General features: G+C 28.0%; 13 protein-coding genes across 13 annotated transcripts in view; 8 read left to right on the top strand and 5 right to left on the bottom strand.

The window, feature by feature from the left end:
* Positions 1-594: 594 nt before the first annotated feature.
* On the bottom strand, positions 595-1,275 carry GO595_001259 (Bromodomain containing protein; the record flags this gene model as incomplete). Its single annotated transcript, XM_067914038.1, has 1 exon — positions 595-1,275. One exon carries the CDS (start codon positions 1,273-1,275, stop codon positions 595-597), a length of 681 nt encoding a protein of 226 aa, XP_067778559.1.
* Positions 1,276-1,407: 132 nt separating this feature from the next.
* On the bottom strand, positions 1,408-2,658 carry GO595_001258 (26S proteasome non-ATPase regulatory subunit 12; the record flags this gene model as incomplete). The annotated part of the gene is made up of 1 exon (XM_067914037.1): positions 1,408-2,658. One exon carries the CDS (start codon positions 2,656-2,658, stop codon positions 1,408-1,410), a length of 1,251 nt encoding a protein of 416 aa, XP_067778558.1.
* A 756-nt stretch (positions 2,659-3,414) lies between these two features.
* Positions 3,415-4,884, top strand: GO595_001257 (DnaJ domain containing protein; the record flags this gene model as incomplete). Its single annotated transcript, XM_067914035.1, has 1 exon — positions 3,415-4,884. One exon carries the CDS (start codon positions 3,415-3,417, stop codon positions 4,882-4,884), a length of 1,470 nt encoding a protein of 489 aa, XP_067778557.1.
* Positions 4,885-5,481: 597 nt separating this feature from the next.
* On the bottom strand, positions 5,482-7,509 carry GO595_001256 (AMP-binding enzyme family protein; the record flags this gene model as incomplete). Its single annotated transcript, XM_067914034.1, has 1 exon — positions 5,482-7,509. The coding sequence occupies one exon, from the start codon at positions 7,507-7,509 to the stop codon at positions 5,482-5,484; it is 2,028 nt and encodes a 675-aa protein (XP_067778556.1).
* Positions 7,510-17,072: 9,563 nt separating this feature from the next.
* Positions 17,073-18,143, bottom strand: GO595_001255 (Cyclin-dependent kinase D-2; the record flags this gene model as incomplete). The annotated part of the gene is made up of 1 exon (XM_067914033.1): positions 17,073-18,143. One exon carries the CDS (start codon positions 18,141-18,143, stop codon positions 17,073-17,075), a length of 1,071 nt encoding a protein of 356 aa, XP_067778555.1.
* A 2,901-nt stretch (positions 18,144-21,044) lies between these two features.
* On the top strand, positions 21,045-22,043 carry GO595_001254 (putative choline/ethanolamine kinase; the record flags this gene model as incomplete). The annotated part of the gene is made up of 1 exon (XM_067914032.1): positions 21,045-22,043. The coding sequence occupies one exon, from the start codon at positions 21,045-21,047 to the stop codon at positions 22,041-22,043; it is 999 nt and encodes a 332-aa protein (XP_067778554.1).
* Positions 22,044-22,753: 710 nt separating this feature from the next.
* GO595_001253 (major facilitator superfamily transporter) lies at positions 22,754-24,151 on the top strand (the record flags this gene model as incomplete). Its single annotated transcript, XM_067914031.1, has 1 exon — positions 22,754-24,151. The coding sequence occupies one exon, from the start codon at positions 22,754-22,756 to the stop codon at positions 24,149-24,151; it is 1,398 nt and encodes a 465-aa protein (XP_067778553.1).
* Positions 24,152-26,322: 2,171 nt separating this feature from the next.
* On the top strand, positions 26,323-28,860 carry GO595_001252 (eIF-2-alpha kinase GCN2; the record flags this gene model as incomplete). The annotated part of the gene is made up of 1 exon (XM_067914030.1): positions 26,323-28,860. The coding sequence occupies one exon, from the start codon at positions 26,323-26,325 to the stop codon at positions 28,858-28,860; it is 2,538 nt and encodes an 845-aa protein (XP_067778552.1).
* Positions 28,861-31,678: 2,818 nt separating this feature from the next.
* On the bottom strand, positions 31,679-32,752 carry GO595_001251 (uncharacterized protein; the record flags this gene model as incomplete). Its single annotated transcript, XM_067914029.1, has 1 exon — positions 31,679-32,752. One exon carries the CDS (start codon positions 32,750-32,752, stop codon positions 31,679-31,681), a length of 1,074 nt encoding a protein of 357 aa, XP_067778551.1.
* Positions 32,753-40,947: 8,195 nt separating this feature from the next.
* GO595_001250 (Adaptin N terminal region family protein) lies at positions 40,948-42,702 on the top strand (the record flags this gene model as incomplete). Its single annotated transcript, XM_067914028.1, has 1 exon — positions 40,948-42,702. One exon carries the CDS (start codon positions 40,948-40,950, stop codon positions 42,700-42,702), a length of 1,755 nt encoding a protein of 584 aa, XP_067778550.1.
* Positions 42,703-51,467: 8,765 nt separating this feature from the next.
* GO595_001249 (pecanex-like protein 2) lies at positions 51,468-52,235 on the top strand (the record flags this gene model as incomplete). The annotated part of the gene is made up of 1 exon (XM_067914027.1): positions 51,468-52,235. The coding sequence occupies one exon, from the start codon at positions 51,468-51,470 to the stop codon at positions 52,233-52,235; it is 768 nt and encodes a 255-aa protein (XP_067778549.1).
* A 5,408-nt stretch (positions 52,236-57,643) lies between these two features.
* Positions 57,644-58,651, top strand: GO595_001248 (uncharacterized protein; the record flags this gene model as incomplete). The annotated part of the gene is made up of 1 exon (XM_067914026.1): positions 57,644-58,651. The coding sequence occupies one exon, from the start codon at positions 57,644-57,646 to the stop codon at positions 58,649-58,651; it is 1,008 nt and encodes a 335-aa protein (XP_067778548.1).
* A 359-nt stretch (positions 58,652-59,010) lies between these two features.
* GO595_001247 (uncharacterized protein) overlaps positions 59,011-60,948 on the top strand; it is a gene marked incomplete at both ends in the record, with an annotated part of 4,262 nt that continues 2,324 nt past the window's right edge. Inside the window, 2 exons of the mRNA XM_067914024.1 lie at positions 59,011-60,067; positions 60,715-60,948. The exon at positions 60,715-60,948 is cut by the window's right edge and continues 2,324 nt beyond it. Coding sequence (XP_067778547.1) covers positions 59,011-60,067; positions 60,715-60,948 — 1,291 coding nt within the window. The remainder of the gene's footprint in view (positions 60,068-60,714) is intronic.

Raw genomic sequence — 60,948 nt, 5'->3', positions numbered from 1 at the left:
GTATTGTGGAATTCGAAAATGTTACATCTAATGTATATATAAAAAATATATCCGATCTTTTTGATCATAAAAGGAATATTACTTTTCATTATATTGGTTTTGATTTTGATGAATTCATCAGAAGGGCAAGTCAGGTAAATAAAATAATATCCAGAATCATAAATAAAGAACTTAAAAATGATCAAATTGAAAATAAATGAAAAATTTAATTAAAACAAAATTTTTGATATATGTTCTTTAAAATAAAAAATCTTTCTTAATATTTTTATAGTTGTTACATATATATTTTAAATTTGATGAGAGAAAACATTTGACATCTATACGCAAACATTTGTACCTATTAAGAATTTTGATCAATTTTAAATCATAAAGTCTTTCTTTATCTAAAAAGGTATTACTATCTTTAAAATAAATTTTGACTTTTTTTGATTGTTAAAATGAACATCTTTATCTTCATATACACAGCAAATAAAAAAATAATTTAAATTTCTACCTAATGTAACAAATAAATTCCTAATATAAAATAAAATATTATTGTTAATCATCTCACATATAAAATATATAATTTGTATTTTTATTACAGTTTTTGTTTTGTTATGTTTTATGCGATTTAACGTACACCCACAGTGCCTTCAGCGTTTCTTCTTTCAGTTTTTCAGCATCTATAGTGAGTAAATCAACATCAAACTTCATTTCTGGCTCGTTCTGCTTCAAGAGTAGAACAATGTCTTTTTTCGTGTGATCTTGATCCATCCATCTGTTTAATGAATCAACAGTTTCCGCAATTTCTCTTGGCGTAAGTGGCATTAAAGGTTCAGCAAATGAACTTACATCAGGAAGCATTGGGTCAATTCCTTGCGGAATTGGACTATTTCCTGCAATTTTAATTAATTTCTCATTTGTTTTTCTTGTAAGTTCATACCATTCTTCATCAGATTTACATTCTAATCCTGGCGTTAGTTTTTTGAATCTTTTTAAATTATAATTTGCAAGTGTAATGTATAATTCAGCACGATCTGGTGGTTGATTAGATTCAGTATAATATTTTACACAGTTGTCATAAATTCTGCATACATCCTCGTACCATTCTCTTACTGTTTTATACTTATTATCTTTAAGTTTTTTTTGAACTGTTGATAAGTCCATTGGATTTTCAATATAATCACGATATCCTGGTACAATATCTTCCAACGGATACGCGAAGTCAGCATTTGTTGGTATTGCAACGATCTTTTCTGTGATTGATCTTACAAAATCGTATGCATTCGAATCCATATAAGGTGGCGCGTGTCAACCGCCAAATAGTAAAAAAAGTGTCATAAATATACAAATTCTCTTTTTCATAGACTACGATTGTTTTTAATTCAAAAAGGAATTCTATGACGATATAATATTGAATTCTTTATTTTACTGAATTTTTGCACGATGAATAAATTGACGCTCTTTTTCAATAAGTGAATGAGCCTGATCAACGAGCCTACAAAGCTTCATGATATTCTCAGAGAACTCGTCTGCTAATTCACTTGTCTTCTGCTGCTTCTTGAATGTGATAACTCCTTTTGGCCTATTAACTTTTGCATAAAAATCTTCATTGAAAACTAAATCAATGATTCTGTCTTCAAGCTCATCAACAGTAAGCTGAAGGAGCTCTGCAAGCCTCACGAGACGAATGTTTGTGTAATACATTGCAATAACTCGGAGACCATGTTCAATAACTCGACGTCGCATAACATCTTTACAATCTTCTGCAATAAAGGAGCCAAAGGAATTTTCAAATTCTGGCCATGGAACAAGTTCTTTTCCCATGAATACTGATAACAGATTTTTGGCATCAGGTAAAAGGGCCAAATCCTTAAGCGAATATAATTCGTTGCAGAAGCGTAGTTGTTCCGGAGAGTGTGGAGCAAGGACCGCGTTGATAATTGCTTTCATTAAATCATCATGATTATTATTGAGCTTATATACATCATAATATGCTTTTCCCATTTCGAGAAAATCTTTTGTAAATTCGGTGTGGTACTGAATCGAAAGTGTAAGGAATTGAAGTCTGAGATCTTCATCATCAAATTTTTGATCATTGATTTTTTCGGCGCATAAGGATGCGCGGAGTTGATCTTTGCATTCGAGACAAAGTTTGAATTGATGAAGCATAAGACCAATTCTTTCTTTTTCATCCATAGTTGTTAATATTTCGAGACGTAAGTCTTGAAGAAGCTCCATACATTCTTGGTACTCACCACGTGCTTCAAGATAGTCAACTAAAATGCTTGTAAGTCTTGCTCTTTCTATTTCAACGAATATTTTTCCTTCTGTAACATCACGTAAAACCTTAACTAATGAAATCTTTGTCTCTTCGTTTTGAATTAAGTCCAATGCATCCATTGATATTTTAACAATTTTTGTTATTGACGTTCGAGAATATCCACGACGCTTAGAAAGAATAGCGACGTTAGTTCCAAGATCTGACCACCTCTTTTCCTTTATACATAAGTTGACAATTTCAACACAAACACGGGTATTTGACTTATCATCTTTTGCAATTCTTGTTCTTCGTTCTAAAGCATGTAAACCTTCAATAGCAGAATCGAATGGAAGTGAAAGGAGTTCTGGAAGCTGAGAATCGACGATTGGTTGGAGGGATTGAATTTCTTCGTTCATGGGTATGTCAAAACGGTTTTATCCAACCAACTTAAAATGATTAAACGGTCACTGAAGCTTCATCCCAGAAATAAAAAAATATTTTGCAACATTAATCCCAACAAACTATGAACAGTCTGTTGAATTTAACATAATAAATTATGATAATTTTCATTGCAAAAATATTGAAGCACTACAAGTGAGATATTTTATTTTCATTATCAGATTTATATTTAAAAAGCAGAACAAAAACATTAAAAGCAAAGAAAGCATAACATTTGTGCTACATCAAAAAAACATAATTTTTTATATTTTTTCTTTGATACTTGCAACAGCCACAAGTAAACATGCAAGCATTTGGAAAAGATTTTGAATGATTGTAATTAAACTCAAATTACTGTTTCTACTTTTAATTATTTATAACCAATAATAGATTTGGAAGAGATGGACGTTTTCTTTTCTTTGGTCAAGTTATTTTGTTAATATTTTATGTAAAGCTAAGAAATCCAAATATTTTCTCAGAAATTTAACACTTTTTGATAAGTTTTTACAAAGTTTTCCTTTATCTTCAATCGTTTCAACTTAATAAGCTTAATGGTACTATCATAAAGCTCACTAAGTTATTCATTGATGGATGATTGAAATATTCATTTATTTCATTGATATTCCCTTTAATTTTTTCATCTTCTTCAGTTAAAAAGGTTTATTTTGTAAAAGTCTGTTGACTTAAATTTTTATTTGGCCAAAACCGCCGTACACTGGTTACCCATATTTCCAATGATTTTCTTGTTTTCCCTCATTATTTCAGGGGTTTCAAAAGTAAACCCCGCCTACATTCGAAGGGTTGAACAACTTATGGCTTTTCACCAATTTTGGCAAGCCTATACAGAATTGAATCAATTAATATCAAATGAAGGAAAATCCGTCGAAAACAGTCTTTATAAGCTCCGTGGTAACTGCTGTCTTAACATGGGCATGACAAAAGAGGTTATCGAAGATGGAAAAAATATTTTATCTAACAAACCATCATCAGATGACAAGCGATATGCCAACACACTTCTTGCACATGCATATATGCAAAACGGCGACTTCAAAAGAGCCGAAGAAGCTGCTAAATATGCAGGTGACAGAAACATGCAGAATAATGCTAAATCACTTCAATCCTTAGAACAGAAAGCCAATTCCTACTACAACCAAGGCAAATATTCCGAAGCAATTCAAGCTTATGACGTGTTAATACAAAATGCTCCAAAGTGCTCAGATTTCATTTTGAAGCGTGCTGACATAGCTTGGACAGCGCAGGACTTCGGGAAGTACCAAGAACTCGCCGATTCTTTATCAGACGAACTTAAGAATGATGGCAAAATATTATATCGCACCGGAATTTGTCTTTTCTGCGATGGCAAAATTGATGATGCTCTTCAACGAGTTACCAAGAGCAAATCATCCAAGAATCCTCCTGGCACAACCACAGCAGCACATAAAGCCATTACAGATTTCCGTAAGCATTACACATTAGCTCGCAAATATTTAGATCAACAGAAACCCAAAGATGCAGAGATTGAAATAAATGCATCTTATACCTCCGGCCAACAATTTTGTTCCGCTGGAACAAATCTTATTAACTCACTTGACCTTCTTAGACTTCGTCTATTGAAGATTCAAAAAGGTCCAAAAGAACTCCTTGAGATTCTTAACAAAATGATCGACGAATCACCCGATTCTCTTGACTTGGTCCTTGAAAGAGCCGACCTCAATCTCGAATTGGAGGATTATGACGCGGCACTTTTTGATTATTCTAACGTTCAACGCCATCGTCCTACCGACCAAAGAGCCGCGGACGGAATCAACAAGGCGCAGGAGCTTAAGAAGAAAAAGTCTTATATCGATTATTATGAAATCCTTGAGATACCGAAAGGATCAGACGAATCCGTTGTAAAAGATGCTTATAAGAAAATGGTTCGAAAATGGCATCCAGACAGATACAGTGATAAGACAAAGAAAAAAGAAGCTGAAGAAAAAATGAAAATGATAAACATAGCATTTGACGTGTTAGGTGACCCGCAAAAGAAACAATTATATGACGCTGGAAGAGATCCAGACGATCCAATGGGAGGCGCACAGAACTTCGGATTTAACCCATTCGATTTGTTCTTCGGTGGGGGAGGATTTAATTTCGGTGGTGGAGGTGGCCAACAATTCCACTTCAACGGCGGACAGGGTTTTCACTTCGAGTTCCATTTCTAATGAATGATTTGACATCTTAACAAAATGAATAAAACTCTTTGAAACATATGAATATGATATTAAGTAATCTTAAAACTCGAAATGCACTTCACAGATAAACTTCATTTCAAATGATCGAAATTTCGTCTCCAAAAGTTCTTCAATTCCCATATCAAGAATCACATTGTACAAATCAGGTAATAAATTAATTTAAAATAGCATTCTTGCACTTCTAATTCATTAATGATTGAGTTCTTGAGAATTAGATGCTATTGATGGAATATTTGGTTTAAGTGCTATTATAATACGTTGTAATTGAACTTTGTCTTTTTTATTCGATGTGTCTTAAGATTTAACTTGAATATCTCTTATTGAGATACACTTTCTTTAACCTCAGCAACACCATCACCTTGAGTGATACCACTCAACTGATAAAATTCAACATTGGACACAAACATAAAATCTACAAGTGCTTTCTCAATATTGTGGCTTAATATGATTGGCGATATCAAACGAAGCCGTTTGTATCATTTCAATATTTCTCTTCAAGAAAATCAACAAATTTCAAATATTTAATTTTTAGTACCAAAAATCCGCTGTCAAATTGTCTTTGAAAGTTTATTTATTTTGTGATTTCTCTTTTTCCTTTTCAGCCAGGGCTTCTTCCTCAGCCTTTTCTTTCTTCTTCTTTTCTATTTGTTGGTACAAGTTCTCCAGCGCGTTCAAATATTTCTTCTTGAACGAGTTCAGCTGCGGCTTGAGCGATGGCGTCAGCAGTCCATTTTCGATTGTTGGCTCTTCAGTCTCTACGACGACGTTTGTAATCCTTTCGAATCCGCGCATCTTCTTCTCGATGAAAACCTTTTCCAAGCTCTTTATGATTTCGTCCTTCACGACTTGGCTATCCTTAACATCTGTGATACCTCTTGAGTTCCATTCCTCGATTTTCTCTTGCTTAGGGAACACGACAGCTATAGGTTGGTCATGACTTGAGTCAGCGTAAATGAATATGAATGAAAGAACATCAGCTTCGGAATACATATCGGATAATGTCGTAAGAGATAAATATTCGCCTTGGCTTAACTTAACTAATTGTTTGGCACGATCAATGATCTTGATTTGTCCATCAGGTGTAATTTCACAGACATCGCCTGTCGCAAACCATTCGCCATCAAATGCTTCTTTGGTGATGTCCGGTTGTTTATAATACTCTTTGAATAATCCGGGTCCACGTACCATTAATTCACCAGTTGGAATCTCGCCTCGTGGATTATAATCAGTGTCTTTGACTTTTCTCAACTTGACGTCACAGCAGATCGAAGCTGGACCAACTGTAGTATAATCAGTAACAGGCATTTCTTGTACTGCTAAACCTGCAGAGATTTCAGTAAGACCATACCCTTGGATAATATTTGGTGATACCGTGGCCGATAAAAATTTGAATACATCTGGTCTGATTGGGGCACCCCCGTTGACGATCAAACGTAAACGGCCGCCTAATGCGTTTCGGAACTTTTGGAAGAGAATTCCATCTAATAATAATGAATAACCACGATTGTTACGCACATTTTTGGCTTTGTCTTCAATCGCCCATTCAATAATTTTTTGTAATGGTGTGGGCAATTTCTTGATTTCACAGCGCATAAAGTCCGCAACACGGTTTAGGATACGTGGTACCGCAATCATCATGGTGGGTTTCATTTCTCGAATATCATCCAATAATGTCTTAACTTGTCCTTGTGCAAATCCGACTCGGATTCCATGTGCATACATCATCAACTCAACAACCATAGCATATATGTGAGCTAAAGGTAAAAATGACAAAAATGTATCTTCTTCATATCGATTACCAACCCCTAAATTAACACTGGATAATGCAGCTCCTCCAGCTACAAGGTTCTCTTGTGTGATAATACAGCCCTTAGGTGTTCCTGTGGATCCAGATGTATACATCAACACTGCTGTTTCTTCAGGTTTGGAAAACTCGTTAGGTAATTTGGATGTTAGACCTAGTTCGAGAACGCTTTGGCATGTACGAACAGGAATTGGTGATGCTGGTTCACTTGGTATTGTATCCGACATTATCACAATTTGGGTAACGTTGGGTGTTGCTGAAACAAGGTTAACCAATGGGTCGTATTTAAAGCGAGAACAAAGAACTAATTTGACTTCAGCGTGTGTTATGATATATTGTGCAGCGTCTTTGCCAAATGAATCATAAACTGGAACGATGATGATGCCAACTGAGAAAGAACCAAATGCAGCAATTTGCCACCATTGGGAGTTGGATGAATAGATTCCGATCTTATCTCCTCGAGTAAGTCCTAATTCAAGAAGACCACGACCGAAAGCTAAAGCGCGTTTGTAGAATTCAGAATAAGTGATGTATTTGTATGGACCAACATTTCCGTTTTCATCAATTATACGTTCACCTGTGCATGGACTATTAGCATACCGCACAGAAGATACGCGCATAATGTCAATAGCAGTATGTGAGTCTGGTTGGTTTCTAAATGTTTTAATGTGTTGACCTCCGTTTTCGAGAAAGCAATGAATGTTACGATATATTTTGCTTTCATCTGGACTTGTTTCTTCATCGATTGGGATGCACTTAGGTGGAATGCCAGTGCTGTAGATTTGGCCCATAAGCTTATGAATGAATTTGAATGGATTTTATCAAGTCAAGCGAAAGATTTCAATGCTTGACCGGACTTGCAGACACACTCTGAAAATTGAATGGTGAAATCCACTTTTGACCAGTCTTTCAAACTGAAATGATCGTGCCTTAACTTTCGAGTTTTCTATGGGAATGGTGAGTTAGAATGGATTTTAACCATTGGTTTTTTCATAATAAAAATCTAGAATTAAAAGCGACTCTTTAAAATATAATTTGGAGAGAAAAAAAATTTATGTTGTTCTATTCATGCTTCCCTTAGACATCGTACTTTTCAGTCGTAGAAGTCATAGAAATTTGTTAAAAAAAAATGAGTATAATGATGGTTTAATTGAATCCAAACGATTTTAACCGATGTTTTCTCAGAAAAAATTCTTGGTAATTTGAAATTTGGAGGGTTAATTACTGTTTTTCGAAAATGGATCTATTAAAGAATGAAAATACAAATTTGCGATCGTTTGAATTAAGAACATGTTTGCTTTTTTCTGAACACATAATACTTATATCACTCTTCGTTTAGAATATAAATTAAACATTTCTGGTTGATATTTTTGAGATACATATTCGATTGCAACATAAAAAAGATTGATCAAACTCCAATTATTCAAATAAAATTTGGAAATATTATATAAAACAGAAAATAAAAAATATGATCATTTTTAATATTCAAATCAGTTTCATCTTTATTAAGAAACATTTCTATAAATATCAATGGCTTTCCTTTGACATGCATTTATAAGAGGTGTATTAAATTAATAATAAAAAATCCGTATTTTAAGTTAGAACAATAAATTTTTCATTTTAACGTTACAATGTATATATAAATATCTTGTGAATTCGGGCCAGTTCCTTCTTGATTGAGAAGTAAACGAATATTTTTTTTTGCAAGAAAAATCTAATTACACAGATTCATAGAAAACTGTTTGAAATAATTAAATGAAATACCAAATATCTAATTTAAATTAAAAGTTGAAAAATTTAATTTCAAATGAAACTATATAAATATACATGCTATATTATATAAATATTCTTTGCATTTATATCGATTCACTTTTGTTTAAAAGCGGTAAATCAACAATTCTAAATAAACTGTTCTCATGCATTAAACAGTGGTGTATTAAATAATATGATGTAATTCCAAATATTACTTCGATATATGATTAATTTTAATAAATTGAAATTAATTAAATAATTATCGCGAATATTTAAATCAATTCATTCATATGAAAGAAGAGATTCAATATTAATATAATCAACTAAGGCTGCTACATTAAGCGTACAAGCTAGAAAAGGTAATTACAAAACTTGATGACTTACTATGTCGAATACATTTTCTAATTCAGATTCATTTACTAAATCAAATATTTTTAGAGAAACAATTCTTGTAAATTCAGGATTGTATTCACTAACATTAACACATTCTTTATACATTATTCGAACATTAACTGTTATCAACTCATTTTTATCAAATACATTATCATTTACTTTAATATCAGCAAGTCATACTTTTATTTTCACCGAAATTATATATTATGAATACACAATATATCAATATTCATCATATTATTCTTATTATTATAATTTCTTTGATGCAATTATTCAAACTGAGTCACAAAATTCTAATATTTCAAAAAGTGTTTTCGTTGGTATTACATGTGGATCAGTTATAATTCTTCTTTTGATTATAGGAATTATAATTTTTATTACTCGACGAAGTAAAAAACAAATTTCATCTCAAAGTTCTAATAAAAACGATGAATTTTCTTCATCAGATGGAAAAGGAAAAACTGAATTCATTGACAAAGAATTTAATAATACTCTCAATAACGAAAATGATCAATGGATATAATTTGCTATAAAATTTGTTTCATAAAATGATAAAGTTCAAAAATACAGAGTTCCACTTTTTTGACTACTGCAAAACCCGTTTAAAATAAAAAACGATAGAATTCAAACATTTTTCTGCCCACAAAACCGCAATCTTTCAATTTTTTAATTAATATATATCGCCCCAAAAAACACATCACAAAAATGAAAAATTACATGAAACCTGAAGATATCGAATTCTTGATTTCTCCTCCTCTAAATGGTCTTGATCCAGAAGTTATTCAATATGTACAAAATATGAAAATTAGAAATCAACTTTTTCATATTCAGCATATAAATAAGTATCTTATATCAAGTGTACCCGAACGGTAACCCTACTTTGTTTTTTGTTGCACATGAGATGAGTTCAAATGATATTGACAAATTATTTGAAAATCTTAAAAACCCTGATTTTATTGTTAAACTTCAAGGCGAAGCCCAGATGTTAGGAATATGTTCTTAAATAGTCATTTCTAAAAGAAAAATATTGTACTTCTCTAATATTTTTTTAATTTAAATTAAAATGAGAAAACCTAAATTTTTTATCTTTAAATTTTCTGAAGGGACATACTCAAGGTCTGAATCTCTATTAAAACCGTCATGAAAAATGTAAACTGTTCAAAACCTTTCAAAAAGTGTCTTTCAGGAAGTTAAGTACCGTTCAAGGAATTAAAAAAGTTTCATGATGATGACTGAAAGCGCACAGACCCTTGACGCAGAAAATGAAGCAAATAATGCATCAATTAAGAGCCAATCTACATATATGCAAAAGTTGATTTCTTTAGAACAGATCATAATTAATCTTACAGAAAAAAACTTTGAAATTTCTGTTGCAAAAACAATGAATTTATTTGATAAAGATTTTCCTTGTACATTTAATCGTTGTATAATTGTTTTAGTTTATTCAGCATTTTCATCTCAAAGAGAATCAATCCAAACTTATTTAAATTATTTGCAAGAAATTCAATCTAAAGAAGAAGCAATTATTCACAACAATCCAAAAATAATTGAAATTTTTACTAATTATATATCAGAATTTAATACACAAGAGACATATTATATCATTGAAAAAATGATTGAAAAAGAAATAATTAATATAAATATTACCAAAAACTTTAATACTAATTATTTTTCACATTATAAAACTGAAGAAGAAAACAAGAAAAACGAATATAAAGATCCATTCAATGAAGAATTTAAAAATAATTATGAAAAATTAGCAAAGAATGATTGGGAACTTCATAAGCAATTCGTTAAAGAAGGAGTTAATCCGAATGAAATATCAAAAATCATTCGAAATGATGATATAGAGAAACTTCAAGAAATATCATCACAAGAAGATTTTGATTTTAATCAAATCATTAAACCATCACTTTCTGAAAGATATTCATTTATTAACAATGAAAATGTTACATTAATTGATTTTGCAGCATTTTTTGGAGCAATTCAATGTTTTAAATATTTAATAATGAATAATGCAAAAGTCGAAAACACAGGTAAATATGCAATCGCAGGTGGAAATCTTGAAATTATTTATTTATGTGAACAAAATCATTCAACATTTGACGATGTTTATGAAATAGCAATTAAATTTCATCGAAATGATATCTTTAAATATATTTATGAAAACAAAATCGAAAAATTAGATCAAAACAATCAACAACATTTATTAACATATGTAATTACAAACAAAATTCCATTTAAAAATTTTGGATATTATATTAGTAACACGCAAACATTAACTGATATTAAATTCCAAGAACAAATTTATCAATGTATTAATATTGGTAATTATGAAATTCTTTCATTTTTAGAAGAAGAAATCAAATTTGATGAATATATAATTAATGTAACAGCAAAAACAGGTAATTTATATCTTGTCAAATATTTTCTTGAACATAATCAAATTCCGAAAAACATATTAGTTTTCGCATCAGAATCAGGAAATATTGAACTTGTTCAATATATTATTAAACAAGAAGGGATTGATATTAATGCTAAAAATATTAATTTGTTTGTATTAAAATATGTTTTAACGTTTTGATATTTTGAAATAATATTTGGAATTTTATTAAATTATTTAGAACATCATTAATGATAGCAACTATAAAAGGTTATATCGGAATTGTTCAATTTCTTATAGAACAAGAAGGAATTAACTTTAAACTAAAAGATATTCGTATGTATTATACAAAATTGATATTAAAAATTTTGGGTTTTAATCAGAAATTTGGAATTTAATTGTTATATTTGATACCGCACTTTTATTGGCATCCCGAAATGATCAAACTGAAATATTTAAAATACTTCTTAAGAAAGAAGAAAACATTAATAATAAGAACATTGTTTCTGTTTATTTTATGTTTATCACAATAAATTGATATTTTAAATATGTATTAGATAATTATTCTTGTTATTTAAATCATTATTATATTTCGAAATAGAAAAAATCACATCGATATGGTTAAATTACTTCTTGAACAAGAAAAAATTGATATTAATGTTAAAGATGTTTATTTATTTTATTTAATATATATTTCAACAATTTACAATTTAAAAATAATATTTGGTATTTAATTAAATTATTTAAGACTCCACTTATTTTAGCAGTTTTAAATAGATATCTTGAAATAGTTAAGTTACTTCTTGAACAAAAAGGGATTAACATTAATGCTAAAGATATTTAATCATTTTTCCTTATATTATTAATAATATTTTAAAATTCTAAAATAATATTTGGAAATAATATAAAATATTTAATGCAGCACTTAATTATGCAATTTTAAATGAATATTTTGAAATATTTATGTTACTTCTTGAGCAAAAAGATATTGACATTAATGTTAGAGGTATTTATATGTTTTATTTCGTGTTTGTTTCAATAGTTTCATATTCCAAAAGAATTTTTGGAAATTATTCAAATTATTCGAGGCACCTCTATATATAGCATTCAAAAAAAGTTATACCGAAATAATCAATTTACTTCTTCAACAAGTAAGAATTGATGTTAATGTTTCAGATATATATTTATTTTATTCGATATTCATTTTAAAATCCTGATATAATAAAATAATATTTGGAAATTATTTAAAATATTTTATACAGCACTTATTTTGGCATCTTCAAATGGTAATATAGAAATGGTTAAATTACTTCTTGAACAAGAAGGAATTGATATTAATGCTAAAAATATTTATTTGTTTTATTTAAAAATTATTTTAATAATTTCTTATTTCAAAATAATATTTGAAAATTATTTAAATTATTTAAAACAGCACTTATGTTAGCATCTTCAAAAGGTCATACAGAAATAGTTAAATTACTTCTTGAACAAGAAGAAATTGATGTAAATGCTAAAGATATTTATTTGTTTTATTTAATATTTATTTTAATAATTTCTTATTTCAAAATAATATTTGAAAATTATTTAAATTATTTCAAACAGCACTTATGTGTGCATCCTTAAATGGTCATACAGAAATCGTTAAATTACTTCTTGAACAAAAAGGAATTGATATTAATGCTAAAAATATTTATTTGTTTTATTTAGAATTTATTATAATAATTTTGGATTTCAAAATAATATTTGAAGATTGTTCAAAATATCTACAACAGCACTTATGTATGCAACTCAAAATGATCACAAAGAAATAGTTAAATTATTAAGTTCTCAAATATAAAAATTCTAGAAATGATTTATACGTAAATACCTTTTTTAAAAAGTTTGCGCATATAAAATTAATTTTCTGTCACAATTTGAATGAAATGCAGATAAAATATCATTTAAATGTATTGTTTGTTTGCAAAATGGAAAATTGGTTACGACACAAAACACCCTTGCGGTTTTTGAACAATAGGGGATATGAAAGGAAACAAATGGCATTTCAATATCATGTTTGAAAATAGTAAAGATAAAAAGGTCGATTTTTTTTATTATTGGCTCAAATAATTCTTTTATCGTTAAAAAACAAAATATGAATCTTTTGGTGTACGAATAATAAAAACAAGAAACCATGATTCTATATGTATATTTAGCAATGCCATTAGAAGGGTTAACTTTGTTAGGTTACACAAAAGCAGCGAGTTCAACAGTGATCAAACACATGAGAACAGATTTTGAAAAAATTATTGAGATGATGGCACTTTTCACGAAGAAGATTTAAATGCTTTATTATTCTAAATTGTGAGGTTTATTTATCCCATTCTGTGAAAACAACATTCAGAAAATTTGTAATAACTTTTTCATACATATACACTCAAAATATGAATAAAATTTTAGGAATCATTTAAGAATATATGGCTTTTATTTACAAGTATATAAATCGAATATTTCGAAATTTGATCAAAAAATTATTTCATAATTTTTTGATCATTTATACATATCTATATGCACAATAACATTGCTAAGGATACTATTAGTTTTTTTCTAAAATAAATATTATTAATTTTGAGAAAAATTATATTTATTATGAAAATTTTCATGCCAAAAGATCATCAAGACTCTAGAAATTCACCCTTTTTTTATCAATGCCACAAAATGGGTTAACTTTGTTAGGTTCCTCAAAAGCGAATTCATGAGAACAGCGATCAGACACAGGATAACTTTGGAAAAATTAAATAGCTTGATGGCACTTTTTATGGAAATTTAAATGGTTTATTATACTCAATTGTAAGGTTTATTTACTTAATTATGATAAATCCACTTTTTGAAGTTCTCACGAACAAAATTAGGAATTTCTGGAAAAAAACATAATAAAAATAATGGTGCTGTATGCAGCACGTAGTACATTATGTTGAACCAATCTATTCAGTCTCATATATGAGGAAGACATAAAATAAATCAATCTGAAAGAAGATAAAAAACTTAAAGATCTAAACAGCGGCTTTGGAGGTGATCTCGGTAAATAAATGAAATATTATCCTTATAGCTCTCCAGAGTCAAAAAAAAAAAAAAAATAACAAGAATGAACGTTAAGTGTAATTCTTAACTTTACCTTACGATTTTTTGTGAGAATAATTGGTCGGAACCACTACTTGAGGTGAACCTTATTAGAAAACGGTTAAAATGAGAAATTATTTAAAGGTTTTTTAGAACTCTGATTTTGATCTAAAAAATAAAAATGAATGCAATGCATAAACATATTTTTTGATGTTAAGAATATGCAAAGCTTCGCATATAATGGATAAATAACTATTTTAAAGTTAAGTTTATATAGTTATTTGTTGCAACACAATTGGATAATCAATTTTTAAAATTGCATTTTGAAGTGCATTGTACCATAAAGCAACATAAGAAAATATAATAGAAAATAAGAACACAACAATTACATTAAAATTCCGCACTGATTCTTGCGTATGCAACCGTTTGTTGTATTTTCAGTAACCTGAAAAATGAAAATCGATTTTGAATTATGAAAATCGAAAAACGATAGTACTTTTTGTAAGATAATTTTCTAGAAACCGATAGGTTTGATCATAATTTAGCTTTTCGAATCATTCGATAAAATTATGATCGTATTTTTTCACAATTATTCAATCTTATGGTTTTACGTCAGGATTCAAAAATTGAAAAATATTCAATCCTCGAAGAAAGTTCCTGGTGACAGCAAAAATAACAATCTTATTTTCAAATGAATAATTATGTTTCAAAACTTACGTTGGACGCAGCTTGTTTTTGCATTTTATCTATTTGTATTATCTTTAAATATTTTGAAAACTGGAATGCATTCTGGAAAAAAAGGTCAAATGTAGGATGTTATTGCTTGGCAACAATGCAACATTCTGCAAATAAACGAAACGTTTTATGGAACTATGATATAAATATTATCATAGGAAATCAACAGCCAAAATTTTTATTAAATGATGTTATATTTTCTCACATAAAAATGCCATTCGTACCTTGCGCAAAAAATCAAATCAGTGTATACAATGGTAGTCCCATTCACATTTATTTACTAAAATCACATAATATTATGTCAAATACCAATAAAAATGGGATTCCAAAAATCATTACGTATGTTTCTAGTATTGTTATTTCTTTTGTTATTATTATTTTCATTAAAAATTTTATTTCCTACAAAAGAAACACAAATTTATCTATAATTCCATTTATATTTATAATATTATTTTCACATTCATTTGAAACTTTTGATGATTCAACAAAAACTTTAACTATAACTAATGTAGATGAATTCAATGACGATCATAAAAAGGAAGCACTACATCTTATAATTGGTGATGAAATTATTGAAATTCCAGGATCATCTTTTCAAAATTGGAGTCTTACATCAGTTATTATGAGTGATTCAGTCGAAACTATTGATGCATTAGCATTTCAGTATTGTTATTATCTAGAAACAGTTGTTTTTAGTCAAACACTTACAACTATTTCAAATTATGCATTTGGGGATTGTAAATTGTTAGCAAATGTTGAATTACCAAATACATTACAAACTATTACTACACATGGATTTGATGGTTGTGAATCATTAACTCATATTACTATTCCAAAATCACTTGAAACACTTGGAAGTGGAGTATTTGCATATTGTATTCATCTTGAAACTATAACAGTTGATGAAGACAATTTAAATTTTTGTAATTATAATAACGATGGAATTCTTTATAACAAATTCTAACACATTTACGAAATCAATTACACATTCGCAAAATATTACATTTTATATTTCGAACACAAACACATTTTATAAATCAAATACATTTGCAACACAAATATATATATATAATTCAACAAATCAAATTGATGTAACAATTTCATTTTCAAAAATTTTGACAAATATTCATATCAATACAGAAACAGTTACAATGCAAAGCACATATACAAATACAATTACATTCACTATAATTGATTCAGTATACACTAACATTGATACTATACTTTTTTATTATGACTATTTTATTGTTCAATATTCGACACAATATTCATTTTATTCAGATTTCTTCACTGTTTTTTATCAAAACGAAGGAACAAATGATAATAATAATAATCAAAACATAAATGTAATAATTATTGTTGTTGTGTGTGTAGTTATTGTAATAATAATTGCTGTTATTGTTGTTATTTATATATATCGTCGGAAATTTAATAAACAACAAAGTAGTGACGAAAATAAATACGAAATTGAAAATATAACAGTAAATCAAATTGATGAAGGAATTAATAACTTCTCATCTGGTTTAAGTGTTGCACATGTGGAAGAAGACCCATTTGCGAAAGATTTTAACGAAGACAATAATTTCAATATATGATATTGATTTTTTAATAAATATTGAATTATTTTCATTATTTTAATAAGCAATTCATTATATAATTTATTTGTTTCAACATTGATTAAAATAATTTGTTATATAAATTTACAATTAATAAAAATGTTATAGATAACAACAACAACGCATGTTTGAATTGACATATTAAGCACTTTCCGATAATTTGTTATATAATTTTACAATTAATAAAAATGTTATAGATAACAACAACAAAGCATGTTTGAATAAACTTATTTCGAAGAGCTCTTTCTGACACTTTTATCTATGCAAATTGTTGCAAAAATAATTATTTCATTACAATGCCAAAAAATAAAACGGAATATGCATCGCACACATTTTTTATTCCTTTTCATTAAAAATTATGAAAACAACAATTTTTATTTTAGCCAGGAAGTCCTTTGTTTAACGTTGTTCCAGGTGCATATCTTACACGTGAAGTTATTGCACCTGTTCCAGTATAACCAGTTAAACCAGTGGTTGCCAAATATGCAGTTATAGATTTTGGCGTTCTGCTTGTAATTGGTAACTCAGATGGTAAAGAAGGTGGTGGATATGCTTGGAAATAAGGATGGTTAAGTGCTTCCTCAGCAGTTATCCTTTTTAATGGATCTAATATGAAGAGCTTAGCCAACAAGTCGAGAGCATCAACTTGGTTTCGTAACGCGGGAAACCGCTCCGATAGAGGAACGATAGGGATTTGAGGTTCGATTTTAAGGAAACCTGGAAGCTTATCACAGCCAGGCCAAACTAGAGGGCCGAAAACATTGGCAATTGTTTGGAGTTGTCCAAGGTCAGTATTATTTGAAGGAAGGAAAGGTTGACCAAGAAACATTTCTGCAAAAATACAACCAACTGACCACATGTCAATAGCTGGTCCATAATAGCGAGCACCAAAACAAAGCTCAGGAGCTCTGTACCAAATAGTGGCAACTTGGGAAAGCATTGGTCCGGTATCTGATGGATATTCGGTAGACAAACCAAAATCAATAATCTTGAGTATGCCACCATTACTCATAAGAATGTTGGATGGTTTAAGATCCCTATGTAAAACGAAGTTCTCATGGAGATATTTCATTCCTTGTAATAACATCCGCATACAACATTTAATTTGGGCAAATGAAAGAAGAGGAGAACCCTGGTCATTTGAAATTAAAACACTTAAGCTAACTGGATGAAATTCTGTTGCTATATAAAGTGTGCCTTCATTATTAAAAGCACCAATGAAACGAACAATATTGGGATGATTTAACTCAGAGAGTTGACGTATTTCTTGGATAGTGTTGAAATCAAGTCCTTGATTAACATTTCGAAGTCTGAATTTCTTTAAAGCGACCATTTTATTTTCTTTCATATCTTTGGCAATAAAAACAACACCATATGTACCTTCACCAAGAACTTTATATGTCTTAAATCTCTCTGCAATGAGATTTGCTCTGTTTGGGGCTTGTGCCATTTGGAAATGTTATGTGAAAATGAAAAATTTACGTTTAAAATTAAAAACGACCGTTTATTCATTATGAGCTTTCCATTTCAACTCTTTCAAGAAATTAAACAAGAAAAACAAAATTTATCAGATTCATTTCAAAATTTAGTTAATAGAATTCAAGAAGAACAAAAAGGTTTTCCTGTAAAAATATCAGAATTAAATAATCAAAAAAAGAAAGCAATAAACGATGAAAGATTAGCACAAGAAAACTTTCAAAATCAGGAAACAGAGAGGCTTCTTCAAGTTAAAAACGATTTAATTCAACGTAAAAATGATATGGAATTAGAAATACAAAGATTAGAAATGGAAATAAAAGAAATTGAATCAGCACAAAAAACTTACATCCCAGAGAAAGAACTAATACTCTTAAAATCGATTGCACCTGTTTCGATTTCGAGTTCATCTCCTAATCATATTTCTGGAACGATTTCATTCGGTACACCTGAGTCAACAGAATCTTTCAACTATGATTACTATCAAGAATCGAGTGTACCAAAACAATTTTGGAATCAAGTGGATCGATGTTACAAAAATTTAGTTTAAATAAATGTTATTTAATCTTATATTTCCATACTCTTTTTTTATCAACTTGTGTTTGAGTTCATTGGAATCAGACAAAAATCTTTTAGATGCAATTTAATGCATCCAATTTTATGCCATCTTATGCATTTCTGGAAAAAATTAAGGGATTTTAATGTTTTACTATTCATAAATTTCAGCATTTCTCCAATCAATTGTAACCAAGTTAGTAATAAAATTCCAATGATTTATTGGCATTTCCTTGTGGACAACAAAGAAGTTTTGTAAAATTTTTATTATATAAAATTCCATTATCATTTAAAAAATGTTTATTTCCTTCTGATATTTTAAATAGCTGTAATTGAAGCTGGCACACGTTTTTCACACTGTTGATGAAATTGAAATTATTGAATCTTCAATCTCAACTGAAGGTAGTAAAAAAAAATGAAAAGCAATATGATCTATTTCTTCAACACCACCCTCAACTATAATATGCTCTGCACCATTAAAATTATTTATTTGTTCGTATTCAGTTGAATTAGATATAAGTGTTTATACATTATCTGCAGCTGTGACTTACTCAAATATAATCGGTATGTGTACACAAAGAAACTAATCTCGTTATTTCGGCGCAAGTAAACTTGAAATTTCACTTATAAATTTCGATGGCAAAAAAGTGAAACCAATTTTCACGTCAAGTGATTCACTGATAGGAGCACGTGAAATTTATCACAAATTATCTTTACATCTTATTAAATAAATACGAAAAGAAAGAAAGGTGCAAAGTTCAAATAAACAAAAGATCAGAAATTTCTGATCTCATACTTAATGAATGTGAGAAAGCAATACGCACGTTATCAAGGGCTTCATCAGTTAGTATTCCTAATTTTTATAATGGAATTGGCTATTATTAAACGCTTAATCGTGCTGAATTTGAAGATGTTACTGAAGATATATTTAGTAGTATCTCAAATAAGATTAAAAAATTCATAACAGCTGCTCAAATAAAGCCAAGTGATATTAATAATATAATTTTAGCAGGAGGTTTAACAAAAATACCAACGTTTAAGGAAATGATTATTTCATTCTTTGGTGATAAAAATGTTACAACAATTGATCCACTAACAGCAATTGTAAAAGGCGCATCAATCATCGCGCCTAACATATAATAACGATATTATAATTGAGCCGATATGCACCAATAACTATGGAATAAAAGTAAGTGATGGTTTCGATACATTAATAAAATGTGGAACGGCATTACCATTTACATGTAATATAACATATGTTATGTCAGTGGTTTGGCATTTATTTCCATGTTTTAAGGTTATTGCTGATGAAAATGAATTGTCTGATAATAGTAAAGACATTTCTACAATAAAATTGGAGAAAATTAAATGTAATGAATACACCCCCATTGATTGTAAGTTTAATGTTGACGAAAACGGAATATTGAATGTAAACGCTACTGAACGTATTTATCGTGATTATCCGGACTTAGAGGTGACACAGGATAAGGAGATAAACCTTGATTAATAAAAAGTTTTTTATTAAAAACTTCGAATTGATATAAAATTTAAATTAGTTTAAAAATTAGGGGTGTCGGAAACTTGGTAGGTGGGTGGTACATGTGTGGTAGGAAACTTGCTTCCTTATGTGAAGAAATCACGTAAGCATTTAAATATGTAAAATTGACTGAATATGACATTTTATGCAGTTCAAATTAGTATTTATAATGTTTGAAGCTTGACTAAACCTTTCCCAACTCAAAACTGGAAAAACTTCAAAAGAAACATAAAAGTAGAGCATACTTTAAATGACGGTATATATTACACCGATTTGGAAAGAAATACAATAACAGAAGAGATGTGCAAAAAACTAACAGACTCAATCAACATGAACACTGAAGAAATTCCTTAAATTATTCTCAATTTTTATAAAAAATGCTTAAGTAAAACCATCTTATTATAAATTTTATAGTTATCTCTGAATTAGGAATCATAGTAATTATAATGATGAGCACTATAATAAGGAATATTCCCAAATTTAATATTTTATGATGAAATTCATCCAACAAATTAGTGTTTTATAATTTTTAATTGTATAGAATACCATTATTATTTCACTAGGTACATTAATAAATTGTATGATCTTACATTAATTAAATTATAATAAGAAATTCACAGCACAAATTTATCCTTTTCACATAACATGTCCGAACGTTTGAACCTTTTCAATGCATTTCCGGCAGTTTAAAAATATTGGTAAAACGGTGGCCAAATAAACAGTCGGTTTGATTCAATTTCTGGAGAATTTGAGAAAACGATCGGTTTATTACCATTGAAAATAATGAGCGAAGTTTTTCCTGCAAAAGCCACAAGAGAAGAACAAAAAGCATTTTTAATAAAGGCTCTTGGAATTCGTGATGATCCCTCACAAGTTCAAATAAAATCAATGAAAGGTGGTATAACAAATCAAGTATTTTCGTTATTCACTCCTTCAAAGAAGTATGTTGTTAAAGTTTTTGGTGATGGTTCTGGTGAAATTATTAACAGAAAAGAAGAATTAGAACATATTAGAAAGATTAATTTAACAAAAATTTATGCTCAATATCCAAATTGTGTTGTACTTTCTTATCAAGAAGGTGTTCCCCTCAAACCATATATGATGGGTACGCCTGAAATCGCAGATAAAATGGCAATTCTTTTAGGCAAATTCCATTCAGCAACTCTTCCAGAGTCACCAACAAACGAAAATACGATGTTTCAAATCATTCAAAACTTCATCGAAAAAATAGATCCTTCTTTTGTTAGCAATGTTGAAGGTTGTAGCATTAAAGAATTAAATGAACTTTTAGAAAACATGAAAAACAAGCTATCAACAATGATGGAAGGCTGTGATGTTGTTTTGTGCCACAACGATTTACTTGCTGGTAACATTTTATGGGATGGTGATGAACTTAGTGTTATTGACTATGAATATTCTTCTTACACATGGCCTCACTTTGATATTGCAAATCACTTTTTCGAATGGTGTGGTTTCGAAATTGACCTAAACAATTATCCATCATATGAACAACAAAGCCGATTTCTATATTTGTATTTGAAATCTCTTTATGGGTTTGAACCAGATGAAAAAACAGTCCAATCATGGATAACTAGAATCGAAGCTATTGTGCCACTCACATGTTTGTATTGGGGTACATGGGGTATCTTCCAAGCGTGCAAATCAACAATTGACTTCCCATATTTGGAGTACGCTAAGAAACGGTTATTGTTCACAAAAATTGGACTGCCCCTTCCTCAGGGGCACCCCTTGTTCGATCAGTCACCTCTTGTCGAACTCTAAGAAATGCGAATTGGATTTAAGTAAATTCAACTATCCGATATTTTTTTTGTAATTATTCAACAAATTTTAAAGGGTTTAAAGGGATTTATTATATGTGATTTTCATGTGTAAGTTAAACCTGCAGCACTTTTCGATCGACTTTAATAGAATCTTGTTCAAAAAGTGAAGCTGATACTGCCGATTTTTTTCAACAAGCTTCATGAGAAATATCAGTGAACAATTTCAAATATAAGGGAAATATATAACATATATATTATATTCATATCATTTTAAAAATATTTTACATAGTAAATTTCAAAATTTGTCCATGAACTTTAATAATGTTATCTAGTCTTGCAAAAACTAATTTCAAAATATATTTACAAGTAATGGTTAAAATCAAAGAATTAAACATAGTTTTTTATACATTTAAAACAATATTATGCAAATTTAAGGTGTTAAACATAAAGAATTAATTTACAAATATTAGCATTTATGAAGAAAGACAATTAAAGGTACTTAATGTCATTATAAACTTTCCAATTTCAGACATTTTATTTAGCAGCGCAAGACAATTTTCTTATGAATCAGGACATCAATTTCTGGATGCTTATTTTCTGGACATTTTCCATAAGATTTTTGAATGCCTTTCATACAGTTTTATTAATTTTACTAAAACTTTTATGCATAACTTTTTAGTTATCAGCTTTTTGTTATTTCAGAAACTATAAATGGAAGAAGCTCCTTCCGATTCATCCAAGGATCAAATTTCAAAAACTGGGTTCAAACTTCGACGAGTTTTTGTTTTCATTATAGTATCAGTGTTATATGCTATCGTTATGTTTCAAAGAACGTGTACATCCATTGTTTCTACAGAAATGGCCAAAAGTTATAATGTTGACACATCAGATCTTGGTATATTCTCTTCTATTTATTTTTATCCATATGGTGTAATTCAGCCATTTATAGGGCTTCTTGTTGATATTTTTGAACCATCGTATATGATTGGTTTTATGCAAATCATTGCAGCAATCGGAGCTATCATTTGTGGTGCATCAAAAACACTTTCCGTTGGTTGTTTTGGTCGATTTTTAGTTGGATTAGGTTGTGGTACTACATATGTTGCAACATGTAAAATTATTCTCGTATGGTATTCATTTCATATGCAACCAATAATGAATGGAATCCTTTTAGCAATTGGCGCATTAGGAGGAATTATTGCACAAGGCCCATTAGCTATATTAACTGAAAAGATAGATTGGAGATATTCGTTTTATGGAATTGGAGTTATTGGTCTTATTTTTTCGATTCTTTGTCTCATTTTCGTAAGAGGTTCTCCTACGACACTTGGTTATCCACCTGTTAATCAAGATCTTGCGAAAGGGACAAGAGAAACATATAAATTTAAAGAAATTATCGCAAAGCTTTGGTCGAATCTCATACAAGTTATTTCTAATCCTTTCTTTTGGATTGTAGCAGTATATGCAATGTTTGCAAATGGGCCTTATTTCACACTTACTGGTGTATGGATAAGTCCTTATCTGCAAGATATTCATGGTTATTCAAAACAAAAATCTGGGTTTGCAGCAATCGCGTTGTCAGCCGGGTTAATACTTGGTTCTCTTTTAATTCCACCTTTAGCAACATTCGTTAATTCGAAGAAATGGCCTTGCTTCGTTTCATCAATATTAGTATTCATCATTTCTTTAATATTTTTCTTAATTGACCCTTCTAAGTTTAATGATATATCAATTTATATATGTTTAATATCTATTGGCGCTTTTACTTATGCTTTAATAAGTGTTGCATACCCAATGGTTAGTAGTTATTATCAACCATCATTATCTGGAACTGCAGTTGGATGCGCTAATTTTTTCACATTTATGTCATCTGCTTTATTCCAAACAGTTTCTTCAATTATAGTAAAGAAATATGGTAAACAACCAGGAGAAAATAAGTTCACTAAAGATGGTTACAAATATGGAATTTGGTTGTTATCTATTATTTCTTTTATAATCGCTATAATATCTGTAGGAATTGCAAGAGATGTTAAAAATGAGAAAGAAAATGAAAAAAGTAGTGAAGAAGGCAAAAATGAAGATAGTGGGTTGGATTTGGATGAAATTTAATCAGTAAATGCATCACTATATTATATCGTTGCATTATTGTGATAAGACATTGCTGTGCGGTTGTTCTTCTTTACCTCTTGTTTTGAATAGTTTATGTGCAATTTTTCATTAGTTTATCAACCTTTTTAAAAAGAATTTGATCCTCGTAATCTTTGTGTTTAAGTTCACTAACTATTATTCAAACACCAAAAAGAATTCAATGAATAGCAATCTCTTCCAATGGAAACAAGAAAAGTTGGACTTTATGTTTGATTTTGTGTTGTTTGAAAGTGTTCTCTTTAATACATATCTTGGTTCAAAATAAGTTTTCCGAGTAACACGAATCTTCACCGAGTAACTAATTAGAAATTTTATTAACGCCTGGAATGAACGGCTGTTGTTCGGCTGGCCATCATATGATGAACGACTGTTTTGTAAGGTACGTTTGAAGACATGAAAGGTTTTTGTGAAATTTGTAGATAAAAAGAAATTAATCATGTTCATTGCCTTGTATGTGGAAATAAAATTGACTAGAAAATGAACGTTGTGTTCAAACTTGCAGATCAATTCGAAGTTCAATTTAATGAGACACTTGCAAAGACAGGATAAGAAGTTCGAATTTTTTTTTGAAACAGTCATTTTTCTGTATGTGTACATATGTACTTGTTCTCCACGTAATGCTTTTATTTTAAGTCATCGAGTAAAATGGTTATTTCATCCATTTGAACTCTCATACAGAAAATAAAAGGAAATATTAAACATTTTAATTTTATACTAATTTGTGTAAAAAATATTTCATTGATATTATCACTATTGATATATCGAATAACAGGTGATATATATTCTTAATATTTCTTTCTATCACTAGTGATTGAAACAATGAGAACTTGGTTTTAAAACCATAAATTGTTGTGAATAGTGAAAGAAAGAAATGCTAAAGATGAAATAATTTTAAAAAATGAGATCATTTAAATTGATTTAACATTATTTTTTGTTACAAAATCCAAAAAATTTATTTTATTCATAATGCTCTTAATATAGATTTTCTTAAGAGAAAAGAACCAAACTTTGTAAAAGCTGATAGTTTGTCCGTTTCGAAATCCTTATACATTCTGTACAATGTTACATCATTTGTCTTACGATTAAATATTGTTAATTCACATCGATAAGATGAAAGAATTATAAATGAATATGAAACATCAGGTGAAAGTAATGCTCCATGGCAGCCTCTAAGTCCATTTTGTGTGGTTGTGATAACATTTGATATTGTCAGCTTGGATTTTGAAAAATTCAATGTAAATGTTCCATTATTATGATCAAAATAAATAGAGACAATTTCTCCATTTGAAGAGTTTCCCTCAAAGTAGAACTCATTTCCCGTTTTTTGAACAATGAGGGTAAAATTTTCAACATCTGGATTTTCAAGAGAATCATGTGTTACATCGACTTTAGAAATACCCCAATTTCCTAAAATTGCCTCCTGAATAGGCTTAACTTCATCATCACTCTTAATTAAAAATAAAAAAGTGAAAAAGAAAAGCATTAACTTGACAAATATATTTTCTTTCAAATATTTTGTCTTCAAAATAACCCCTACAACGCATAATAAATGGAACCCTGTTCAAATTTATAACTAGCTTATAACTAAAATTATATTTAAAACAGATGCAAAAATGAGGGATGCATCACATATTTTTTGAATTGTCAGCGGACGTCTTAGATTTTCAATTTCAAAATAATCAATTGATTTTGATATTTATATTTATTAGATTAATTTTGCTAATTGTAAAAGATGAAATGCACCTGTTTAATATTAAGTAATGATTAAATCATTAATGATTTTAATTTTGAAGATTTTTTTAAAAGGATTTATGGAATCGCGACCGTTAACCATATATATGAATGGTTCTTTTCGAACCGAGTTAAATGCAGCATCTCAAATAGAAGGCGTCACAATTCGCACAACTTCACCACGTTCGTGTTTAATCACAATTTCAAAAGGATCTCAAAATATAACTTTTTCATTAAGTATATCCTCAAAATATCCACAAGTACCACCAATAATAAAAATCATAAATTCCACTAAGGTGTTTCCTGGTTCAATGCGTAAAATAGATAAGACAATTAATAATTGTTATTTATTTTTTAAAAACCAAGAAAACATAATTCCTTTATTAATAGAAGAAATTAAAATGATCAAATGGGATAAAGAAAAGATTGTAGCTGAAGAAGTACATTTTCCTGACCCAATCGAGACATCCAAATTATTTGTTGAAACTTCATTAAACAGAAATCGATCTGATGAATGGATTCGTGAGCGTACAAACCTTTTTGCTCCATCTACAATTGGTCAATCAGCAAACTTACAAAATTCATTTTTAATTTATTGTTTATTTCGAGCATGTTCCGGAAAGCAAAGTCTCGAAGAATGTGCCAATTTTCTTATCAATGAACTTCATATTATTGCTCAACCTGGACCACCAATTGAATCAATTCCAACAACTGTTTCAAAATTATTATCAGAATGTAAAACTCTTCCATCTTCTGTTAGAGAGCTTCTAGATGAATCACCAAAGATTTTCTCGAGCTCTCAGATGTCCTCTTTTTTTAACGATTTCTCAATTATCTCATTATGCAATAAATCAACAGTTCGAGCAAGAAATCGTGTCGATAGGCGAGTTTATGCTATAAAAGTCATTCCTATTAACGATCAAATTGCAGCTCTTCAATCACAAATTGCTCTTCTTACTCAACTTCAACATAGATACATTGTTCGATATTATAACTCATGGGTGGATGAATGTGATGAAGAAGCAGCCCTTTCAATTTCTAAAGCCTTTTGTTTATCCCCGCCTATTACTAAGAGCACAAAATTCATGTTTATGCAAATGGATTACATTGATGGTAAAAGTCTTAAAACCCATCTACAAGATCCTCAATTCTTTGAGTCTCACGGTATTCAATGGCGTATTACACAACAAATCCTTGAAGCACTTCATTATCTTCATTCTCATGATATTGTATACAACATGATGACACCAAGTAACATCTTCATAGAAGGTGAAGATGCGAAACTTACTGATTTTAGCGAGTCGTCATCTCGGCTTCAGTTCCCTTATAACGACTCGAGGGAAATCATCGATCCAAAAAGTGACATGTTTGCCTTTGGTATCGTCTTCTTTGAAATGTGGCACCCGTTTGAGAACGATCACGAGCGTGAAGTCATATTAAGGGATCTTGTTTATAAAGGAATTATTCCTAAGAAGTGGAGTGAAATATTCCCTATCCAATCTAAAATTGTTTCTTTATTAATGCAACCTGCTAATAAGAGACCATCTGCAATTGATCTCTTACAAGCTAAATTAGTTCCATCAATAGAAATCCAAAAAGATGGATCTGATTTAAGGACTTTAACGAATGCGATCTCAGCAGGAACTATAACACTTGATTCTCATGCACCTGAAGTATTATCAGCATTATTTGCTGATTCTAGAAGAATGCCTTTTGGGTTAAGTGATTTTGATGGAATGAATACTTCTGATATTTACATGAACAAATTTGAGTCACATGCAATCACAGAATTTTATAACATAGCAACTACTTTTGGTGGGTTTTATTTCTCTAACACCACATTTCAATGTAATAGTCATGATGAAATGGGTATCATTGTGATGCTGGATGATGGTTCTTTACACTCATTACCATCAAGCGTCACAAAACCGTTTCATTATTGGATTCAAAAAAACGGTTTTCGATCGTTGCGCACATATTCAAAAAGAAACGTTTTCCACCTCAGCCGACGGTTTGGCACAATTATTGAGGACGAAATCCTATCGTACGATATAACTTCTCCAGAACGCAAAAAAGATGATTATTTCGAGGCTTTAGATCTTGCCTTCGCATATTTTTCACGTCTTTTACCTAACACTACAGAAAAACTAAAAATTGTTATCTGTCATGGTGGAGTTCTCAAAGAATTATCAAAACCTGAATCCAAATCTTTATCAACTAAAATACAATATATCACATACGAACAACTTAAATCAATTGTGGAATCTACAAAAGGCAAACTTCATGATAGTCTTCAAGAGATATTAACAATTGTCCAATATATTCGATACATTGATACATACCAATGGCGCATCGAAGTACGACAGCCAAAACGTAACATTGGGAATTCTTTAATGGTTAAAATCAGAACCAACAATGTAGATCTTGCTTATATTGGAACAGTTAATACACGAAGCAATAAAGCTAATGAGACAACAATAGATAAAAATCCAACCATTACATCCGTTCATATACCATTAAAATCATTAACTTTTTGTTATGAAAATGGAATATGTTCATTTGGTATCCAAATCGAAGTACAAATCGTCATTGTGTGTTCAAGGGTACTACCAAACCAAGCTCTTGATAAGTTTTCTCGAGAGATTTGTCCACAAAAATATTGGAACAGAGCATTCGCTGTTTTACAAAAAGTGGCAGTTGCAATGCGAAAAGAAAAAATTGTTGTTTCGTTTGCTCCAAATGATGGAAATTCATATCTGGATGGAAACAATCAAACCTTTGCGAAAATAATTAATATATTGGCTTTCGTTGATGAAAGAGATAAATCAAACTTAACATTAGTACCTTCAAAATTGGTAATGCAAGATGAAATTAATAAGGTTAAGGATGTTATTACCAAAATCAAATCTGTTACGATCATTGCGAATAAATCAACCTGAAAATTTGTAATTAAAAATTGAATGAAAGAATTAATCGTTTCTCATTGAAAAATTTTTCTGTGGTTTATTGAAAATTGTTTCCATTTTCATTTGAAACATTTTTTCATAATTGAAAATAATACTATGTTATTATATACATAAATATATAATTTAATTGTTCTTTTTTTTTGAGTTTGGAAAAAGAATATTAATAGCAAATATTTTTATTATTTTGTTTTTTAACTTTAAATTATTATTTTTGACTTTTTTTGTTTAATAACCCAACAATTCCTCTATTAGCATTTACAGGCTTATTCATTTGTAATGTGCACAATAAATTAATTATATTCCAAATAATATTTTATAACAAAAAATAATATTATTAAATTTTAAATTGTATAAATTAATATCTTTTGATTTAATTTTTGTTCCTTGGTCAAGAAATAATTTTACTATATGTAAATGACCAAAATGGAATGCGTTCATTATTGCTGTAAGAAATAATTTGAATAATTACCAAAAATTATTTTAAAATATCAAATTGTTAAAATAAAATTTAATTTAAATAAATATACATCTTTTATATTTATGTTAATTTCTTCTTGTTCAAGAAGTAATTTCACTATTTCATAATGTCCATTTTTAGATGCCAAAATTAGTGCAGTCTCAAAAGTTAAAATTATATTCCTTATATTGAAATGAAATCTCATTTTATAAAAATGAACTTTAAGTTAATAAAATTGTCATTTTTAGCATTAATATTAATACCTTTTTGATCAAGTAATGATTTAACTATTTGAACATGTCCATTCCTTGCTGCATATATAAATGCAGAATATTATATAAAAAATTAACTTCAAAAAATAAATTGAAACATAAACTTGAAAATATTAACTCGAAGTTTTTTAAGATAATATCTTTAATATTCATTTCTATTGTTTTTTCCTTTAAAAGTAATTCAACTGTTTCTGTGTTACCATAAAAACAAGCGAATACTAATGAGTTCCAATATATTTATTATAAATTCCAATTATATTTTTCAAACATGAAATTTTTTAAATAAAATTTATATCTAATTATAAAATATCTTTATCATTAATATTAATTTCTTTTTGATCAAGAAGTAATTTTACAACTTCACTATTACCATATCTTGATGCATACATAAGTGCTGTCAAAAACAATTTATATTTATTCCAAATAATACATTAAAATATCAAAATTAAGAAATAAATTTGGAATTAAATGAAAAAATATCTTTTTTATTAACATCAATCTTTTTTTGTGAAAGAAGTAACTCAACAATTTTAATATTTCCTATTTTAGATGCATTCATAAGTACAGTTTTAAATTATTTGATTAAACTCCAAATGATATTTTAACACATTTCAAGATTCAATTAAACTTTAAGCAAAGGAAAAAAATGTTTTTAGTGTTTATATCAATTTTCTTATTTTCAAGAATTAATTTAATAAGTTCAATATTTTCCGATTTTAAAGAAGCAAATAAAACGTTTTTTGGTAACGCAGCATTGTTATCAATAAAATATTTTGTCATGAATAAGTTTCCTATTTTTACGGATTCCTTAATAAGTGAATCGCAAATTTTCATTCCTTCTTTTTCTAAATAAAAAAAAGTTTCATAATTGTTATATAAAATACATTTTGTTCCTAATTCTTCTAACTTTTCAATTTTATCTAATTTATTTTCATAAATATATTTAAAGATATCATTTCGATGAAATTCAATTGCTGCTTCATATGCATTTTTAAATGATGAATGATTTTGTTCACATAAATGAATAATTTCAATGTTTCCACCTGCAATTGCATATTTACCTGTGTTTTCTACTTTTGCATTATTCATTAATAAATATTTAAAACATTTAACTGATCCGAAAAATGCTGCATAATCAATTAATGTAACATTTTCTTTATTGATAAATGAGCATCTTTCATAAAGTGATGGTGAAATTTTTTGATTAAAATTAAAACTTTGTTGTGATGATATTTCTTGAAGTTTTTCGATTTCATCATTTCGAATTATTTTTGCAGTTTCATCTGGATTAACTCCTTCTTTAATTAATTGCTTATGAAGTTCCCAATTGTCTTTTGATAAGTCATTTATATTTGCAAAAAAAGTTTTCCAAAATGGCAAATATTTTAAATTTTCGACTTCTTCTTTAGTGATATAATGTGCAAAATATAAACTTTTCATACTTTTTATCATATTAGCATCAATCAAATTTGTTTCTATCATCATCTCAAGCATATAATTTGATTCAAAGGTCGCGATTTTTTTGAGATATTGTGCCATAATAAAAATAATATTTTGTGAATTTTTGACTTCTATATCCAATGTATTTATTTCTTGTAGCAAACTTAGATAAATATTTATATCTTTTTTAAGGGAAACAAATGATGAAAAAATTAATTGGCAAATAAAAATATTAAAAGAATATGGAAAATTGGCATCAAACAAACTAGATATTAATATGGCTGATGGTTTAATTGATTCTTCACTTAGTTTCCATATAGTTTCATAGAGAACCCGAAAGAACCGAGTTTCTTCGTCCCCCATTTGAAAAAATTGATTGATTTACAACAAAAGTCCATCAGTCCGATCAGACTGAAAAAACATTTTTGGAATCATGGAGAAATTTTTAAAATTGATCCAATGTTTGTGTGCTAAAAAGTGTTTTCCTATTGATTTTATCTTTAAATTGATAAAAAATATTTTTAAAAAAGATTTCCAATTTAGATTTACCTAAATCTTATTTATCAATAATACTGTTTTGATTAGAAAAAACTTAAAACTAAAATATGTTTTATTTAGATTTTTATTTTGTTCGATTGTACACCACAAATATTTTTGATTCATAAATTTTTTTCCAATTTCTCGAATCACTTCTCGGAGCAAATTTGAACTCATTATTTTGCTTATCCACGGCAACATATTTCACATCATATTTATCTGTCAATTTCACATTATCAGGATCGCCCATTATTCTTTGTATATCATAAAATCGTTTCGAATCATCAATTCCATGTGAATAAATCCACCCTCTATTACCTAACACAGTTTGTCTTCCTCCTAAAGTTACAACTGGGTTCGTATGAGAAGAATCCGTTAACCAAACCGCTATCGGATCGGTTGACTTCACAAATTCGGCAAAACCGAAAACGTCAGCGTTTTTTGCCCAAAGTGGATATGATGCGCCGATAGCCTTAACGTTCGCTAATGCACCAGAAGCTATACATAACACAAACAAAGGAAGTGCTAAAATTTTGCCGATATACTTCTTATCCCAAATCATAACTAACACTTTTGAAACTAAGGCTACAGCAAAAGGTATCCAACCTGCATTAAAAATCTTTGTGTTATCAAGACTCCAAGGTTGATACCAAATGAAGTTAGCTGCAAAGAATACACCTAAAGCTGCTATGTACATTTTTAATTGCTTATTATGAAGTACAAAAATACCTAACATTGATATAATGAAGAAGACGCCAAGTGCATTGACCCAATAAGTTAAATAATTTTTGCCTGGTGAATCAGACCAAATTGGAGCAATCTTCATGAATCCAGATGTTTTGCTTGTACGTTCTAATAATGGAATCATTTGTGGAACTCCAAACACGATTGCAACTATAGAAAGAATTCCATAATTACAGACATATGTTTTAAATTGAGTTTTAATTTTTCGATATGGAAAAGTTAATATAACATAAATAACACCCCATTGTGCTAATGCTATAATAGAATGTGCTTGAACTTGTGGAAGACACGACACCAAAAGTCCTATTAAGGTAAATGATTTAAGATCTATTTGATGTGAGTTACCATAAATAATTAAAAGACATAAAATGGAATAAACTATTGGCATTGAAAATAAGGAGGAGCGTTGTGGCATCAAAACGTGGATGACCGTTTGGAACCATGCTTCGTATCGTGAACCGCCCCAATTATGAACGTAATCAATATTGAATTCGTTTCTGTACTTTACATTAAAGTAACGGGTAAACCCTAATCCACCACTCATCAGGAAAAGCCAAGAAGAAATAAGACAACAACGGGGATTATGAGTAAAAAGAGCCACAAGTTTAGTAAGTGTGACTAATATGGAATATGCATATATAAGAGAGGGAAATACAATTGAATCATGATAACTAACATTAAAACACTTGAATAAGACAGCAGAATAAAAATCTGGAATTATTGGATATGCTAATTTAAGATTTGAGTAAAATGGTGATAATAAATCAAAAACAGTTTTCCTTGGAATTGAGTTGCAACCATGTGCAAATGATGATATTATATTAAGGTGGAAAGGAAGATCACCATAACATGAGCCTTTTGTATATAAATGTTTATAAAACATTCCGAAATGAAACATCCAACCTAAAAATATAAAAGGTATGACAACAGCAAAAATAAGAGTTGACATTTTATAGTTAGTGGTTGTTTTTGATTTAGGTCTTATTTTGTGAATAATAAATGATGCAATAGAAAAAATAATAATATGCAATAAACCGTGAAGCTCTGTGAGAGGTATATATTGACGAGATAATAAAAATATCCATGAAGACAAAATAATTCCAAATGAAGATCCAATAGCTGTTCTTGTGATTAAATCAACTTTTTTATAAATTAAGAAAGACACTATTTCAAACCCGAGTAAACAGTCTATTGCAATTAGAATAATTCCTTCAAGCAACATTTTTATAAACCAACTTCCTTTGTTTACACAGAATAGATAACGGTTATGCTGTCTGGTGATGTGAATATTTTTAAACGTTCTTACGCGAAAGTGAAATTAACTTTCTTCATCAATATTTAAACTTAACTTAATGTTGGCATCAATATTATAGTTATGAGTTTCAAAAATTAGAATGTTTCTTAAAATACAATTTCAAATAATTTTTTTGTGATCTCTATCTACTGAATCATTATCAAAAGCAAATTAGAAACAAAGGAATATATGTAATATTATTGTCAAAGACATTTATTGCAATATCCATTACGAATTTAAACAAAAACATTTGATTTGTTTAATGTAATAACCTAAAAAAAAAAAAATTATAAAATCAAAACATAAATTTTTTATACATTGAAAACATACACTTCTCCGTTACATAAGACGAGATCGATTTTCCTTTCTTTTGCGGCCACAGACACGCATCTTGCTTTACAAGACATATAGCAATGAATCTTTTCAGGATAAAATGCCTCGAACAAAAACATTTTGCCTACCATATCAGTACAGCAAACCAAGTCCACACCATTATTTGAGAAGCTACACCATTGATCTATTTCGAAATCGATTTCATGTTCCTTGATCAAGAAACCGTTTATTGTCAAAAGGAACAAACGACGATAGCAGTTTACAACTATAAACGCCATACTTTTTGTGACGATAATTTTGATCGGCGCCGAACTCAATTTTATTTTGTTTACAAATCGAAACTTGTGAATTGAGAAAATTGAAATGTTTGCGTCATTATGACCGAACACAATGATACCCAAACTTGAGGATACAGTTAATACTGATATTGGACAATAATAGAAATTAAATTTTGAGAAAATAGTATCAAATTCTTTATCGAACCAAAATCTAATTTCACCATTTTTTGTAGCAGTGACAAAATAATTACCAAAGAATGAAAGGAAGTCTGCTTCATTTATAGAGATTTGGAATTCTTTTTCTTTTCCTGATATTTCATAAATTTTATCTGAATTTTCTTTGGTTACATACAATAAACTTTTTCGTGGACAAAAGACATAAGAAGAAGATTTAGGGATATTAATTTTATAACTCTTTTGTGTTTGATTCTTAATTTTTAATTTCCGCATTTTATTTTTGATATCCATTATAATTAAAGTTGGTGATTTGGCACTATTCAAAAAGTAGCCGAATTTAATTCGATTTTTCAATGTGAAATTCAATACTTTATACGATAACTTGCTCTCTGTCACTTTTCGCTCCGGAAATGGATTCATAAAAATTTGTGGTGGTAAAGAGCCAACAGATCCTAATAAGTTTTGTATGTCTTTTTTCTTTTCTTTACTACATCCACTATTTTTGGACCATACATCATGATAAATTTCAGGTACAAAAACATTGTACTTTTCGATGTTTCTTTGGTTTACACCAAACATTAAGTCAATCCACTTATTGAGATCTTTACATTCTTCTAAATTTTTACGGTTCAAATAAACGAACTCGTAAACGGTCGCATAGTTTGGTTTGACATCAAAATCTTTGAATTGTGGATAATGATTTAAGTTGATAAACATCTCAGGGAATGAAAAGAATTCAGGTAGGAACTCAATGTTGGAATCTCCATTTTCACGCATAGAACGTATTGAGTTTAATGATGGTAAGATATTTGTTTTTTCTTTAACTAAACTTAAGAAAGGATTTATTCGTCCAATAAATTGCGTTAACCTTAAAGCATTCGTTGGACCAGCATTAAATATTGATCCATTATTTTCATAAGATGAAACATATTTTGATATATTGTTATTTGATGTTAAAGTTGATGGGAATTCTAAATTACGTTTTTCATATTGGCCTAAGAAAGGCATAAATGGATAAATATTTGCATCATTAAATGTTCGACTTGCTAATAAATTTAATAATGACAAAAAGTAAAAATTGGAAATTATTCCATTTAAATAATTTTCGACAATTTTAGAGTCCATAAAGAACTTTGAAAATTGCAAATCCTTTTGAAAGAATCCTAAATGACTAAATTTTAATGTAGTTAAATGTCTAATAATTTCGGAGACAATACTTGTAGAACTGAAATCCAAAAGTATCGTTCTACCATCTATTAAAATGAATTCCAAAGCTGTTTCCACTTGTAATCTACATCTAATCAATATATGTTTTACAAGTTGCAATGGTATTTTTTGTATTCGATAAGAATATACTATAACTAATAACTTAGGTAATATTACAAAATGACATTTAATCTTTTTTCCTATTTTAATTCGATGGCATTCGTTATGAAACAGTTTTTCAATGGGCACTTGATAACGTATCGGCGCGCGAGGTTTTTCAAAGGTTAACGTCCTCTTCAACCGATGCTCAGAAAATATACTTGAAATGAAAAACGACCGTTTCCATATATACTTTGAATAATTCCAAAATGTGCATTGATGCATATAATTTAATAAAATCGTATGCCATTGTTGTTTTTGCTTTGCTATTTTCATGTCTTGTTCTTGTTGTTGTGTAGTAATTTCTATGAATTCTATTCGTTCAAAGTCATCAACATTAAAATAATTTATAATTTTTTGTTTTTCTTTGTTTAATTCTTTTTCTATTTCTTTAATTAATAATTTCAAGTGTTCACTCTTTAACATATTTGAATAAAATACTTTTTGTATATTAACATTAAAATTTTCATCATATATATAATTCATTATTTTAAGTATAAAACTTTTGTTATTAAGAATTGGCTTAATGTTATTAAAGTAAAAGTCTTTGATCATTTCTAATAATAAAATATCATTTTTCGTTAAATGTTTTGGAGATATTATTTGGAATTGTAAATAATTTCCTTTTTCTAATTTATGTAATATACTTTTAATATCATCATAAATCAAATTTTTAGTTTTATCTTTAGATTTAAATACTGATTTATTATATAACTTCTTTAATGATTTCGAATGTTTTTTAGATTTGATAAATAATGAACGAAAACTTAAATCAAATAATTCTTCTGTTAATTGTTTTTGTTCAATGAAATATTGTTCAACGAAGAATTGCATTAAAATGGAATTTAAATCAGAAAATTCAAATAAATCTAAAATGTTCATTGATTTCTTAAGTATTTTTATACCTTTTTCTTTATCATTGTTATAAATATATAGAATAATCGAAGATATAAATCGAATTATATGAATTTGATTTGTTTTATTTGTTTGTCCTGCAAATAATAATATCCAAAACATCCAAATCTTTGAACTATTAATTAAATTATTAATATTTTCGATATTTTTTAATTCATTATTAATTTTTTCAATAAATAAATTTTGTTCATCTTTACTTTCATTTGTTAATAAGATTAAATAAAATGGTATTAATTGGAAATATATTACATTATCAGAAAATATATTTGGTTTAAACATTTGATATGTATAAAGATAACGATTCTTCATTAATATTTTTATGAATTTTTCAAAATGTTCATTCGATGTTTGTAAACATGGAAATATTAAATAACTAAATTGTGAATCAGTAATAAAAGGTGATGATAATAATATATGAATATGTTCATCATTCGGTGGACATAATTGAAATAAAATTGGTAATACACTTAATATCGATGATATCTGTAACGGATTCCTGAAATTGAATAGTTTATTCAGGATGAACGTTAACTCGTCCGAAGTTATTTTCTTTTGAGCTCGATTAATAATAATTTCGATTAAAGTATTTTGATAATTATTATAATTATTTTTATCATTAATTAATAAATCAAATGCGTTTAATATCCGTTGATAAAAATTTGAGTTTTCTATATAATCGATATAAGTTTCGAAAATTACATTTTTATAATGTTTTAATATTTGTATAAAATGTGGCGATTTATACCAAAGTTCGAAATTCACTATAACATTATCCAAAACTAAATAACATTCTTCTTCATTTTCAGCCATTTCGATTAAGGAATAAAACTTTAAATATAATTTATACTTCATACAATTCGGGTCATTTCTTTTCAAGAAAAATGGTAATAAATTCACACAATCGATAAATGTATGACCGAAAATATATAAAATCGCATCAATTAATATCATGCAATGAATTAATGAATCACAAATATCAAAGAATGATAAAACAGGCAAAAAATACCAAATCGGATAATCATTTTTAAAGAACTCAAATAAACTTTGAGTTTTATATATTTCATTTGTTAAAGTTTTATAATATACAATTGGCGTTTTATCATTTGGTATCATAAATTCTAAATTACTATGAATAATTTCTTTAATTTCATGTTCTGTTAAAATAGATAAATAAATTGCTAATGATCGAATTTGATAAACAGTTTTTAATTCATCTTTTAAAAAGTTATAATCATTATCTCCACCAATACTAAACTTAATCATTGTTGAAGAATTATATAATTTATATGGTATCGAGTTACGACGTGATTTATCATTCATAAAACATGATAAGTTTAATATATTATTATCATAACGCATCGAAAATGCTATCATTGAGAAACTATCATATTCTAATGCTTCTGCTAATATATAAGAAGAAAATTGATTTTCTAGTCGAATACCTAAAAAAATTGAATCACCACGAATAAAGATATCAAATAATATATTACCATTATTATCTTCAGCTTTAAATATTAAAAATTTCGAATTAATTTTTTGTGATGTGTTCTTATCAATATATATCCAAAATATTAATGTGAATTCTTTTATGATTTGTTCACTTGGATAAGTTTCATTAATTTTTATTGTTTGATTTAACCCAATAGAAAAAAACATTTTCCGATATTCTTCAATATTAGCAAAATAAGGTAAAAAATATGATAAAAATTCCGATGAAAATTCCGAAAACTTAAAATTTGTTTTATCTAAAATTCCTTCTTCATTAAACTCATAATCAATATCTTTACTTTTAATATAAGGTGAAATTAATTTCATAAATTTATCAGCAACAATTGAAGAACTTTGTGTTGTAGATATCATCAAAAAAATTGGAAATATATTATAAACATTTGTTTTATCTGTTAAATTATTAAAATCAAATCCATTAAAATTAAACGAATTTGGGAAATTATATATCATTTCTAATAATAATAAATCGATATTCCCTTTATGTAAACTAATTTGATTAAAAACAGAAAAATGTGTAAGTTGTGATATATAATTTAAACATTCATTTAAACAATTATGTTGTGAGAAGATCGATATAAATAATAAAAGCATTGAAGGCTTTTGGATTAAGAATAAAGAAGGATATTGTAATGTTGAACTTGAAGCTAATAAACATATTAAACAAGATTTAATATGTTGTGTTAACTCATAAATAGTTAAAGTTTTAGATAAAAATATTAAATAAGTATTCTCTAATATATATTCAGGATAATTAATAAATATACAAACACTAAGTCGTAATATTGATGTTAATATATTAATATCTTTAATACCTTTTAATGATTTCTCATATTGAAGTTTAATAATTAATGTTAATACTTTAGATGAATATTGAGCTAATAATGGATTCATTACAATCCCATCATTTAAACATTGTAATAACAATGAAAACAAATCATTTAATTCAGGATTCATATTAATAATACGTAATGAGTTTTCTATAAAATCAATTGCTGGATTACTTTCAAATAACTTCGATTCAATTAATATCTCTTTTAAATGTGATGTTAATGCTTCTTTAAATTGTGGCTCATAAAATGCAGTTAAAAATGACGTAGAAAAAAAAGGAGATTTAAAAGTAGAAATAGGAAATGATTTAAATTGTAAAATAGTAAAAACAAAATCAAAGATTATCGATCTTGTAGATACTACCATTGATTTATATTCTTCGTCAATTTTTGTAAAAATCGAACGTAAATTATAATCAACAGTCATTAAGATACGAAATATTTCATCATTATGAAATATAGTTATATCTTGAATTAAATGTATTGAATTCTTTAAACGTAAAAGGATTTCACAAAACAAAAAACTAAACTTATAAATGGTTTGAAATATTGTAATAATAAAATTCTCTGTTCCATATTTACATATTATTTCGATACAAGCTTTTCTAAATAGACTTATATTAATAGGGATTTCATTCATAGTAAATATAGTAATTGATGGATTAAATATTAAAGAGTTTAATATTTCTTCGATTATTTCTTTTTTTAATATAACTTCAAATGAATTAAATGATATTATATATATTAATGATAATAATAAATTTAATGAATGATTCTTTAAGATTAAATTAAAAAGATTCTCAAAAAATATCGTAATGTATTCTTGATTAGATCCATATAATGCTAAAACAGTAGTAGACATTAACTTTATAAAATCGGCATTTAATACCTCTGTTAATTTCTTTCGAAATTTTGGAATATTATATTTAATGATTTTAAAATTAGATGAATCGAAATTTAAATTAGTCGAATTTAATGTTTCTTCTTCCATTTTAGCATAAGGGAATTCTTTAATTTCTTCAGTTTCAATAATCTTCGGATTTATTTTTGTGAGTTGATTATCAATTAATAATGGTAATGATATAAATAAATTTTCGATACTTTTACATTTTTTAATTGCTGAAATTGTTGAAATCGTTGAATAGATTTCGGTTTCAAAATAAAACATTCGCGTTGATATGATTTTACATAATGTATCTGCATCACATTTCTCATTAAATACATTTTGAATGACTTTTAAGATTTTACCAGAATATAACTCAAAGCCATTAGAATAAAGTGCGGATAATAATGTAATCGAAAATGGAAAAACTGAGGAATCCCTCGAATGAAGTTCTTTTAAATATTTATAGATGATATCTATCGTTTTTTCTGTAATTACATTTTGTGGATGTTCGTGGATTGACTTAGAAACAATAACAAAATAAATGGAATCAACTTGTTTCGAGATCTCTGGACAAAATATTTTATCTAGAGATTCTAATATGACTTCAAAATTTTTTAAATAATTATTATCATATTGTTGTGAGATAAAACCAATGGCATTAGCAAATACAAAGGCTATGGATTTTATTGAGTTATCACTTGGAATTTCAATAAATGATTGAACTAACTCAGGTTTAAAGTCAAATAAAGTTGTTATTAATAATAATGCTTCATGTGTAGGTACACCTGTATTGATCCTTTTTATTACTTCGGTAATGATTGATTTTTTTAATCGAGGAAAATTATATGATGAAATAAGTTTGTTTAATTCATTATTTGAACTCTCAGGAAATTGTGAACTACAGAAGTAACTAAGGACTTTATATATTGGTGGCTTTTCATTCTTGCCTTTAATTAAAGGCTTCATTATTTTTTAAATTATTGGTGATATAAGAAAAAATTGGGTTAAAACTTTTTGAATGATACGATGCGGTTATTTTGTAATCCGATGAAACATTCCTTCAAAGATTTAGGCATTTTCGTTCTAAAAGAGACAAATGTTGACTTTTTCCATCAATGCTTATCCACTGAATTATCTTCAGTTCGTAATGCCATTAAAAAAAATGAAAAACCAATTCCTTTTCAAATTATTGCAAAACTAATTCTTTTAAACTTCGAAGGTTATAATACATCTTTTGGAGAAATTGTAGTATCTAATTTCATGGCAGATACAAAATATTCAACAAAATTAATTGGATATATCGGAGCAAATGTTTTACTAGATTCTCAAAGTGAAACTTTTCTTTTAGTTAACCAAACAATTTTGAAAGATATATCATCAACGATTCCACGTGTACAACGTCTTGCTTTAACAGCACTTTCTAACTTTGCAAATCCAGATTTAATTAGTAATGCAGTTCCAGAAATAGAAAAAGTATTAGCAAATTCTACTGATGAAAAAGTGTTAAAATGCGCTGGAGAAGCCGCAGTTACATGTATTCGTCTGAACAGTGATTATTATGAATCGTTTTCAAAATTTGTTGTTAATTTTTTGGATCATCAATCTTTGACTTTAAAAATGGTTGGAATGAATCTTGCCACACAAGTTCTTCAAAGTAATCCTCAACTAATACAATATTCATCTTCAATTTTAAAATCTTGTGTCGACATTATTAAAAATGTTCGAAAGCAAATAACGCCTGATTCCGAAATTCTTGATATTCATGTTCAACTTAAAGCTGTTAGGTTAATTGGTATACTAGGAAAATCATCTGATGAAATTAATACGTTATTCCAAGAAATTATTACTAATGCAGATACAAGTTCTAACCCAGATAGAGCTCTGATCTTCGAAACAGCAGATGCAATCTTTAAGATAACAAAGAATCAATCAATGATTGTTTTCACTATACATCAAGTCGGAAAACTTTTTTCACTTCAAAAGTCCATTGTATACTATTCAATTTTAGCGGTTTTCTCCAGGCTGATATATAAGGAAAAAAATATTATTGATAGATCTAGTGCTGATAATTTAGCAATGCAACATTATCGATCACAAATAACACGGTGTCTTTGTCATCGTGATTTGGCAATCAGAAGACGTGCATTAGATATTATATCCGCAATTATTAACGAGAAAAACGTGACAAAATTGGTTCCAACTACAATGAAGAGACTAAGGACCGTAGATAATGACTTTAGAACTGACGCAGTCTCGAAATTGTTTTTTGCAATCAACAGATTTTCTTCATCAACCAAATGGAAAGTCGAAACGATGTTACAACTAATCAAAGAGAATGGCGATTTCATCAACAATGAGGTCATTACATCTTTTTGCAAACTTGTATCTAGTGATAAAGAATTATGTTTAATAGCACTAAATAAACTCGAAGAAGACCTTCCAAACAACATTAACAACCAACCTTATATCCAAGTAGCTTCATATTCCATTGGTGAGCATGAGATTAAAAATTCGAATATATTGCCAATTCTTCACAAAATTATTATTCTTCCGAACCTTAACGGAACTACTGTTTGTTACTTGTTGACAGCTGTTTCCAAACTTGCTGTCAGATTTGGAATGACAAATCAGATAATCAAATTAATCACAAAATTCACTTGTGACACAAGACTTGACGTGCAGCAACGAAGTGGAGAAATGATTCGTATACTGAAATCTGAAAACGCTTCAGAAGTACTTTCTCCAATGGGAAGCGCTACAAAGGAAAATAATTTCAAATGATTAATGAAATATTTCATTATTTTGTAACAAAAAACATGTTAAACTGTTAATTTGAAATATGTTTATAAACGATTTTTCTTATATTAAATTTATTTTGTTTGTGTGGCATTTAATTAAATGTATTTAAAAATTTTTTTGCGATATAAAAAGGGGTAACATTTAGAATTCTTGTGAGTATTGGAGTAGCTAATTAATTACTATAATTTTTATATTTGATGTATATAAAAAAAATTAAATAATTTGAAACAATATTATAATTTATTACATGAATATAATATCAATGGTTTTATGAAACAAGATCTATGGTAAAATACAGTTTGAATGTCTTCTAATGATGACCGAATCGAAATGTTATTGTAAGTTTTTTAAAGAGAATAAAATAGCCACATTTCAAAATGAGAATTTGAAATTACTAATTATATGTGAGCAAATTATTTTTAATTCAAGAAATTATTGTAGAGATTTTGTTAAAACTCATACAAGTTATTTCTAATCCTTTCTTTTGGATTGTAGCAGTATATGCAATGTTTGCAAATGGGCCTTATTTCACACTTACTGGTGTATGGATAAGTCCTTATCTGCAAGATATTCATGGTTATTCAAAACAAAAATCTGGGTTTGCAGCAATCGCGTTGTCAGCCGGGTTAATACTTGGTTCTCTTTTAATTCCACCTTTAGCAACATTCGTTAATTCGAAGAAATGGCCTTGCTTCGTTTCATCAATATTAGTATTCATCATTTCTTTAATATTTTTCTTAATTGACCCTTCTAAGTTTAATGATATATCAATTTATATATGTTTAATATCTATTGGCGCTTTTACTTATGCTTTAATAAGTGTTGCATACCCAATGGTTAGTAGTTATTATCAACCATCATTATCTGAAAATGCTTTTTTATTAAGGAAAAATGCATTGGAATGATTTTCCTTCAAGTATTTAACAATTCCATAAAGTGATATTCATTGTGTTACGAACTATTTCAAGTATATCCTGTGCAGGATTATTAATCATGGATTTTTATTTGAAAGAAATTTTATAAGAAGGATAGCGTTGACCACCCTCTTATTTTAGTTTGCTTTAAGAACTTTCTACAAACAACCAATTAATAAAACAAATTTTACTTATTTTAATTAAAATAAATTTTAAAATTATGAGACGCAAACAAGATCACTTTCATTATCCATATTTAATTCAACATTTTCTTATATTGAAACAGAATTTCTATATTATGATTACACAGTTATTATGTATTCGACACATTACAATTATTTTTCAAATTTCATTACAATGTTTCGAACGAACATTTTACAAACAAATGGACTTACAACTAATGCATTGGTTGGAATTGTTTGCGGATCAATTGCGTTAGTATTAATAATTGTTGGAATTGTTATATTCTTAACAAAAAGTAATAATAAAAAAGAAAAAACGACATCGAGAAGACAATTTAAGGATTCGACTACTTCAAGTTTAAATCAAATGGAAGATGTCAATGCTTTAGTTGAAGATATTGTTAAAGAAGATGAAGACAATTGGCTATGATTTAATTGTAAAATAAAAATATATTTTTAATTGATATATTTTTAATTTATCTAAAAAAGTATGAAATGAGAAATATTATTAACAATGAAAACATCGATGTTCTATATAGAATTAATATTGTTTCAAAGAAACATTCGAAAGATCAAATAGAAGGAAAAATTTCTCATTAACAAAATGTTTTATAGTTCATAACGGATATATAAAGGGTGGAAAAAGTCCGTTCGTCAGGCCTTTTTTTGATTTATATTAGATATTTATAAAATCAAGTTATATAAATAAAATCTATAATAAATATATCATCATTTTTATTATAATACTTTTTTCCAAATAAATATGATGCATGAAGTAAAACAACTTTTTTTCGAAATACCCTCTGAAAGAGAACGTTCAATCAATTTTATGTCAGTTCCAATTGAGGAATTACGTTCTGTTGTCCATTTCCTTTAATTAGAATCAAATGAAAATCAAGACATATATAGACGATTATATGCTGTATATGGTGATATTATTATTACACTTCGAACAGTTCAAAAATTAACAAAAAAAATGATTGAACATACCTTCTTTATTTTCGAATCGAAAAAAACAGGGAGACCAAGAAGATCAGATTTAGATCAAAGAATAACCAGTATTATATTAAGTTATCCATATGCATCGACGAAGAAAATTGCGAAGAATGTAGGTGCGGATCCAAAAACAGTGAAAAATATAATGATTAATATTTTAGGGATGAAAAAAATAACTTCAAATGAATCCCACATAAGTCGACTCCAGAAATTAAAGCCAAAAGAGCCGCCATTGCTTCTAAATTATTCGAATTCCTTTCTAGTCCAAATGACCACAGACTGAGGCACATATTGACACTAGATGAAACCTGGATTTATTTTGTGAACGGGAGAAACTCGATGTTAATTGAATCTGGAGTGCAAAAACCGAACAAACCCAAACAAATCATTGTTTCCAAAAAAGTAATGATATCTGTTATATGGTCTATAACTGGTATCAAATCAATTACAATGCTTCCAATATATCAAAAATTTTATCGAAATTCTTTTTCTGATATTGTACTTGAAGATTTGGCAAAAAAAATTCCAACTAAGGTATATTTTTTGCATATGGATAACGCCAGACCTCATTTGGTTCATGAAAAATTAAATAAATTAAGCATTAAAAGGCTTCCGCAACCTCCATTTTCGCCAGATCTCGCACCATCTGACTTTTTTCTGTTCGGATATTTTAAAAAAATGCTCGAAGGTGAGTCGTTTGAAGATGAAGATCAACTTTCTCACAAGGTTGAGGCATTACTGTATAGTATTCCTAAAGACACCTGCAGAGCCGTATATAATGAATGGATGAACAGACTTTTAATTACAATTGAAACTCATGGTGAATACATAGCATAATAAATAAACAAATTTTCTTTTACTTTTTTATTCATTGAAAAAAAGGCTGACGAACGCACTTTTTCCACCCCCTATAATTAATTATTATTTTTCTAAGTTATTAAATATTAAAAATGAATGATATTGAATAGTAATCATTAAGTTACATTTATGCAGAGAATCATTAAATCAAAGATATACTATTTCTATGAAAATCATTCGAATTTTATGATATTATATTTAAAGTTAATTAAAATTACTTTATAATATATCAAACGATTGTGAAGCACCATTGATATAGAATATCATATGAAGTATAAATATATTTTAGGAAATATTTAATGAATATAACTTATATAAAACAAAATTCAATTACGCAAAACTCATATCTCTTATAAATTATAAAATTTAACAACTTTGAAAAAGTTTTTATCAAAAACAAAGATACCATTTTAATCAACAAATTCCACTCTATCACATGCATTCATTATATTATTTAAAAGTGTCTTTTATAATCATTTAATTCAGTATCTTTTATCGATAAAGACATCGATGTCTTTAAATATTGAAACAAGAAGATTTAGGTTAAATTGAAAAATTTCAAGAAAACGCCGAATTTTTTTACTCGTTAACCGTGTGATTTTTAACTTTTGTATTGGCCGATGTGTATTTGGTAAAGGCCCTCAACTATATTAGGTCTTGAAAGATGAAAATCCTTCATTTGCTGTTCATTACGAACATTGTCAAGCAGTTTACAACCGATACAGAACCAGTAACCCCATTTTTTACCACTCCAAAAATATCAAATATGAAAAATGGACCAAGCAAAGAAGGGCTCACTCATACATACAATGCAGAGGTTCCAATCTTTGAAATTAAGTATGAGAATTTTGATATATTTAACAATAATTCTACTTTAAAACCAGCTTATTTTCAAATTCCTTGACTGACAGTAAGTGACACCAAGAATACATCAATTCTTTTATGACAAAATAAAATTTCCAGTATTATATTTTTCAATTAATCAAAATAAATCTTTTGTAAGCAGCATGTTTATTCGAAACAATATATCAAAACAAACATTGAATCGATGTTATGGGAATATATCTTTCATCCAGGATGAATTTCTTTGTTTTCCATTGATGCGAAACGATAAAAAAGACCGACCATTTAAGTTCAGTGTTTATGTTCTTTTAACCGCTGTTTTTTCAATGATGCTTGTGGTGGTTTATATCAATTTTTTTCAGAAATTTCTGTACGTACAGAAACTGCTTTTGACCAAATATGTATTGAAAACGAACGAAAAGAAAAAACATAATAATGTTTTGATTTTTGTTATGTTTTTCATGAATTCTTTTCAACTATTTTATGGTAATTCAACATTAACAATAATAAATTCAAATGATTTAAATGATATTGATGAATATAAAAATGTCACTAAATTTATAATTATCAGTGAAGGAATATATACGATTCCAGGTAATTCATTTTCCGAATGGTCATCAGTTATTTCAGTTAATTTTGGGAATTCAGTCTCAAATATTGAGGGTTATGTATTTTCTTCATGTTCTAAATTAGAAACGATTATTTTTGGGGAAAATGTTACATCAATTGGTGGTTCAGCATTTTCATCATGTTCATCAATCAAAAACATTACAATTCCAAATGCAGTTATATCAATTGGCGGTTCAGCATTTTCATTATGTTCTAATTTAAGCATATTAACACTTGGCTATGGAATAAGAGAAATTGGCGAATCAGCATTTAGTAATTGTTTTGCACTTGAATGCATTTATTATTATGGTGAGACAGAACAAAGTTTTGGAGAAAATTCATTTCAGGGTGTTACAACAACAGTTATAACATATTCAACATATAAAGGAAAAACATTTGGAGGAATACGTGTTGTTTATGGTTCTCTCGAAGGGAACTGCAATCCAATTCCAACGATTTCATTTTCAGCATCACATACATTCAGTAAAAGTAATACATATTCTCAAACAAATACATTTTCAGCATCACATACATTTAGTCAAAGTAATACATATTCTCAGTCAAATACATATTCTCAATCAAATACATTTACTGCATCATTTCAAAGCGATATGACATTTTCATCTTCATATACATTAACATATACATTGACATTTGCTTATTCATTTACATATTATGAGACGCAAACAAGATCACTTTCATTATCCATATTTAATTCAACATTTTCTTATATTGAAACAGAATTTCTATATTATGATTAAACAGTAATTATGTATTCAACTTATTATATTTATTATTCGAACTTCTTTACATTTATTTATAGAAATGAAATTCAGACAAATGATAATAAAACAACAATTATCATAATAATCGTTTGCGTTGTTGTTATTGTTATTATTATAATTTCATTACTTATTATATTATTGATTCGAATTAGAAACAAAAAAGAAGAAATTGATGAAAATGAAATATCAGAACAACAAAAATGATAACCAAACCACAAACACATTCACAACAGGAATATCTATCTCAAATATTGAAGAAGATCCTTTTGCAGATGATTTAAAAGAAGAGAAATATATTCAACAAATGTAATTTAGATAAATATATAATAAAACATCGTACACCCCAAGCAAAAATCTTTTTTTTTTTTTTTCGTTTTGTCTTTTTCTATAATGAGAAACTCTAAATATGTCGTTTGCATATGCAAACATTTAATTAAATTTAATTGTTGGCGATTCTTGGGAATAAAACGTATATTTTTAAAATTGATTGTGTTTATAAAACATATTATGATTAATCAAAAAAAAAACTTCTTACAAGAATTGCGGTTTAAAGTGGTTTTGTAAACTTTACATAGCTCCCCAAGTTGAAAACTTGAAAAAACCAACAAACATCAATTATGACGGAATTGTAATTCAATTTTGGTTTGTATACCACAGTGAAACTAAATCCAGAAGTAAATGTTGATTTCGACTTGATTTTAATCCCTCAGTATAAAAGATATATTTGAAAAATACGTTAATTGGTCTTAACGTACAAATATGTGTGTCATGATGTAGTTCATCTTTTGTGTGCTTTTGGAGTATTTAAAGTAAAAGCCAATTACAAATTTTGCAAACATCATTTTTATTTTCGCTATTTTCACAGTTTCTCATTTCATTAAATAAATTGAACAGAAGATGTTTATTGAACTTGGAACTCGATGATTCCATTTTGCGAATATTTTCTTTCTTGGAAAGGAAACCGTTTATTCATATTTGGGATGAAAATTGGACATCGTTCTTTAATGAATTTTTTTATAGAACGTGTAATTCCCTGTATAACAGGTGGATACACGTTCTATAAAGATCCACCAGATATCATTTTTTGGATTCATACAATTATTTATATTTGGTTATTATTGGTTCCATTAGTTTTAACAACAATAATTCCAAGCGATTCTACAAGACTTAATAATTTAGTTTCTTATTTACATCCAGGGATAACAGCTTTTATATGGCTATTGATAAAAGTTATTAATTATAGTTTTCATCGCCAATTTGATAAACAAAACCCATCAGGCAATCGTATTGTTAGTCAAGAAACGCTTAATTCTACAGTTAGTCAATATGATGTTCCACCGCCATTTGGGATATCAAGAGCAGTTTGGAATATACGAAATAGAATTACTGACTTTTCCAATACAGATATAAACACTGTTGTTTCAGAATTAATTCAACAAGGTTACAATCCATCAGAACTATTTCATTTTTTTGAATTATATCAAAGTGGGCAACTCACAAATATTGCAGAAGAAACACATACAGAAACGCATCATCCTACCGTTCCTACCACCATTCGCTTTTTATGTTTTACACATCTCATCACCTGGAATCGTAAAGATTTAGAACTATGGTTTGATCGACCGATGTCAGTCATTGAATGCATAATTGCACCCATTGCAGCCTTTCTCTGTGGTATTTTAGCCTTTTTTAATATTTCGTTTGATACGTTTCAAGAAAATGTTTTTTTATTTCTTACAACAGCAAGTGCTACCTTTGCATTAATCAAGTCCCCCAATCCTGACAGCTTTGCTGTTTCTATTTCTGAGCGGTCTGCACCTTATTCGCGAGCGTTTCATGTCATATTGTATATGGTATTGAATCTTGTCATTCAATATCTGAAAAATTTAGAGGGCATCAAAAATTTAACGCTAACAATTTTTGAGAGCCATATTCAAATGGCGGAAATTTTTGAATACGTTCACACGTTAATCAAAATCATTATTTTAGGGTTTCCATTTTTTAATGCCGTTGGTATGTTTGGTAATACCAAAGAGATATGGCAATTCTTTATTGATACCATTAATTATCTTTTATATGGGCAAACGAGTTCAATTTCACTTAATTCATCACATGTGTCAATTATTATTATGTTAATTATCCATTCTATTTTTACTGTTATGCATCACGTGGCATCTGTTAATCATCAAGAATTTGTTATGCGCTTTGCCACAAGTTTTGCATCATTTTTTGGTATTTTTTCGTCATATTTTTTCTCATATTCCATAATATCAAATAAAATATTTCATAACATGGAATTAATATTACCTAATCGAAGTGTTTTAAAGCAACTTTTAATATCATTTTTAGTTGCATTTTTATCATCAATAACGATATTAGTTTTATTACAATTTGATTTTACAGAAAGTCGTATGTTTTCATTAGTTACAATGATAATATTTATAGTGTTTGGGATAATAAATTATTATATATTACCAAACTTAGTCTCAAGATATCCATTTAAAGTATTTTCTGAACCATTTTTTAATCCTTCTTCGAAATATTGTAAATATATGCAAATCTCAAAAGTCGTTGAAAAGTTTATCTTTATTCCATTAACATTATCATCGATATTTCGACGAAGTGAAGGCAAAGGCTTTGGTTTAAACCCATGGATTGAATCGATAATATATATATCATTATGTATTCATATTAGTTGTTATATACATCGGAATCCATTTCATTTTATATTGTCATTAATTGTTAATATAGTTAGTGATAATTTTATTAATTTCCCAATTTTTCAAGTTTATATTACATTAATTTTTTATTGGAAGATCAATGAATTTCATGATAAGATATCATTTGTTAAAAGTATATATTCATTTCATTCGATTACAAACATTATACAATTTTTATGCTTAATTCTTATGATTGGAAATATACAATTAACAATTATTGTTGTGATTACTTCATGTTTAATGACTTCTCCAATTATTCCATTGTTAGGAAGTTCATTCTTTATTCCTTCTTATTCAAGACCTTCTTCTTTTTGGTCTGAGAAAAACACTTTTGAAGAGAAATTAGGCGATTCATTATTTTATAAAGTAATTAGTGATTCATTATCAGCGAATTTCTCGAAAAAAATTTCGAAAGGTATTATACCTTTAGTAAATGAAAATAATTTCTTTTTAATATGCGACGATTATTTTAATGCGATAATTCACGTGATTTCAAATGGTAATAAATATGTGATTTATCAATTAAGAGGTTTGGAAATTACTGATCAAACTTTATGTCATAGAAATGAATTAAATGTAATTAGAAATGGTATTGAAGATATGAATAACAAATATTTCTTGTTCGCTTCTATTTATACGCCTTTGATATCTTTGTTTTGGAATATAATTTATCGATTTTTAAATTGTTGTTTTAGAATTCCAAAATTACTTACAAAAAAAGAAATTTTATTATTAAATAGTTGTGAATGGATTACATTAACAGATCAATTTATGATAAAATCTTATAAGGTTTATTCATTTCAATTAGAAAGATTGTTCTTCGATAAGTTTCATCAAGGAATGTTATTATTAGCTTTATTTAGAGTGTTAACGTTCGTTCTGACAGAAGACGATGAAATAGTCCCCCCCGATGACTTCGAGACCGTTTATCCGGATGAATTCAATAGTTTACTTAACGAATGGTTTGAATACAACGATAAGGTAAAATTAAAAAAAATTGTTTTGTCCGTGGGATGTGCAATGAATGAAGCTATGAATAAGATATCAGGAGCATTCGAATGGAAGCTGTTTCAATATTTCTCGACTTATTCTTTGGGATTATCTTCTTATGTTTGGATTCCTGCATCTGTTGAACCAAAACTAATCGAAGCATTTAGAACTGCACTGGCTATAGCTGTAAGAGATGCAAGTGACATGATTCCAACAGAAGTAAATTTGCTTTCTGATTTCGTAAAAAATAAATTGGAAAATTGTCACTTAATGCCGGAAAATGATACCAGATGGACTGAGCTTATCGCTAAAAGGGAAAAAGAAATAGAAACAATACGACAAGTCACTGATGAAAGTGGGACCACAATCAAATATATGATATTCTCATTACAAAATCAACCTTTTAAATTAATAAGATTGAACCCTCAGGTGGTTACAGGGATATGGGCTGAGCAAATAAATGAAACAGTATATTTCGAAATAGAAGACAGAGAAAGAGGAAGCGTACAATTCGATCAGTTCACGCTGAGGAACATCATTTCCCAATCGGCGAGTCCCCCCACGGGGTACCCCGAAGTGATATGTCCTGTTACATTAAGCTTCGATGACACAATCTAATATAATAAATTGTATATATACGTTTTATTGTTTATTTCTTGATTGATTATGAACATTTTATGTTTTTTTGCTTCGACCATTTTGATATGTTTATAGATCTATATGATTATTTTATTTAGTTAATGACAAAATTTATATGATGTCTTGTTTATCAGACGAATTAAGTCATGAATTTGGTCAATGACCTCCAAAAAAAATTTTTTTTTTTAAAGATTGATTTGACATAAGTTGACAAACAAAATAAAATGCAATTATAAAAAAATTTACTTTTATAAAGAACAAGATATATTTCCGTTTTGTAGAACAAATTAATTTTTCAAAATCATTTTTCACAAATTTTGGCCTAACATGGAATGTCATGAATAAACGACTTATGTGAGCATTTGAATTTCTTAACATTAAGTCAAACTTTGAGTTATGAAATAAATCTTAAAATTTGATTTTTTATAACTGCTTTGTTTCCACTAAAAAATAAGTAAAAAGAAGAATGAAATTTCTTGGTTTCGTTGTGCTCAAAAAATAAGTAACCAGTTATAACAATCAAAACGATTGGCATATTGGGAACATTCATACAATCAAAGCTAGTGACTGAATATGAAAACGGAGGTATTGTCTTAAGCCCTTGATGGATTGCAGCTTTACCGTTGTATACAACATTATTAAAATCAAGAACACTGTCATCTGTAAAAAAGTTTAGTGCCTGTTGTTTTAAGTGCTCTTGGCCAATGAAATTAAAGTATTGATTTATGAGTACATTTGCAATTCCATATGAAGGAAGACTCGCCTTCATGTTTGTACAAAACTGTTTTGATCGGCAGCAGTGAACGTTTATTTTTTTGTGTGCATGGAAAAAATTAATAAGCACAATGCTTCCAATCTGTTTGATGAATCGAAACTAAAATATTTATAACTATATACTGATAAAATGAACATCCTCCAAATGTTTTCATATTCTTTTCTTTTCTGTTATTGTTTTAATTTCGAAACATTGGTTTATTTCCATTTTGTATAATTTTTTAATTTATGAAATATGTATCTTTCAGCTTCTTTATTCACATAAATTAAAGAATGTTTTAAGTTCCTTTAATTTTTTCACATTTACATAAAAAGTATTTTATAAAAAAAAAGTTTAATCAAATTAGTGTTTACTGATAAACGCTAATTTTGTCCTTTGATTCTGGAAGTTGTTCGTAATCACCAGATTTTCGTTTACGCATTACTACTACTATAACTACCACAATAATAATTACAGCTAAAACAACTGCAACCACAATACCAATTATTAAATTTTTATTATTATTTTTAGATATAATCTCATCATCAATTGGACATTCATTAATTATTTTACCTTTTATAATATTCACTCCACAAAATGTTTTATTTTTATATGAATCTTTCACCATCACATTCAAAGACAAATTTTTATCAAAAACGGAAATATTAAAAGTTGGTTCATTTTCACCATAATAATAAACACATTTTATATTAAAACAATTAGCGAATGCATTTTCATTAATATTTGATAAGTTTTTACCAATTTTAATATTTTCTAAATTCGAACAATTCGAAAATGCAAATTTTCCAATAGACAAAATCGAATTAGGAATTATAATATCATTTAAATTAATACATTTATAAAATGAATATTCATTAATATATTTTAATTCATTTCCGAATGTTATTTTCTTTAAACTTAAACAATAAGCAAAAGCATTCGATTTGATAGTAATTGTTGAATTAGGAATTATAATATTTTCTAATTTTGTACAATTATAAAATACTTTCGATTCAATAACATTAATATTATAATTAAGATTAATATCATTTAAATTAATACAATTTTCAAATGCTCCAAATTTAATATTAGTTATATAGTTTGGTAAATTAATATTTATAAGATTATAACAATTTGCAAAAGCATTTTCATCGATTTGTAATGAATTGTTAATATTCGTTTCGTTTATATCGAAAATAATATTCTTTAAATTAATACAATTAAAAAATGCAGAATTTCCAATTAGTTTTACATTTTTAGGTATAATAATTTGTGTTAATTTAATACAATTATCGAATGAATTCATAAAAATTGATGTTAAATTCTCATTTAATGTAACATTATTCAAGTTAACACAATTATAAAATGTAAATTCATATATTTCTTTAATTGAATTAGGAATTATAAAACTTGTTAATGATTTACATCCTTCAAATGCATATCCTCCAATATATTCAACATTATTATGAATTATTACTTTATCTAAATTATAGCAATTGCAGAAAGCATGTGATCCGATTGATATCAACTTTTCATTCAAAACAATTTCTTTTAATGAAGTACAATTATAAAATGACCTAAAACTAATTGATATTAACGAAGTAGGAAATATAAGTTTTGTTAAATGAATACAATTTTCAAATGCATTAAAACCAATTTCTTCAACACTTTCGCCAAAATTTATTGTTTCTAAATTATAACATTCAGTAAATGCATGAAAGTCAATAATTTTAATTGGAGTTGGAAATGAAATTTCTGTTAAATTATAACAATTTGAAAAACAAAACTCATTAAGGAAAGTTACACTTTCGCCAAATTTAATGTTTTTTAATGAATGACATTCGATAAATGAAACCCCACCAATTGTTTCAACTTTTGAACCAAAGATAACATTCTCTAATTTTGTACACCTCTGAAATGAACCCATATCAACAGTGATAACTGTATCAGGAATAGTAAGATTAGTTAATGATATGCACCCCGCAAATGAAAGATCTCCAATTAATTTTAAATTTGATCCAAAATCAATTGTTGTTAGGTTATAACAAAATGCGAAAGCATGGCCTGGAATTATTTCTAGATTTGCAATGATAAGAGTTTCTAATGATAAACAATGCGCAAACGATGAATAGCTAATCGAAGTTACACAACTTCCTATGTTAATTAATCGTAAATAAGGCCAATCTTCAAATGCATTTTCTGGAACATTAGTAACATTATCAAACTCGAGTATTTTCGCTTTATCTTTATATTCTTTATATGTACCTTCTTGAATATCGCTAGCGTTAACAATTAATGTACAATTTTCTTCTATAAAAATTTGTTGTGTGAAGAATAAAAACAACCAATAAATCATTGAGAGGAATGACGATTTTTCTGTGTTTTTTGTTTGCTGTTGAATTTGGAATTCAATGATTATATGTTCATTTGACATTGCGGTTTATAGTGAAAATTAATGACCGTTTGTATCGGCGATATGTGGTATTCCTTTAATGAAAGAACATGAGATGTTTGAAAATTAAAACTAAACATCAACCCCACTAAATTTTTATTTGTGAATCATTTAAAAAATAATATTAAAATATGAAAACATTTATATTTTTATCAAATTTCCAGTAAATCGATTAAGCAATATTACTATATATCACATTGTTAGCTGATTGAAAGTGCACTACATTTGCAAAGTGTAGTATATGCTGGAAATATTTCAAGTACAAATTAAAATTTTATGACAACATTACTTGAAATGAATTAATAATCGTTATATAAAGTTGATGATTTATATGTTAAGTACATTTTATAAGTTAATACAGTGTGATTTACTTAAAAGAAAGAAAAGATAACCATATAATTTGTAATTGTTTAATTAAACAGACGAGCCACCGCAGAAATCGCATTTATGAGCAACAAGGTTGTTTACGCAATGACTGCAATGTCTTCTTATCGTCAACCCACCAAGGGACTTGTGGCAAACATAACATTTATAAATGAAATTAATTTCATTTGTACATTCGTAGCATGCTTCATGCATGAACTCCAACACATGATCCGGAGCAGCACAAGGTTTTTAAATGTTGGATGGGAATTCATCCTGTGATTAATAAAATATTTAAAAATATATATACATTTTTATCATAAAACAAATGTTTTACTAAGATTTTTCATAGTTATTAATATAATATTTTTTATTAATAATAATAATATTTATCCCATTGCAGATAAAATCAAAGACCTCATTTCATCTGTCTCTGGTAACACTTTACACAATATCATAAGTGCGTCATTTAAATAATTCGCATTTCTTAGTGTTTTAACATCTCTTAGATCTACTAATGTTTCAATAATTTCACAATTCAAAAACAATTGTAACACATCTAATCTTGGCGCATTAATTATTGAAGTAATTAACAAATTTGCACAAGAACATTTAATTGCAAAACAGACATTATAAGTTATGCATTTCATTCTTAAAGCCAAATCAGTATTCGCATATAACTCCACAATTAAGGAAGGACAACAAAAGAAAGTTTTCTCAATAATTATTTCGACAAAATCAAAAAGTTGTGGTTCATTTGCATCAAGAAAAGAAACAAACGAACCATAGTTAATTAACGGTATTATCGTATTCAATTTTTCAAAAGAAATATATACAAAAATTAAATGCAAATGATCGATCGCATTGAAAATCAAATCTTTGGCATCTCCAAAAAACTGAGACTGAATCGAATTAATTAGAAAGGTAGGAACGCCGCTTAAGCAGGAAATCGTTGCTTCATTTTCATCACAACAACAAAAATTTAATATGCAAAAAGATTTCCGAAAAAAAGTATGAACTTTCTCGACTGGAAATTTTTGACTGATCGCACGCTGGAATAAAGAACCAATAATAGAGTATATTTTGTTGATTTGGGTGGTAGCAAAAGAATCACCATATTCATGATATTTAAAAAAGGAATAAAAAAAGTTCAAAATGGATTCTATAATATCGAAATCATCACAGTTGATGAGGTAAGTACCAAAAACGTTGATTACGTCATAGTGTGAAATGGTAAATCTGCAATCACTTGAATCCTCACTAAAGATACCAAGAAAATGAAGAAATGATTGCATAAGTTCTTTTGGAAGAGCTTGGATGTTGGCAATATAAGAAGTAAGAATTTGAGCGATTAGTCCATTCTTCAAAATTAATGTACAAAAATTACTGGATTTATCTGAAAAAGCCGAAAGAACAAAAAACACTTGAATTCGGAGTTCTAAATCACCTAATAAAAGAATTTTCTGTAAATTTTGGAAAAATGATGATTGTTCTAATATATCAAGGCATTCTGATTGTAATTCATCAGCTCCTTTAAGAACTTCAATTATTGTACCTAGAACTTGTGAGATATTAAATGAATCTTCTTTTTCGAAATAACAATTTAGATTTGTAATAATTTGATTCCAATATTCTAAACAAACTAGCTCTAATTTTGTTTCACAACAAACTGAATCAATATATTTTAAATTGTTAGCACTTAACACATCCTGAAGTGCCTTTTCCTCAAGTTCATCTTTGAGGACTGTTTTCATGTTGGAAAATTTATTAAAATCTCTTTAACGGTCACCAAACGGTTCGTCAAAACCGTTTACTGTAATGCCTGATTTAAGAAAAGGATTTCTACTTGCAGATGAATTTATAATATTAAGTGATAACACATGTCACTTAATTCAAGAAGTTGTTAATCAAGCAATCTATACTCCATCAGTATTATATCTAACGAACAGAAGAATTTATTTGGAACCTTCAATTGAAGGAGTTGATAATGTATCAATTTATATCAACGAAATTATAGAACTAAAGCAATCTGATATTTATGATTGTAATGCAATAGAAATTGAAACAAATGTAAAAACTTCTATTATGATTTCTGATCCAGACAAAAGCAAACCTTTTATTGATCTTGTTTCATTGCTTACTGATGCTATGAAGCAAGGTCAAGTTGAATGTGATACACTTTCATTAGCTTTACAAAGGAAAGTATTAGAATCAAATTCTTTGAATGAATTCTTTAAATCCTTCAACAAAAGCAATGTTGGTCTTACCAAAACTGAACCCAGACCAGTTCCACTTGAAACATCCATTATTGATTCCATAGGTCAAATATCACCATTTTTTGTCCTTCTCATAAAAATAGCAGAAGAACTAATATCTATTGATGAAAGTCTTGCCTTTTCGATAACTTTTCCTGTTGTTTTATTGTTTTCGGTTATATTCAGATTTTTCAATTTCGGTGTATGGATATGTGGTGCAATATTTCTTATACTAGCTATACATGGGCTTTATAAAATTTTTGCAAAGACACCCAAAAAGAAAGAAATTATGCGATCTTTTGAAAATACAAATAATGAGATATCTTCTAAAGATTTTATTTCATCGTTCAGAAAATTTATCGCTTCGTTCCATAAAAGAGTTCTTTGGGAGAACCCGCGTCAAACTCTTGAGGTTGTAATGTTTTTGCTTTCTGCTGGCTTACTTTTTGCATCTTGGAGTCCGCTTCTTGTGCTTGGGACAACAATTGTTGGGTTGGCATACCTCGAGAGATGGAATCCATTTGGGTTTGGCTCTCTGTCCGATATACTGAGTAACTTCTTCAAATTCTAAATGTTAATTTGTTTATTTCTTTGTTTTCATTGTTGATATAAAATAATTTCGAAATTATTGGAAAAGTAAAGTGATTTTGCAGAAACATTGTTAAGGAAAAACATGTCAAAAACATTGTTAAGGTATACATTTAAAATTTTATTGTGAATTTATTGAATCTTCAAAACAAAGAAAAAAAATTTGACAATTAAAAAAATAAATATCAAAATTTTTCTGAATGAAGAAATTTATTGTTAAGGTCAACACTCCTTCTTATAAAGATAAATAAAAACAACACAGGTATCACAATCAATTAAAGGAAAAAATTCGTTCGAAGTTCGAACGTATTTACAAACGTATTCTTTAACGTACATCAAAAAATGAGCATGAATCAAACAACTCCTGAAATAAAATCTGATTTTGCATCTACATCAAAACAAATCAACTTAAATACACCAACGAATCCAGAAATACGAGGAAGAATTCAAAAACAAGAATTAAGAAATATATTAAAAAATAAATTGTTCGAATTAAATAGCCTTCAATCTGAATGGAATGCAAAAGAAAATGAATATAGAAGTCAGTGCGAAGATCTTATTAGTCAACTTCGAGATATTGATGTTAATTTTATTAACCAAAAAAATTCAGAAAGAACAAAACACCTGGAAGAACTTGACAGAATTAGTCAACAACATCAAACAGAAGTTAATGATTTTCAAACAAAGATAGAAGAAAACTTTTTAGGATTAAATAGTCCAAGTGAAATAGAACAATATGACGAAGAAATTGCTTCATTGAACGAAGAATTACTTAATCTAGAAGAACCTCAATCAGAAGAACAAGAAGTTGATTCTGAATATGATGCAATTGAAAGCAGAATCAAAGAACTCGAAGAACAACACCAAGAATCTCTTCAATTACATGAAGAAGCTATTAGACAACGCGATGAAGATTCCAAAACATCCACACAAATGATCGAACAACTTCTAGCAAAGACACAAGAAGAAGAAGAATATCTTCAAAAAGAGATTCAAAATTTAATTGAACAACTTACTAAACTTGATCAAGAACATAACAATAAATGTGATGAAATTAATCGTATCATTCAAGAAGATAAGAAAAATATTTCTAATTCAAGGAAAGGAATAATGAATAAGATATCAGAAAAGCAAAAAATTTTAATGGATAAACAAAATGAACACATTTCAGTAATGCAAAAACTACAAAATGAAGTTGAAGAACTTCGATCAACATTAGAATCTTGTACGACAAGACAAAAACAACAAATCAAAGAAATAAAAAGCGTTGCCAAAAAATATGCAACAGAAAAGAAGAAATACGCAACAATGCATAAAGAATTAGAAATGGTTCATGCAGAATTGGTTAGAGAATCAATTGAACACGAAGTATTAATGAAAGATTTGAGCAAATTAGATAGTTATGTACTAACACAGATGAGCTTTTCAATTTCAAAGAATCAAAGCTCATTTCAAAAATTAAACTTTTAGTAAAATTTAATATAATATAACTTATATTATTAAATAATCATCACTTTTTAACCTTTAAGTGATTTATTGTTTTTTAAAATAATATTAAATATTAAACTGTGATTTACAGATAAAACAGATGCAAGTTTTTCAAAAAAAGAGTTCTGCAGATTTGAAAAAGCTCAAATAATGGTTGGAAACTTGTTGTAAACTGCTCAAAAAATGGAAATTTTGAATTTTGTCAATGTTGCTGGCGGGGATATCATTAAAAATCGGAATTGAACCAGATCCCCGGTAAAGTAAAGCACACAATCTCATTCAAAAATTGCTACTTTTTGAATAGGGAAAATTGATCTATAAAAACTCAAATATTTTTTTAATTTATCATAAAATAATAGAAAAAACATAAAATAAACACCAACTATATTTTATATTATATTATAAATCAAAAATATTGGAAATAGTTTCTTTTATGTTCAAGAATTTGATTTTTTTGAAGAAATTGAATATAATTGACTCAAAAATCCCACAACAAAATTATGGTTCTCTTTTTCCTTTTAGTTCAGGCTATCTCATCAATTTATACTGATAGAATAGCTGAGCATACGGGAACTGTAGTTGTATGGTTACAAGCGCTTTCTAATTTACATTCAAACAAAATTAGTTTCGCTGGATTTGAATCAAGTGGAAAAAAACTCGATTTTACAAATTTAGTTCAAGAATTAGTAGTACATGCACTTGGTGGTGTTGATCTCACTCAAGAAATTACAAATGCATTAGGTGAGTTTGCTGTATCAAGTGGTGAATCTACAACAATCGAGACAACTACAA

This window comes from Histomonas meleagridis (assembly GCF_020186115.1).
Source record: "Histomonas meleagridis strain 2922-C6/04-10x chromosome Unknown contig_123, whole genome shotgun sequence".
Lineage (NCBI taxonomy): Eukaryota > Parabasalia > Tritrichomonadida > Dientamoebidae > Histomonas > Histomonas meleagridis.
Note: the sequence above shows the minus strand (reverse complement) of the source record. Positions and strands in the feature narration are given on the sequence as shown.